General features: G+C 39.9%; 1 protein-coding gene and 1 pseudogene across 7 annotated transcripts; one reads left to right on the top strand and one right to left on the bottom strand.

Moving 5' to 3' along the window:
- Positions 1-20,864: 20,864 nt before the first annotated feature.
- On the bottom strand, positions 20,865-70,911 carry IWS1 (interacts with SUPT6H, CTD assembly factor 1). Of its 7 annotated transcripts, none has more exons than XR_005790179.1 (15): positions 70,614-70,910; positions 68,453-68,571; positions 52,607-53,756; positions 50,767-50,959; positions 50,170-50,227; positions 44,484-44,581; positions 43,739-43,889; positions 43,102-43,184; positions 41,655-41,784; positions 40,667-40,784; positions 38,689-38,800; positions 38,080-38,136; positions 34,712-34,823; positions 22,447-22,588; positions 20,865-21,587 (listed from the first exon to the last, which is right to left on the bottom strand). XR_005790179.1 is itself a non-coding variant. In XM_040474748.1 (15 exons), exons 1-15 carry the CDS (start codon positions 70,645-70,647, stop codon positions 30,083-30,085), a joined length of 2,511 nt encoding a protein of 836 aa, XP_040330682.1. In that variant the 5' UTR covers positions 70,648-70,910; the 3' UTR covers positions 29,161-30,082. The 7 variants fall into 7 exon arrangements, 6 of the variants coding, with proteins under 6 accessions (XP_040330682.1, XP_040330677.1, XP_040330681.1 ...); XM_040474748.1 differs by lacking the exons at positions 20,865-21,587; positions 22,447-22,588 and adding exons at positions 29,161-30,123; positions 30,476-30,530; XM_040474745.1 differs by lacking the exons at positions 20,865-21,587; positions 22,447-22,588 and adding exons at positions 30,012-30,123; positions 34,078-34,235 and having other exon boundaries at positions 70,614-70,911.
- Positions 25,606-26,289, top strand: LOC121030398 (40S ribosomal protein S12-like; annotated as a pseudogene).
- Positions 70,912-72,089: the final 1,178 nt, after the last annotated feature.

The following is a 72,089-nucleotide window of genomic DNA, read 5'->3' as shown; positions in this document are numbered from 1 at the left end:
AAATTAAATGATTTTAATCTTTTAATATAGATAAGAAATAACAAGTGTTGGCAAGGACTACTGTTGGGAATGTAAATTAGTACAGCCACTCTGGAAACCAGTATGGAGGTTCCTCAAAAAATTAAAAATAGAAATACCAGACGATCCAGTAATTCCACTGCTGGGTACTTACCAAGAGAACAAAAACAGTCATTTGCAAAGATACATGCACTCCTATTGCAGCAGTATTTACAACAGCCAACACGTGCAAGCAACCTAGCTGTCCACTGATAGATGAATGGATAAAGTAGATTTGGTGTATATATACAATGGAATGTTAGCCACAAAAAAGAATGAAATATTGTCATTCATAACAACATGGATGGACCTAGAGTGTATCATTCTAACGAAATAAGTCAGAGAAAGACAAATACCATATGGCTTCACTTATATGTGGAATCTAAAAAACAAAACAAACACACATACATAAAACAGAAATAGTCTCATAAATACAGGGAACAAACTGGTGGGGGTTGCTGGAGGGGAGGAGGTCAGGGATGGGCAAAATAGGTGAAGAGGATTAAGAGGCACAAACACCCAGTTATGAAATAAATAGGTCATGAGGATGAACAGTACAGCATGGGCAATATAGTCGGTGACACTGAAATGACACCGAAATGACTGTACAGTGACTGATGGTAACTACACGCATCAGGGCAAGCACTGTGCAATGAATGTATAGACTTGTCAAGTCACTATGCTGGACACCTGAAACTAATATAACACTGTATGTCAACCATACTCCAATTTTAAAAATAAAATGAAAGATTTCACTTTACCTTGATTTATCTCTTCCCTCCCTTTATGCAGATTTGAGTTTCTGACTTACATATTTTTCCTTCTTGCTGAAGAATTTCACTTAACATTTCTCGTGAGGCAAGTCTACTGGTGACAATTTCTGTCTGTTTCTTCTCTGAGGAAGTCTTTATTTCTCCTTCATCTTACAAGGACAATTTGCTGAGTACAGAGTTCTAGGTTGGCAGCTCTTCTCCTTCAACAGTTTAAATATTTCATACCACTCTCTTCCTGTTTGCATGGTTTCTGAAGAGAAGTTTGATATAATTCCTACCCTCGTTTCTGTGTAGGCAAGGTGTTTTCCCCCTCTGGTTTCTTTCAAGATTGTCTCCTTGTGTTTGACTTCTGCAGTTTGAAATGTTATGCCTAGATGTAGATTTTCTGGTATTTATCATCCTTGATGTTCTGTATCTGAGATTTGATGCCTGAGATTAATTTTAGAAAATTCTCAATCATTATTATTTCAACTATGTCTTGTTTCTTTCTTATTTTGGTATTCCCATGATGCATATTTTACCCCTTCTGGAATTTTCCCACAGCTCTTGGATATTCTGTTCCGTCTTTTTCATTCTTGTTTCTCTTTGCATTTCAGTTTTGCAAGTTTCTATTGACATATCTTTAAGCTGACTGAATCTTTTCTGGGTTAGTGTCCAGTGTATTGATGAGTTCATCGAAGGCATTCTTCATTTCTGTTATAGTGTTTTTTAAAAAAAATTTTTAATGTTTATATTTTTTTGAAAGAGAAAGAGAAAGAACGTGAGCAGGGGAGGGGCAGAGAGAGAGGGAGACACAGAATCAGAAGCAGGCTCTAGTTTCTGAGCTGTCAGCACAGAGCCTGATGTGGGGCTCGAACTCAGGAGCCTTTGGGCCATGAGATCATGACCTGAGCCCAAGTTGGCTGCTTAACCAACTGAACCACCCAGGCACCCCATCTGTTATAGTGTTTTTTGATTTCTAGTACATCCACTTGTTTCCATCTATCTGCTTGTTTTGCCCGTTTATTCTTGCATGTTGTCCACTTTTTCCTTTCAAGATCATAGTGTATGAGCCATAGTTGCCTTAAATTCCCAGTTTGGCAGTTTCAGTATCTCTGCTATAACGGAGTCTTGTTCTGATCCTTGCTCTGTCTCTTCAAAATGTGTTTCTTGTCTTTTAGTACAACTTGTAATTTTTTTGTGTGTTGGAAGCCAACATGATGTATTGGGTAAAAATGAACTGAGGTAAAAAAAAAAATGAACTGAGGTTAAGTAGGGTTTTATGTGAGGTTTTACATATATGTGGCTATAGGTTAGGCTGTATTTATTGTTTGTTATGGATATCAAAGGATAACATTTCCTCTGGTGTCTTTGCTTTTGTCCTCTGCTGTCTTTGAGCTTCTCTAGAGCCTTCCTCTTAAATTAGGTCTGAGGGGCACCTGGGTGACTCAGTCAGTTAAGTATCTGACTCTTTGATTTTGTCTCAGGTCATGATCTCACAGTCGTGAGATCAAGCCCCACGTTGGGCTCCAGGCTGAGTGCTAAGCATGGAGCCTGCTTGGGATTCTCTCTCCCTCTCTCTCTGTCCTTCCCCCCCACCACACACACACATAAGCTCTCTCAAATAAATAAATAAATAAATAAATAAATAATAGGTCTGAGACATGTAGCTTTTTTAGTTGTGTCCCCCTGTTATTATACAGGAGCCTTATTGACATGGGTGTGAGGTGTGAGGTGTGACAGGGAAGTGTTCTACAGTCCATGATTAAGTCTCAATCTTTTCATAAGCCTGAGCCCCTGGGCTATCACCTTCACAAGTGCTTTTCAGTTGTTTGTTTCCTTCTTAGATGAGACAGGAAGGCTAGAGGAGGCTGGAGTTGGATATTTCCCTTCCCTCAGGTCGGTTAAGCTCTGGTAAAACAGAAGGCAGGCCTTAAGATGAAAAGAATGCTCTGAGTGTATTTCAGAATGGCTGTTTTCCCTCTCCCCGTGCCAGAAGCATGAAGGGATTTTTCTCTGACTCTAATTGTGAGAACTTGGTAGCTCTTCTGGGGATAAAACTCATATAAGTATGGGGACCTTGAAAGACTGTTCTTCTTGGAGTTTTTAACTCTCAAACTTGTCCACACCAAGCTTCTAGCCTAGTTTAGGTTTCCCACCCTGGTACTCTTTTCCATGGAGTCTCTTCTCCTATAGGTGTGATTGTCTTTATCTGCCTCTTTGCCTCTCAAATTTTGGGGGCAGCACTTGTGATCTTGAAACTCTGATACATCTAAGAACAGTTGTTGATTTTCAGTTGCTCATCTTTTTTTCTTGTGGTGAGGTCGGTAGTGATGACTCTTTCAAGCTCCTTACATGCCAGACTGAAACATGACAGTGTTTTTGAAGAGCAAAAGTTTTTAATTCTGACAAAGTCAAATTTATTGATTTTTTTTTCTTTTATAATCTGATTTTTATGTCATGTCTAAAAATATTTGCTGGGGCACCTGAGTGGCTCAGTTTTTTAAGTATCCAACTCTTGATTTCAGCTGAGGTCATGATCTCACAGTTTGTGGGACTGGGCCCCACATCGGGCTCTGTGCTGACAGTGTGGAGCCTGCTTAGGACTCTCTCTCTCCCTCTTTCTTTCTCTGCCCTCCCCCCACTTGCTCTCTCTTTCTCTTTCTCAAAATAAACAAAATAAACATTAAAAAAAAACTTTGGCGGGGCACCTGGGTGGCTCAGTTTGTTAAGGGTCCAACTTCAGCTCAGGTCATGATCTCACAACTCGTGAGTTCAAGTCCTGCATCAGGCTCTGTGCTGACATGACAGCTCAGAGCCTGGAGCCTGCTTTGGATTCTCTGTCTCTCTGCCCCTCTCTCGCTCACACACACACACTCTCTCTCTCTCAAATATAAACATTAAAAAAAATTGTTTTAAATCTTTGCCAAACTCAAGTTCGCTAAGATTTTCTCCTAGAAGTTTTAATAGTTTTAATCTGTTTTGAGTTATTTTTTGCATATGGTGTGAGGTAAGGTTAGAGGCTTCATTTTTTTGCATATCCAGTTGTTGAAAAGATTTCTTGTAAAAATTTCTTTTTTGAAAAGATTATCCTTTCTCACTGAAGTGTCTCAAGCATCTTTGGCAAAAGTCATATGTGTGTGAGTCTACAGACTGTCCCCTTGATCTCTTTGTCTCTCTTTGTGTCTGTACCATGGCTTTGATTCTGGAGCTTTATAATAAGTCCTTAAACGGTGTAATCAATGTAAGTTATCAAAAATTCAACACTCCTTTGCAAAGTTGTTTTGGCTAGTCTAGGTCCTTTTCATTTCTATATAAATTTTAGAATCCACTTGTCAAATTTTGCAAAAAAGTCTGCTGATATTTTTATTGGTATTGCAATAAATTTACAGATCAATTTGAAGAGTTTATACCTTAGAAACAGTGAGTCTTCTAAAACGTGAACATAGATCTCTCAATTTATTTAGGTCTTAGTTTCTCCTATCAATTGTAGCTTTCAATGTATAAGATTTACACATCTTTTGTCAAAGTTATTCATAAACATTCAATAATTTCAATGCTATTTTAAAAATGCATTTAAAAACTCAATTTCCAGGGGCACCTGGGTGGTTGAGTCGGTTAAATGTGCAACTCTTGATTTTGGCTGGGGTCATGATCTCACGCTTCATGAGGGATTCTCTCTCTCTTCCCCTCTCTCTCTGCCTCCCCCCCACCCCCCAGCCAGCCCTCAATTCCCAAGTGTTTGTTCCTACTATGAAGATATATGATTGAATTTTGATTTTGATATTGGGTCCTGCAACTATGCTAAACTTACTCATTAGTTGTGGGTTTTTTTTTTTATTTTTTAGTTCTATCGTTTTATTAACTCAAATATGACATGCACATTAGCTATCTATTCATTTTCTTCACTGCATAGCCTGACATTGGGATTGGTGATTCTGATGGCCAGCTGCACTGCTCTTTCTACAGTAGCTTTGTGATTCTTAGAGGAGACATTGTGAGAAATCCCTGCACAGTAAGATTTGCTGCACATCAGCAGTACTTCAGACTCCTTGACGTTGTGGACTAGAAACTTCTGGAAGCCACTGGGCAGCATGCATTTTGTTTTCTTGTTTCTCCCATAACTCTTTTTAACTATCTTCTGCTTCATCAGAGGTCTGAGGGTGGCCATAATCCTGGCAGTAGTTGGCTGCCACTTGCACAGATGACACCAAGGAAGTGCCAAACTTACTCATTAGTTCTAAAAGCTTTTCTGTAGATTCCATGAAACGTTCTACATAAATAATCACATTGGTTTTGAATGAAGACCATTTATCCTTCTTTTCCATACCATATAAGTGACTAAAAATCTTAACTTACTACACTGACTAGGATCTCCAGCACAATGTTGAATAGAAATGGTAAGAGCAAACATCCTTGCCTTGTTGTTAATCTTAGTGAAAAGTATTCAGTCTTTCACCGTTAAGTAGGGTGTCAGCTATAGGTTTTTTAATAGATGTTCTTTATCAGGTTAAAATTTTTCCCTTCTTGGGGCGCCTGGGTGGCGCAGTCGGTTAAGCGTCCGACTTCAGCCAGGTCACGATCTCGCGGTCTGTGAGTTCGAGCCCCACGTCAGGCTGGGCTGATGGCTCAGAGCCTGGAGCCTGTTTTCGATTCTGTGTCTCCCTCTCTCTCTGCCCCTCCCCTGTTCATGCTCTGTCTCTCTCTGTCCCAAAAATAAATAAACGTTGGAAAAAAAATTAAAAAAAAATTTTTTTCCCTTCTTTTTCCTAATTTGATGAGAGGTTATTGGGAATGGATGGTGGATTTTGTCAAATGTTTTTTCTGCATACATGAGAATATCATGGTTGTTCTATTTTAGTCTATTTTAATATGGTGATTTACATCGATTTTGAAACGCCAACCATCCTTGCATTCCTGGGATAAATTACATAATGTACTATCTTCCTACACATTGTTAGATTCAATTTATTAAAACTTTGATAGTTCATGAGAGGTGATTTTCAATTTTGTCTTCTTTTCGTGTCTTTCTTTCTGGTTTTAGTAACAGCATAATGCTATGTCACATAATAAGTTTGCAAGTGTTCCTTCCCCTTCAATTTTCTGATAAAGTATGTGTAGAATTAACATTATTTCTTTCCTTAAATGTTTACTAGATTTTGAGCCTGGAGTTTTCTCTGTGGGAAGGTTTTTATCTATAAATTCAATTTAAAAAACAGCTATAGGGCTATTCAGGTTGTCTATTTCTTCTTGAGTTCGTTTTGGTGGTTTTTATTTTATAAGGAATTTGTCTAAGTTGTTGAATTTATTGGTATAAAGTTGTTCATAATATTCCCTTTCTATTCTTTTAATATATATAAAATAGTGCTGTTCCCTCTGTCATTTCTGACATTGTTGATCTGTGTCTTTTCTGTTTCCTGATCAGGCTGTTCTACATAAATGAGCCAAAGATAACTTCTATAGATTAACCCTATATTCTTTACTATAGCAGGCTGGGACCTGTTAGCTCAAAATTCTCCTGGTGACAAACTCAAATTTTATACATTCGGTTGTGTTTTTTGTTTGTTTTTATTTATTGTTGAGAGAGAAACAGAAGGCAAGTGGGGGAGAGGCAGAGAGAGAGAGGGAGACACAGAATCTGAAGCAGGTTCCAGGCTCTGAGCTGTCAGCACAGAGCCCTATGTGGGGCTCAAACTCATGGACCTTGAGATCATGACCTGAGTGGAACTCAGATGCTTAACCAACTGAGCCACGCAGGTGCCCCTACACATCCAGTTGTTTTAAATATAGACCAAATGAACAGATTTTTACCTCTTTAGAGCCTGTCTGCTTTGCATACCCCAGGATACAGCACCCAGCATCTGCTAGCCACAGATAAAATACTCCTGAAAGTCTCTGATCCAGATACCCTCCATTGTGCTGCTGAGCAACACCCTCTAGACACCTAAATCCTCTCTTCCATCCTCTTCCTTAGGAATTTTCTTGACCTCCCCCTTTCTGGGAGGTGCTCCATGTACAGAAGACTCTGGATGGCCTCATGTGGTGAGGGAATTCCCCATACACCACCCTGTCAGTTGTCCAAATAAAGCTCATTGTGTGCTATTGCTACTTCATGGTCATTTCTTTTTTCTTCTTTAACCTCCAAGTCTCTTGAACTCACTACAAGTGGTGATTTAAAAGGGGGAGGGGGGCCTGGGTGGCTCAATCAGTCGAGTGTCCAGCTCTTGGTTTTGGCTCAGGTCTGATCTCACGATTCGTGAGATCAAGTCCTGCATCAGGCTCTGCATTGCCGGTGAGAAGCCTGCTTGGAATTCTCTCCCTCTCTCTCTCTCTCTGCCCCTCCTTTGCTCATGTGCTCTGTTTCTTTCATTCTCAAAATAAACAAATAAACTTAAAAAAAATGAGGGGAGAGAATTTTGGAAATCAAAAAACTGATATGGGGTCTACCCAGTCAGTAGGACAATCAATTGGCAAAAAGATCATGGACAGCATTAGATGCTTGGGAGTCAAAATTTGGAACAGCTCCACATCAATTTGGTGTGGCATTGCTGTGTCATATTGTACTCTATATTTTTTGTACTCTCTCCCAGTGCCTCATCATCTTGGACAAATGGTACCACTGATATTTGAGTGATCTTGTGGCATTGGAACAGACTTTTGGGGCCAGAGGCCCTGAGCGGCCCCAAGAGGGAGGTCAGGCCACCCAGCTGGTCTTCCCCTAGGCAAGCACTGGACAATATAAGACTTTTGGGCCTGAATAATTAAAAAAAAGTTGGAACACAGCCTCTGGAGAAAGGGTGGGCTAATTCTGACTCCACAACAGGCTGTAGCAAGAGGGGCTCCCCATAGCAGGCTAGTGATTTAGGGAACTCCTGAGATGGGAGAGAGACAGGTAAAAGTGGATGAGATCAAGGTGTCAGGGTGAGGCTGGTCTCCTTCGTACATGGTGGGGATACACCTTTGTAAAGAGCTAGCGTGCATCTGCTGCTCCTGTCTGCAATGGCCAACCAGTAGGCTGAGCTGGCTAGAGCATTACTTAACATGACAAAATGCAAGGAAGTTTATATTCCTGCCCCTCCCAGGACTCCAAAGTAGGTGGTTGTCCTAGGTGCTCCAAACCATGAGGCAAGACACTTGTTGGGCTCTGTTTGCTGCTGCTTTTCATGGGTACACTGTTTCTTCAGAATGCCACTGGCCAGATAGGCAGGAGCTGGAACTCCAAGGGAGAGGACCTAAGGGAGGATTCTGGAGAAGATGACTGGTGCCCCCTAGAGGAAAAGGCAGCACAATACCACCATGATAGTCAAAAAGGAACCAAATAAACTATCTGGGGAGGATTAGGGCAGTTAGTGGAGATGTTGGCATCTCAGAGTTAAGTAATCCTCATCCTGGTATTCCCAATGTAAAGGCTGGCTTTTGCCTCATGACCAATCAATGGACTTTGCCAATGCATATAGCTTTCCCTGGTTTTAATTTTTTTATTTCTTTTTTTTAAGTTTATTTGTTTTGAGAGAGAGAAAGAGAGAGAGAAAATCCCAAGCAGGCTCCACACTGTCAGCCTTGAGCCTGACACAGGGCTTGAATCTACGAACCGTGAGATCATGACCTGAGCCAAAATCAAGAGTCCAAATGCTCAACCGACTGGGCCACTCAGGTTCTCACTGTATTTAAAAAAAAATTACCTCATTCTTAAACTTTAAAAAATGACTGAATACTGAACTACACTATTTATACATGCATATTTGTATGGTGTTAAAAGTATTTTTTTTTTATGGTGAGTTGGGATAGCGATAAGCTGGTGGAAAGGAAGAGAGCTAGAGTATTCTGATGGGCAAGAGGCATACAGAAGTCTTCTAGGGTCCTGACAATGCTCTATTTCTCGATCTGGACAAAAATTCATTTAGCTGAACATTTGTGCTTCATACTTTTTTTTTTTTTTGTACATGCGTTATTTATTTTCCACAATAAGAAAATTTAAAGGAAAAAATGTGAACTAAGACTCACTGAGTATTTGAAGAAAACCCTTGATATGAAAGTAAAAAAACCCAAATAAAGAGAAAATCAGACTCCAGAGGAAAGAGAAATTCAGGAAATGAAGAGAACTTAAAAAGAAAAAGTTAATTTGGTCAAAGAAATTCTTTGAAAAATTACATCCTCAAACAAGAACAAAATGTAATAAAAAATGACACAGAGACCCAAAAATAGACAAAAGATCTAAATAGACACCTCACCAAAGAAGACATACAGGTGGCAGATAAGCATATGAAGGGACTAACATCATATGCCATTGGGGAATTTCAAATTCAAACAACAGTGAAGGGGCGCCTGGGTGGCTCAGTCAGTTAAGTGCCTGGCTCTTGACTTCAGTTCAGGTCAGGTCATGATCTCATGGTGTGTGGGATCGAACCCCGTGTCAGGCTCTGTGCTGACAGTGCAGAGCCTGTTTGGGATTTTCTCTCTCCTTCTCTCCCTGCCCCTCCTTCACATGTGCTCTCTGTCTCTCTCAAAATAAGTAAATAAACTTTTTAAAAATTAAAAAAATAATAAAACGAGATGCCATTACAGTCCTATTAGAATAGCTAGAATCCAAAGCACTGACCATACCAAATGCTGTCAAGGATGTGGAGGAACAGGAAATTTCATTCACTGCTGGATGGAATGCAAAACAGTGCAGCAGCTGTGGAAGGTAGATTGGCAGTTTTTTACAAAGCTAACCATAGCCTTATCACACGATCTAGCAACTGTGCTCCTAGATATTTACCCAACTGATTTGTTATGTCCAAACAAAACCTAGACAAAAATGTTTATAGCACCTTTATTTATAACTGCCAAAAAGTAGAAACAACTAAGACATCCTTTAATGGGTAAACAAATTAACAAATTATGCTATGTCCATAAATGGAATATTATCTGGTGTTTTAAAAACGAGCTATCAAGCCCCCAGAAGATATGGATGAATCTTAAGTGCATAGTGCTAATTGAAATCAGTCTGAAATGCTACTTACTGAACGAGTCCAACTAAGGAGGTTAAATGGATGAAACACAAGGGATTTTTTAGGGCTATGGAACTAGTCTATATAATACTGAAATGATGGATACATGATATTATTCATTTGTCAAAACCCCATAGGGCTTTACAGTACAAAGAGTGGTGGGGAAAATCCTATGATGGAATGTAGAGTGTGACAAAAAAAAAATCTTATGTATTACTAATGTATGAAACAACCTCACTGAAGTGGGGGTGGGGTAAAGGTGCTGATCTACATCTTTGGAAATGAGTGGAGTCTGTAAGACTAAAGGCAAAAAGGACTGCATATAAGTACCATACTCTTGTTGATAAAGTTGTTTCATATAGGTAAATGAGTTAGCAATTCTGATATGGTTCTGTGTGTCTAAAATTGAATAGTAAATGGATGGCAGAGGGTAGAAGCCAGGTTTCTCACTGGTGCAGTGTGAGTTTACAGATAAGGAAGGGGAGAGGCTAGAATAATCCATATGGTAATAGAGTCAAAAACACCAGTATGAACTCATGTATGAACTTAACACAGATACAGATGGTTACATACAGAAATATTTAGAGATGTGTTTATATACACAGGCCAGTAGACACACACACACACACACACACACACACACACACACAAACACACACATAATCCTTGCTCTGACAGCAGAGAAGACCCAGACGCAACAACACCCCAGTAGCAACAAGCATACCTAGTGCCCAGGTCTTGGTTTCTAATACCATCCTCCAATAATAAGCACCAGGGATCCTTGGAGAAATGAATGAGTCTACGATTGGGGAAGAAAATACACAAGAAGAGCCTGGAACATCTTATAGTTCCAGAAAGGAAGGAATTGTTCAACAAATAACACGCACACACAGACCCACACCACACCACACCACACCACACCACACCACACCACACCATATACTGATGGGGCTATGTCAAAGGGACACAGGAGCCAACTAAAAGAGCTCCCAATGGCCCAAACTGGATCAATATGAACAACAAAATAAATAAAGAAGTACTGGATTACAACCCAAAATATAAAATAAATACTCTGGAGTCTACACCGACATTAATAAATGGTTAGATAAATTTAAAAATAGGGGATACAAATCTCCTGTGCAGAAAAATCACAAATAATTTCTGTACATACTCTGCCCTCAGAAAATGGAGTATAATTCCCTACTCCTTAAGGACAGGCTGGAGATGGTCTTTTCCTGCCCAAAAGTAAGTGTACTTTTAGAATGGGGGGGGGGGGGGAATAACTTCACAATGGAGAAATCTGACAAACACTATAGCAGCCAGGTGACCAAAATGATAATATATTGCCTTGATATGATGGGATGAAAATGTGCTTTTGTTCCATGGCCTTCCTCCCGCAAACCAGTAACAACAGTCTAACCACGAAGAAAACACCAAATTCCAATACAGGAGCAGTTTACAAAACACCTGACCAGCATTCCTCAAAACTGTCAAGGTCATCAAAAACCAGGAAAGCTTGAGAAACGGTATCAGTCAAGAGGAGCCTAAGGACACATGATGACTAAAAGCCATGTGGTATCCTGGATGGGATCCTGGAGCAGGAAAGGACATTGGATAAAAACTAAGGAAATCTGAATAAAGTATGGACTTTAGTAGTTAAGGATAATGTATCAAAATTGGTTCATTAAATGTAACAAATGTGCCACACTAATGTAAGACGTCAATAAACTGAGTGTGGAGTATGCAGGAACTGTGTGTACTATCTTCTCAGTTTTTCTGTAAATCTAAAATGGTTTTTGAAAATAGTTTACTTACAAAAAATAAAATAGAGAACAAGAAAAAGATATTAGAAATAAAAAATAATTGGGGCACCTGGGTGGCGCAGTCGGTTAAGCGTCCGACTTCAGCCAGGTCACGATCTCCCGGTCCGGGAGTTCGAGCCCCGCGTCGGGCTCTGTGCTGACAGCTCAGAGCCTGGAGCCTGTTTCAGATTCTGTGTCTCCCTCTCTCTCTGCCCCTCCCCTGTTCATGCTCTGTCTCTCTCTGTCCCAAAAAAATAAATAAACGTTAAAAAAAAAAAGAAATAAAAAATAATTACCAAGAGTAAAGAGTTGAAAAATAAAGTTGAGGAAATCTCAACATTCATAAGGAGATAAAATGCATAAACATAATGTCCAGCATCTGACTAACAGGCATACCAGAGAGAACAGAAAAAAAAAAAAAATTAAAGAGTGTAAGTCACTGAAGAAATAATAGAAGAAAATGTTCCAGAAATGAGGAGATAGTCTTCAAATTGAAAGAGTCTTTCAAGTGACAAGCAAATGAACAGAAAAGGACCCACATCTATACACACCCTTGTGAACTTTGAGATCAAAGACAAATAATCTAGAAAACTTTTAGAGAGTTTTTTTTTTAAAGGTCACCTTTAAAAAAAGAAATAAGCAAATTTCTTTTCAGCAGCACTGGATACTAGAAAAGATTGATATGGTCTTCAAAAATTTGAGAGAAAATAATTTTGTATCTTGAATTCTAAAACTTGCCAAATAATGAACCAAATTTGAAGGCAAACTGGGGCACCTTGGTGGCTCAGTTGGTTAAGTGCCTGCCTTCGGCTCACATCATGATTTCATGGTTCTTGTGTTTGAGCCCCGCATTGGGCTCTTTGCTGTCAGCGCAGGGCCTGCTTCAGATCCTCTCTGTCCCCCTCTCTCTCGGCAAATTAAAGATGTGCAGGTCTCAAAGTTTTCTTTCCATGACCTTTTCTTAAAGAAGTTTCTATACTCTGGCAAAATAACCCAAGAACAAGAAAAATGTAGGATCCAAAATATAATGGAACTTTCAAGGGAGACTAGGGTATTATATAAAGCTTTAATATAAGGGAAGCAAATAGAACAATAACACAACTTTTAGTAGTATCAAAAGAACTCCATTAATAACAGGAAATATCTGTCAAAACAATAAAGATAAGTGAATTTAATTAATTAAAAGAAAAATTTCAGATCACAAAGTAAAACTCAGTATTGTGCTGTACAGAAAGCAAAATGACACCAAAAGCACAAGAAACAAAAGAAAAAAATAAACTGGATTCCATCAAAATTAAAAACTTGTATGCTTTAAAAATAAAAGACAATACATAAGAACATTTTTGTAAATCACATATCTGATAAGCAACTGATATCTAGAGTGTATAAAGAACTATTATAACTCCATAGAAAGACAAACAACCCAATTAAAAATGTGCAAATGATCTGAATAGACATTTCTCCAAAGAAGATATACAAATGGTCAATGAGTCTCAAATATTGAAAAGATTTTCAATATTATTAGCTATCAGGAAAATGCAAATCAAAAGCATTAAAAAGACAGATAATAACAACTCTTGGCAAGGATATGGAAAATTTGAAGTCCTCATACATTGTTGGTGGGAATGTGAAATTGTACAGCCACTGTAGAAAACAATCTGGTAGTTCCTCAATAAATTATATGATCTAGCAATTCTACTCCTATGTTATCTATCCAAGAGACATAAAAGTACAAGTTCACACAAAAACCTGTATACAAATGTTCATAACAATATTATTCATAATAGCCAAACAGTGGAAACAACCAAAATATCCATACACTCTTGAATAAATAAAACGTGATATACCCATTTAACAGAGTATTTGTCAATTAAAGAAATGAAGTGTTGACACTTGTGAGTATAAAAGATTTTATTTCTTATTTTTAAGTTTCTTTAGAAGATAATGAGAGGTGCCTGGTGGCTCATTTGGTTAAGTGTCCAACTCTTGATTGCAGCTTAGATCATGATCTCATGGTTCCTGGGACTGAGCCCCATGTCGGGCTCTGTGCTGAGAGCACAGAGCTTGCTTGGGATCTTCTCCCTCTCTCTCTGCCGGCCCCCTCTCTAAAAATAAATATTTTTTTTTAATTTTTTTTTCAACGTTTATTTATTTTTGGAACAGAGAGAGACAGAGCATGAACGGGGGAGGGGCAGAGAGAGAGGGAGACACAGAATCAGAAACAGGCTCCAGTCTCCGAGCCATCAGCCCAGAGCCTGACGCGGGGTTCGAACTCACGGACCGCAAGATCGTGACCTGGCTGAAGTCGGAGGCTTAACCGACTGCGCCACCCAGGCGCCCCTAAAAATAAATATTTTTAAAAAGATAATGAGTTATTTAAGGCAGTATAATAATAATATATTGTGTGCTGTTATGGGTTGAGAATTACATTCCTCAAACTCATATCTTGAAGTGCTAACCCCTAATACCTCCAAATCTAACCTTATCTGGAAATAAGATCATTGCAGATGCAATTAGTTAAGTTAGGATGAGGTCTTACTGGATGGAGTGGGTCCCTAATCCCTAGGGTGGGTCTTTAATCCAATATAACTGGAATCCCTATAAAAAGGGGAAATTTAGACAAAGGCACACATACAGGGAGAAGACACGCCAGAGTGAAGGTACTACTGAAAGCTGGGAGAGAGGCCTGGACCAGATCCTTCCCTAGCGCCTTCAGAAGGAGTATGGCCCTGTCCACACTTTCATCTTGACTTCTAGCCTCCAGAACTGTGAAATGATACATTTCTGTGGTTTAAGCCACTCAGTTTGTAGTACTTTGTTATGGCAATCTTACTAAACTGATATATGGACTTAAGAACACGTAAAAATAAAATATATGACAACAATAGCACAAAGGCTGAGGGAAGAGAAATAGAAGTATATGGTTAGAGTGCCATGCATCAGCAGACTGTCACAAATTAAGGATATATACTTTAAAGCGTAAAGAAGTGCCTTAAAAAGGTTATGGCTGATAAATCAACAAAGGGGATAAAATGGAATTACAAGGGGCACATGGGTGGCTTGGTTGAGTGTCTCACTTGGTCTCAGGTCAGGATCTTACAGTTTGTGAGCTTGAACCCCACATCAGGCTCGCTGCTGTCAGCCCAGAGTCTGCTTCAGATCCTCTGTCCCCTGCTCTCTCTGCCCCTCCCCTGCTCATGCTCTCTCTCAAAAATGAATAAACATTTTAAAAAATGGAATTACAAAAATATATTTAATTAATCTACAACAAGCTCCCCTCAAAGAGGAAAAATAACAGATGAGATAAACAGTTACATAATAAATAAATAGCAATATAGATTTAAATCTAGTCATATCAAGCATCACATTAAACATGAAGGTCTAAATATTCAAATTAAAAAGACAGAGATTGTCAGATTGGATAAAAAACAAGGCTCAAATTGCCTACAAGAAGCCTACTTTATTTATTTATTTATTTGTTTGTTTATTTACTCATTCATTCATTCATTCTCAAGTTAGCCACCAGACACTCCAGGTGGCTATATTAATAACAGAACAAGTAGTTTGTTTTTTTTTTAATTTTTTATTTATTTTTGAGACAGAGAGAGACAGAGCATGAATGGGGGAGGGTCAGAGAGAGGGAGACACAGAATCTGAAACAGGCTCCAGGCTCCGAGCTGTCAGCACAGAGCCCGACGCGGGCTCGAACTCACAGACCGCGAGATCATGACATGAGCTGAAGTCGGCCGCTTAACCGACTGAGCCACCCTGGCGCCCCCAGAACAAGTAGTTTTCAAAGCAAAGAATATAACCAGGAATAAAAAGAACCACTTCATAATGATAAAGAGAAAAGCCAATTTCTCAAGAGGACATAATAATCCTGAACATAAATTCACCTAATAATAGAGCTTCAAAATACATGAAACAAACATTTATAGAACTGAAAGGAGTAATAAACACATCCATAATTACAGTCAGATTTCAATACCCTTTCTCAATATTTGACAGAATAAAAATCAGCAGATATACAAAACTAGAATACTACAATACTACGAATTGACCTAATTGATTTGTGGAATACTCTTCTAAATTCAGCAAAATACACATTGTATTCAAGTGCACACAAAATACGTACCATAATAGGGGTGCCTGGGTGGCCCAGTTGGTTAAGTGTCTGACTCTTGATTTTGGCGACCTCACAGTTGGTTAAGATCAAGCTCCACATTGTCAGCTGTCAGCATAGAGCCTGCTTGGATTCTCTCCCTCTCCTCTCTCTCTCTCTCTCTCTCTCTCTCTCTGCTTCTTCCCCTGCTTTCATGTACTCTCTCTTTCTCTCCATCAAAATAAATAAACATTAAAAAAAGAAAAAAACACCATAATAGACCCTATTCCATGGTCACAAAGCAGCTAAAAATTGTAAAGTTATTCATCTCATACAAAGTGTGTTCTCTGACTACAATGGCATTATAAGTCAATGACAGAAATGTATAAAATTCCCAAATATTGAAAACTAAATAACACAGTTCTAAATAATATGTGAGTTAAAAAAAATGAATTCAAAGGGAAAAGAGAAAGTATTTAGACTTGAATGAAAATGGAAACAAAATATACCAAATTTGTGGAATGCGTCGGAAGCAGTGTTTAGAGGGAAATTTATAACACTAAATACCACAGAGGTTTCCATCCAATAAATAGATGGAAAAGAAGAAAGATCTCAAATCTACGATTGCTGTTTCACCTGAGAAAACTAGATAAAGAAGGGCAAATGAAATAGAAATTAAGAAGAATAGAGGATATAATAAATATTAGAGCAGAAACTAAATAGAAAACAGAAAAACAATAGAGAAAAATAATAAAACTCAAAACTGGTTGATAAATGTATAAATGCCTAGGCATTTGGGGGTTGAGCACAGAAAACGATATGACCACTAGGTGGCAGTAGCACACAATGAGCTTTATTTGGATGACGTCTGGCCAGGTTGGCATGATGAAGGAAATCCCTCAGAGCATGAAACTGTCCATCCAGAAGGGAAGGGAGAGCAGGGAGCAAGCTTGTGTGTCTAGAGGATGTCACTCAGTCACAACACTGAGAGCCTCTGGGACATGAAGCTCTGAAGGGCAGCACCAGTGTGGAGTCTTTTATAGCTACTGGGTTTATTTTATCTATGGCTAGCAGATGTTAGGTGTACTTTCCTGGGGTATGCAAAGCAGACAGACTGCAAATGGCTAAAAAATCTGCTTGTCTGAGCTATTTTTAAAACTACTGTATGTGTAAAATTTGAGTTTTCCATCAGCAGGCTTTTGAGCTAACAGGTCCTAGGCCACTATGAATAAGCTAAAAACGTTAAGGCCAATATACAAGAGGTTATCTTTGGCTCATAATATAACAATCCATCCCTCAGACCCATGTTGCTTTATAATTTTAGTTGTATGTTAATTCATAATGCCTGAGTTTGGAGCCCATAATAAAGATTTTAAAGCCCCAGAATCCTGTGAGAGTAAAAACTAGAATTTCAAAGCCTGTTTGCAGCTAGTCTGTAAGGAGAATAAGGTCAGAAAAGGAGATTTTGACTTGTTCCATTTGTTTAGTCCATAGAGTGTTATTACGGCCTCTTTGATGCATGCCTCTGGCTATCTTTAAAACACGTAGCAAGATGTGCTAAATATGCAGACCTCACTCCCCTCAGCAGCCAATAAGTCATCTAGGACTATGTGTTGATATATACCTGTCCTTGCCAGGAACTTAGGTAAGGAAAGTACACAGCAATACAGTAGGGGTTAAAGTCAGGGGTCATCTGCACCCAGCAGTAGAGGAATCTGACGGTCTTCTGGGTATTGTCCAAATGGTGTTGCCCACTCTGGCAGTAAGAGTTCCATCTGATGGGTGTCAGTTACAGATCCAGACTTGTCCTCAGTGTCTTTCGTGGAGCAAAGTACTTGAGTGGCAGATGACAGTGCCTTTCTCTCCAGATGGTGGTAGCTAAATGCTAGATGATAAGTGGGCACAGGCTCAGGACAGTCACAGAGCTGGTTCATGTCAGGTTCTCATCCCACATTTTGCTGAAGTCCTGATCAAATAGTTAGCCTTTTAGTTCCCAACCAGGAGTTGGTAAAAATAGAAATCTTAGGAAAATGTTTGTCAAGGGCATATGCTATGGCTAGAAGTATTGCACTCGGCTCGGCCCATTGGATGCTTTGGTCTCTCCCCCATACAGAATTTGGAGTGTCTGAATATGGGCCATAGGCTGAGATTGCCCACTGTTTGGCCTTTTTATGCCCTGTGCTCACTCCATTGGTAAAGAGATCGTTGACTTTCTCATTTTGTGAGTGGGGCTGCCCTACCTCTTATCCCCATTGAGCAAGGGATGAGACATCACTGGGGACTTTGGCATGTTAATCTAGTGGCAGGGTATGTGGCCATGTCCTCATGGAGTCACGACACCCCATAGGGCCAGGTTGAGTTTGATCCCGTAGTAGCATTTCCATCTTAATAAAGTTGCAGCTTTAACTTTACAGGAAGCTTTTTTCCACTGTCCAGAACATAACAAGAATCTCCCTCCATAAGTATCTGGCTCTGCTCCAGCGTGGGCTTCCGTTCTGGTGAGTACCCAGTATGCTACCCATGTTGCCTCTCTAGGGGCAAACACCTGTAGGTTGAGTCTGGGAGCTGCTGGCACTAAAAGCCCATGGGTAAGCATGGACCTGTTCATTTGGTCTAGAGACTTCAGGAGGCAAATTTTGGGGTGGCCAAAGCTTCTAGTTTTAAGTCTTGCCTTCAGTTTATAGTGCTTGTTATTATGGCTCAGGTCTCCAGTGGAAAATGGAAAGCTATGGACGACTGCATAGATGGGGGCCAGCAAATACTGAAGGCGAGGAACATGTTGGTTCTCCTTTTCTGACATGGGAGGTTTCAGGGCTGGCAGCCTGTCTCTCCCCAGGGTATTTGTTAGTCAGCGAAGGCTGCCCTAACAAAGTACATGAACTGGGCGGCTTAAACAACAGACATTCATCGTCTCACCGTTCTGGAGGCTGGAAATCCAAGATCAAGGGGTCAGCAGGGCTGGTTCTGTTTGTGCTTCACTCCTACTTCCTGAAGCTTTGCTGGCAAGCGTTGGTGTCACCCTCATTTTTGTCTTCATCTTCACAGGGTGTTCTCCCTGTGTGTGCATCTGTTTCCCAATTTCCCCTTTTTGTGAGGACACCAGTCCCACTAAAATAAGGACCCACCCTACTTTAGTATGACCTAATCTTAACTAATTACACCAGCAATAACCCTTATTTCCAAAAAAGGTCACATTGTGGAGTCCTGGGGGTTAGAACTTCAATGTATGAATTTGGAGGGAACACAGTTCATTTTTTTTTTAATTTTATATTTTATGTTTTTAAAGTTTACATCCAAATTAGTTAGCATATAGTGCAACAATGATTTCAGGAGTAGATTCCTTAGTGCCCCTTACCCATTTAGCCCATCCCCCCCTCCTACAACCCCTCCCGTAACCCTCAGTTTGTTCTCCATATTTATGAGTGTCTTCTGTTTTGTCCTCCTCCCTGTTTTTATATTATTTGTTTCCCTTCCCTTATGTTCATCTGTTTTGTCTCTTAAAGTCCTCATATGAGTGAAGTCATATGATTTTTGTCTTTCTCTGACTAATTTCACTCAGCATAATGCCCTCCAGTTCCATCCACGTAGTTGCAAATGGCAAGATTTCATTCTTTTTGATTGCCAAGTAATACTCCATTGTATGTATATACCACATCTTCTTTATCCATTCATCCATCGATGGACATTTGGGCTCTTTCCATACTTTGACTATTGTTGATAGTGCTGTTTTAAACATGGGGGTGCATATGTCCCTTTGAAACAGCACACCTGTATCCCATGGATAAATGCCTAGTAGTGCAATTGCTGGGTCGTAGGGTAGTTCTATTTTTAGTTTTTTGAGGAATATCATACTGTTTTCCAGAGTGGCTGTACCAGCTTGCATTCCCGGAACACAGTTCAATTCATAACAACCAGATGGCCATGGGTGAAAGACCCTCCCTGCCCCACCTTTCCTCTCCCTCTCCTCTCTTCCCTTTCTTTCTCCCTCAATTTATCTTCTCCCTCTCTCCTTCCCTTCCTCCCTCTCTCTCCCTCCAGAAGTCCAACTATTAGCGCTGGCTAAGGAAGTGAATGGAAAATGATTTAAAGTGAGAGCTGACAAATAGGCACATCAGAGCGAGGAGCAGGGCCAGTTACCGGCCACCACAGTGTTTAAGAATCTGGGGAGTCCCAAAGGCCTTCCCTGGGCATTTCTTCAATAGTCTGTGCCTCTCTGTAGAGGGAAGTCCTTGAAAGCCATACCCTCAGGAGAGCTTCATGAGAGGGAAGAAAAAGGTGCAGAACAGTGTGCCTGCTGGGCCCCCATTTGCTGTTTTGAAAGGGACCATATATAGCCACATTCCACTCTCCTTGAGAGAGTTGGAAACTGTAGACTGCCTCTGTGTGGTAGGGAGATTTTTTCACTTTTATTCTTTGAGATGTTTCTTTTTTAAGCATGGGCAGGTTTCACTTTCCAATTAAAAAATAACAGTAACGAGTGAGTGGTAATGAACCAAGTCGCGCCTCTGGAGGCCTCTGCCCACACTGCTGGAAGGCCTCTTGTGCATGCATTTGCATGGGTTACAAGAAACACAATGTTTTTGACTGGAAAGATAATTATCTTAATTCACCAGCCATGTCAATCAGCAGATTTGCCTCTGAATACCTTCTCAGTCTTCCCCCAAACCTGCTCTTTCTTGAAAGTTTCTTACCATTATGGGCATTCAAAAGACTCAGAAGCTAATGTCAAGATTTGTTGAATAGTTTGAACAATGGCAAGTGCCCAATTTTGGAATAAGAATGTGCCTTCTCAGGGTGGCAATATTCACAAGATGAACACCGATACTTGAGCATTTCCCATGTACCAAGCAATGCCCATGCACGATCCTATTTCCTTCTAACAACCTCTCTACAAGGGGGTGGGGTGCGCCACCATCATCCCCACAGGGACCAATCGGTAGAGTTACTCAGGTGAAGTCAAACAGTGAGTGTGCTGGCGGAGCCAGGATTTGAGACTAGGTCTGGGCAAACTCCAGAGCCTGAGCACGTAATCCTCAGCTGCTAGCTGAGGTAAAGGAAATGTGAAGCCACATATCACCAAATCCAATGTTAAATTAAGCAGTGAGACCGAAACACAGAGGAAACTGAAAAATCACAATGAGGTAGCCCTACCTATTAAGCTACCTACTGTGTGCTGGGCATCCTTCTGAGCACTTGCGCCCCTATGACCTCTCTGTGCAGTGGGCATCGATGCCCTCAGGAGGAGGAAACCAAAGCTTAGTGAGCTAAAGTGACTTTTGCCCTAGACCACATAGCCCACAGGTGGCAGAAGGGGAATAGGACTTGGGGTCATGACCCCAAAGCACCCTTTCTTGGCACATCCATCCTTGTTCCCGTTCCTCCACTGAAAGTGATCTCAACAAATTCCTGAATGAGCAGATGAATGACAATTCCTGAATGACAAGAAAACCACCATGAAGAGTCCCACCTCAATAACGCACGGCCCTACACTGCCTGAGCTGGGAGGTGGTCTGAGGCAAAGTCATTCTTCCCCTCTGCCTTCCCAACCAGAACCTGGGACACTGCTGACCAAGGAGGGGAGAACAAAGATAGTGAGTGGCTGGGGCTCTCCGTCTGACCTTGGCCCTCTCCCCTGGGTCCTCCTGTGTGCACATGGGCACTTGGCCAAGGTGTTTTGTGCTAGCTACCACTCTGAAGAGAAGGAAGACCTCCCGCAGGGGTGATGGTCAGGAGACCTGGCCAGATTCACCTGGACACTTAGCGAGTGCTGTGAGCTGCAGGCACGGCTGGGCTGAAATGGGTCCATATCAAGCTTCCAGTCACATTTGATGGATAAGAGAGCTCACTGTGGCTGTGAATCCAGGTGGGGTTGTGGAAGCCACTAGGAAAAAAAAAAAAAAAAAACAGCTAGGTTGACTGAAGGGGCTTCTAACCTGCCATCTTGCTCAGACATCTTTAGAAAAAAATGCTTTAAGGAGACTCCATGCTCTCAGACACTTTTTTTTTTAAGCCAAGAAAATTTCAAAAGCTTTCCTGAATGGTTTAGACATGTGTCTGATGATTTCACAAGAGAGGATCTGAAAACAATGTAGATACCCACCCAAAGATGTCAAGTACTGAGACAATGCCTAGCATTCATGGCTGGTGTTCCCAAAGGTCCCACTCCAAGTCTCCTGCCTCTCTTTCTTGGCACTTAAAGAAATACCCAGTAGCTGATGTCTGCCAGCTTTGTGACTCCACTCCACTCAGAGCACCAGCCACGTACATCCAGACTGGCATTGTGCATCTCCTTGCTCAGGGAGCCCCAGGAACTTCAGATCACCCTCACTCGCCATTTTCGCCACTCCCGTTGGGCTTGCCCGTCTACGCTCTGTCCTCATTAATGGTTCCCTACCCTCCTATCCATCCAGGCTTAGCCTCTTCCTTCTCCAACTCTAATGGCCAAACAGAACAAGTTCTAACAGTTCTCTCTCCAAAGATGTTTCAATCTGTTGTGTCCCCTTTGTTCTCAGTTACTATCCAACTCAGAGACTCCGTCTCCCATCAGCACTACTATGACCACATGGTCGATCCCCTGCTTCAACCATGCAATTCATCCTTCAGATCACAGCATATTCAGAAGACTAATACAGTAGCAAGAGCAAGTTACTCCGGAAGGAGAAAAGAGAAAGGAATCGGGAGGCCCAGGTAAGAAAACCTGTGGTCTATAAGTCCACCTTCAAACTGTGGCACACTCCTACCTCATCTTGTCTCACATTTCCTGGAATCATTGTAATTTCCTGGATACACCTGGGGGGGGTTCCAATCCTTGTGATACATTGCTTCTTCTGCTCACGATGTCTTCCTTGCTTGTCTGCCCAGCACGTAGTTAAAGCCTGAGATCTGGAACCAGAAAAAGCCAGATTTGAACCTCAGCTCCAACTACTAGCTCTATGACCTTCGTCCTGAGCCTCTTTCTGCATCCCTAATATAAAGGTCATATCAGCATTTATGTCATAAAACTGTTAACAGCCTTAAATGATATTACTCAAATTGTTTAGTGGAGAGGCATGGCACACAGTAAGCACTCGATAAATGTTATCCATCATAATCATCCTTGCCCCTCAGAAGTCAACTCCACACCATCTCCTGCATGAAGTTTTTCTTGATCTCTTCTAGTTGTGCCCCCAGTAAACCCACCATAATGCATTTATAATTAAGTTTGCTTTCCTGGGTCCCTCCTCACATTGTGACCTAATTAAGGGCAGAAGCTAGCTGGTTCATCTTTGGTCCTCTGCTATTGAGAGAATCTGGCACTTATAGGGCTCAGTGTTTGTTGAATGAATTGGTTAACGAATGAAGAAAAGAGGAAGTAGGGACTACTCATTAGCCAAATTTACTGTGTACTTCATGACAGACTTTGTTCTGGTTGCTGGGGATACATCAGTAAATAGAACGGATGGAGTTCCTGCCCTCATGGAGCTCCCACTCTAAGGAGGAGGATATACTCAACAACAAACAAGTCAATATATAGTAAGTTGGATGGTGCAAAGCGCTCCCGGGAAAATAAAGCGAGGGGCAGGTGTTTTCTCCTATAAGAAAAGTTAGGCAAGGTGTCACCAATAAGATGACATTTTAACAGAGATCAAAGGAAGTGAGGGAGCAAGGTTGGTGGATATTTGAGGAGACAGGGCAAGAAAGTGTGATGCAGAGAACAGCTGGGTGCATATGAATAAAGGGAAGCTGGCCAGAACACCATTTTATTCATCTGTAAAATAGGGACAATATCATCTCAAAGAATTAAGTACGATTGATGTCAAAATGTGAAGTGCCATATATTAGTTCAGCTCAACACACCGAATGGTGACAACAATATGGACATGGTTCTTGTCCCCTGGGACCCCATGGCCTCTTTGACTTGGTCCTCCTTCCCCCTGACATGGGTTTCAAAAGAGGTCAGCTTGGAATGGCTGTCCGTAACTACACTGGTCATCCACAGGTAAGTTCTTCGAGAGACCAGTGCTTCCCTCACCTGTGCTGGTCTCACACAGAACTGGTCTGAAGAACTCTATTTCTCTGCTATCTCTAGCCAAAAAAAGTAACTTCTTGTTCAAAACATACAAGAAACGAGAGAATTACAAAGTAATCACTTCTTCTCAAAACTCAAAGGGCAGGCAATCAAATAAACCTCTCTCCTTTTCTCTCCTGACTCTCAAACCGTGAGCACTGATTTCCCTCACCCACAGAGATCCTCACATATTGGAGACCAAACTCCATGTTCCTTTACTTTCAATCCACTTTTTAACATGTCATCATAAAACATTTATGAAGTTTTATTTAAAGCCTCACTCATTGCTCTCTAGTCAAATAAACCTAAGGAATGACTCGCTGCCCTAAGGCCTGATAAGCTTTGAGCCTCCCTCCGTGCATCCGTCATGGAAAGAACCTTCAGGCACAGGTCTTTGTAAGAACTGAGCTGGTCCTGGGAGCACAGATCCAAACCCTCCTCCCCCAGAGTGAGTGGTGTTTTCCCTAGTTGTTCCTTCATATCCTTCTTTTAATTCAAATCCTGCTTTGAGGCAGCAAGAATGTTTTTTTAAAAATCTTATAGTAAATCCTTTTACAAACGGTCATCTCCAAGTTTTGGTCAAATCTTTACATTTATGTACTGAGCTTGCTTAAAATGAGGCATACTAGTAATACTGTGATACAGCCCACCACTTTCTTTAAAAAAAACAATGAACATATGAAATGCCTATCTGTAGCTCAACATACCAAAATCAGCCAACTTGAGACACATGCATTTTTGTAACATTTCTAGCCCATGTCTACACTGGGCAATTCCACCTCTCAGGACTTCTCGAACATCTCAGCAATCCTTTTATATACAGGTAACCGACCTCACTTAACTCCACACTACACGTACGTGTTCCACAGTGCATGAGATGGGAAAGCGGCTACCTCTACGGCAGGAGGGGAAGATCATAACAGAGACCATATGGAGCCTGGCCTGACAATCTCTAAGAGGAAGAGTAGTATGCAGGTGGGTGAGAAGTCAATTTGGAAACAATGGTTAATCTAATCCCCTCCAAAACAAAACAAAACAAAACAAAATTGCAGAGCATTTTACTAGTAAAGGGGTCCCTCTCTGGCTCCCAGGGCACAATCTTGGCAGGCCAGAAGGCAGTCGGATGATATAATTAAAATGCTGCAAGAAAAAACCCTCATCAACCGAGAATTCTGTATCTGGCAAAAACTATCCTTCCAAAATGAGGGAGAAATTAACACATTCCCAGACAAACAAGCGCTGTGGAAATTCACTACCAATAGACAAGCTCCACAAGAATTGCTTAAGGTGGTCCCCCAAATTGAAAGGATACTAGTAAGTAATTCGAAGCCATACAAAAATGTAAATCTTTCCAGTAGAGCTAATTACACGGATAAATATAAAACTTAGTTTTATAATTATCATAACTTCTTTTACAGGATTTAAAATATAAAAGCATAAAAAATAACTAGAAGTCTGTTAGTGGGTAGACAATATATATGTGATTTATGATTTCAGTAACATAAAAAGGGCTAGACTATAAAGTAGCTTTTGCATGTGATTGAAATTACAGTTTAAAAATATTTGTAGCTTAGTATGTTATATGTAATTACCATAACTACAAAGAAAATGTCTATAAACACATCCCTACACACTGAAAACTACAAAATGTTGCTCAAAGAAATGAAAGAGAATATACAGATCCTGTGTTCATAGACTGGAAGACTTAATATTGTTAAAACGTCCAGCACTACCCAAAGTGATCTATGGAATCAGTGCAGTCTCTATGAACACCCCAATGACGTTTATCAAAGAAATAGAATAATCCATCCTAAGTTTCATATGAAATCTCAAGGGACCCCAAATAGTCAAAACAATCTTGAAGAACAAATTTAGAAGACTCACACTTTAGGATTTGCTACAAACCTATAGTAATCACAACAGTGCCATGCTCTCTTTCCCTCAGTCACGTGGAGGCAGAGGATTGGGTGCACTCAAAATTGGGCTCCACCCATAACCCACCTCCATGACTGAGGAAGTCATTGCTGCTGGAAGTGTAATGGAGGTTAACACTGTTTTACAAGAGGTGCTGAAGACCACCCTCATCCATGACGGCCTAGCATGTGGAATTCGTGAAGCTGCCAAAGCCTTAGACAAGGGCCAAACCCACCTTTGTGTGCTTATATCCAACTGTGATGAGCCCATGTGTGTCAAGTTGGTGGAGGCCCTTTGTGCTGAACACCAAAATCAACCTAATTAAGGTTATAAGAAATTAGGGGAATGGGTAGGCCTCTGTAAAACTGACAGAGGGAAAACCCCATTAAGCGTTGGTTGCTGTTCTGTGGTGCTTAAGGACTATGGCAAACAGTTGCAGGCCAAGGATGTCACCAAGGGATACTTCAAATGTGAGAAAAAAACCAAAACTTGGTTCTTGTTGCAAAAAACACTACAAAAAAGTGTCACTCTGGCACAAAGGCAGACATAGCCTGATGGAATTGAGCCCAGAAATGACTTTTGACAAGGGAACCAAGGCCATTCAATGAGAATAAAGAATGATTGATGGGGGGTGGGAGGGGGTGGGTGGGTGATGGGTATTGAGGAGGGCACCTTTTGGGATGAGCATTGGGTGTTGTATGGAAACCAATTTGACAAACTTCATATATTGAAAAAAAATAAAATTAAAAAGAGAATAAAGAATGAAATGGGGAAAATATTTGCAAATTATTTATCTGATAAGGAGTTATTATCCACAATATATAAGGAATTCCAACAACTCAACAGCTTATTTAAAAAATGGGCAAAATATTTGAATAAGTAGTTCTCCAAAAAAGGTATCAAAAGCACTAAAATAAGATGTTCAATATCACTAATCATCAGAATACAAATCAAAAACACAATGACGTACCACCTCACACCCATTAGGATGGCTACTATTAAAACACACACACACACACACACACACACACACACACACACACACACACACACACACCAAAAATAAGTGTTGGTGTGGTGGTGGACAAATTGGAATCCTTTGCACTATTGGTAGGAATGTAAAATGGTGCAGCCATTATGGAAAACATAATGGCAGCTCCTTAAGATTAGAATTACCGTAAGATCCAACAATTCTACCTCTGGGTAGAATTCCTTCAAAGAATTGAAAGCAGAGTCTCAAAGAAATATTTGCACACCCATGTTCATGGCAGCATTATTAACAACAAAAGGTAAAAGCAACCCAAATGTCCATGAACAGATGATGAATGGATAAGCTAACCATGGTATCTACATACAAGAGTATTTATTATTCAGCCTTAAAATGGAAGAAAATGCTGATACATTTCAACATGAATGAACCTTGAGAACATTGTGCTAAGTGAATACACCAGTCAAAAAGGATAAATAATGTATGATTCCATTTATATAAGAGTCATAGTCAAAATCATAGACAAAGTAGAACAGTGATTGCCAGTGCTGGGCGGGGGGGGGGGGGTGGTTAAGGGAGAGAATGTGGAGCTACTATTCAATGGGTAGTTTCACTTTATTAACATGAAAAGATTTCTGGAGATGAAAGGAAGTGGTTATTGCAAACAAGAGTGAACAATGTCACTAACTGTACACTTAAGATGATCCTTTAAGATGTCAGATTTTATGTGTATTTTACATATTTACAATTAACTTAGAATAATTATAATTAGTCAACAATTCTTTTAACTGGAAACAAAATGATTGTTTCACTCCATTCAAATGGTCAAAGTTACCACCACCAAACACTGGGACAAACTCAAGGTCCTGTGGAGAGAAATATGCTTAACTATTTGGGAAGCAAGAAGCAAGCTGTCAGCAAGTTACTCATATGTATAAATTAATGTTACAAATGTTCACAATTGGTTAAATATAGGTGAAGGGCATACTGGGAGTTTATTTTGCCAATCTTGCCACATAATGGTTAGCTGGAAATATTTCCAACATTAAAAAAAAAAAGGCCACTGTTAGGCCAGGTTTGGCAATTTCTAAAATAACCCATTGACCAAGGCTCATTTATACAGAAACAATCTTCTTCCATATAAGACAAATTCCGCATCATTTTGAATTCCTCAGGCATGATTGTCACTTTACACCTGGCACCAACAGTTTTACCCTACATGGGAGAAGCCATCAGGTAACTGGAGCTTACCCCATCAAATGGCAAAATGCTATATTGGTAAACTTTAAATCTTTTTTTTTTAGAAAGTATGACTCTTACCTTTCTTGTTTAGAATTTTTAATGACCAGGGTCATCAACATGGGCTTCAGTAGGTGGCTGTGCTTTTTTTTTTTTTGCTCTCACAAGTTTTTTTGAGGCCATTTATATGAAGCAAATGGGTAGTGTAGAAAGCAATTGTTTCCATCTAGTGGTTAGCAAGCACCTAGTAATATCTTTACGTACCTGCCTTTTATAGCTCACTATTCCATCTGTGCTTCTAAGCTTGTTGAAAGCAAATGCAGAGATTCTGAGAGATTCTTCTGAGTAAAATGCATACACTGCATGTTATTTTGTCTGTTCAAAAGCTTTTATGGTGAGGTTTTCATGTTTTTTTGAAAATCCAGGTTGTCAGAAACCCTATTCCAATTTGTATGAGTAGAATTTCTACAATTAAAATGAATTACTGGTGGGGCGCCTGGGTGGCTCAGTCGGTTAAGCGTCCAACTTCAGCTCAGGTCACGATCTCAGGGTTTGGGAGTTCGAGCCCACGTCAGGCCCTGTGCTGATAGCTCAGAGCCTGGAGCCTGCTTCGGATTCCGTGTCTCCCTCTCTCTCTGCCTCTCCCCCACTTGTGCTCTGTCTCTCTCTCAAAAATAAATAAAATGTAAAAAATAAAAAAGAATTACTGGTTCTTGGGTTTAGTCATTTTGACTAATTAAAGATTCTTCATAATTAAATCTAGAGACTACTAAAGTAAGTTCAAAGTATCACAAAAACAAAATACAGCCACAAACTATAATTATCTATCCCAACTGCCCAACTGCCATCAGTAACTGGCACAGTAATTTTCAGTTATATCCACATTTCCTCTAACGGCGGTATTTCTCACCCTGTTTTTCATTATAGCACCCTTCCCAGGAGAAAACATCTATGTAAATTAATTAAAATCAAGTAATTAAAGTTTCCCTAACAAGAGAAACAGTAAGAAATAAGATTTTGTTGGTATTTCCTTTCAACCCCAACTAGGGTACTGCGATTCAATTCTGACGCTAACCACTTGGGAGTTAGCACTGCACTCCCCAAGGTTTAAGGGCTCAGTCTTCCACAATACTGCCCCCATTTTGGATGCCAGCAGCAAGTGGGTCCATGCCCACTTTTAACTAACTGGTTACAAATCTGGGGGTTTCCATGAACCCCTCAGGTTCAAAAATTTGCTAAAATGACCACCAGAACTCAAGAAAGCACTATGTTTATGATCATTTTTATTACAAAGGAAGACCAACGAAATGAAGACACACAGGGCAAGTTCTGGGAGGAGACAGCTTCCACACAATCTCCTTGTGGAATGAAGGCACATCACCATCTCAGCTCAGTGTGCTCACCCATCAGGAAGCCCCAGTGAGCTTCCGGGTCAAGAGTTCTTAACTGGGGTTTCACTACGCAGGCATGATCGATGACATCATTGGGCACGTGACTGGACTCAATCCCCTCACGCCAATCATGCATCAGGCCTGCCCAAAGTCTCAACCCTCAAATTACATGGTGGATCTTTCTGGTAACAGCCCCCACCCTAAAGCTATCTAGGGGCCTACCATGAGCCACCTCATTAGCATCACAAAGACATTCCTACCACCCACACGGTTTAGAAGCTCCTTGTTAGGAACCCAAGATAGAGACCAGACAAATCCCTTAAATTCCTTATTATGCCACAGTCAGGTAGGCTGAACACGGACAGTTTACAAACCACTGTAATATTTAAGACTTTTTTCCCTCACCAAAAACCAATTTTCACCCCCCCCCACGAATGGATCCTCTAAGACAATGAAGAGACAGCCCCCCAAAACCAGAATGGAACTTTATTGTGTAAAGTTTATAGAAGTATGAGTAGTAGTCTTCTGTACAAAGTACACAACAAACAGTTTTAAATACAAGTGAGAGAAATGCAAGTCCTATGACATTTGATACAAGCAGAAGCATTTACAGAAACACTAAAAAAAAAAAATTTAAAATATCCTCTTCTTTCTCCAAAGAGTCCATTGCGCATTTCTTAGAGATGGGGACACATCCCAGGCAAGGTCACAATGGCATTTTATTGCCCTCGATGCTGATTTTCACTGCGTGTGCAGATCTGCTTTTTTTCCTGATATCTGTGAACTTTCTCATCTGTTTATCCAGTCGACTGATACCCTTCTTGGAGGTCCCCTGAAACTAAGAGTGGGGTAAAAATTAAAGAGCAAATTACTGAAACACACAAATCCAGTTTTGCCTTTCACCTCCGTTTGTCTGAAAGTTAAAAAGGGCTCTTATCTCTGGAATAATCATAATCTGCTTTGGTGACCTCAGGAATAGAGCAAGCGTTAGCAATGTACACGTTAAACTCTCTCAATGAAGAGTAACGAACTGTGCCTTATTTTAAAATTTTGCCTCAGTCCATAGATATCTAGATGGAAGAGGGACGATTTAAACTATGATCCCCCCTGCAATTCCATCAAATTAGATTCTGACTGTATGCTTTTCCCTTTCAAAGGTCAGCATGGAGCTGACAGCTTGTCATATTCACCTTCAAACAGTGCCGGCATGAAGAATGACTGATCTTCTGAGGCAAGGAAAGTCACCTGAGAAAAAGCATGAAGCCTGATGAACGAGGTTAGAGGATGAATAAAGCGAACCCGTCAGGCGGTGGAGCTCTTGTTTCAGACTTGAAGTGAATCTCTGCTTGGCCTCAGCAGGTTCTGTAGCCCTGGGCAAATCTGGCCCCTGGTCTGTACTTTCGGGACCGCCAGGAGAGGTAAATGAGGTAATACTGTCAAATACTAGCACAGAGTCAGTGCTCAAAATAAGTATCAGCTGTTACCATCATTACCACTACTTTGGGACGGATCAGATTTATGATAAGTATACTGGATACAAGAAGAAAAGTAAATTAAGCCTTGGATCCAAGGGGCTTACCACTTCTTGCATCTGTTCCTGCTAGCCTCTTAGTTTTAAGATTTGGTTTTGGTTATTTTTTTCATAATTTGAAACAACTACGCGTCTTGAAGAGATGCAGTCTCCAGAAATCGATACTGTTAGAAATGCTGAGAAGGTCTGCCACTTCTATCAAAGATCAGAGCCAATTCTTCTTGTTGACTAGTGTTACTGACAATTCTGATCTTTAAGAATGTTGAGTGGTTTATAAAGAGAGGAGTTTTTCTAATTCTTCTCCCCAGATGTTTACTACTGAATCATCTGTGCAGCTCAATTCTGAGACTGCTAAAAGAAGGGAGGGCCCAGAAGACACTCTGGGGGTGGGGCCAGTGTGGGGATGTTCCTTTGAGCTGGGGAGCCCCCCAAGTCTCACTCCACCTCTAGACTCAGCGTGTACCTCACACAGGAGCTCCTGTCAGTCTTGAACAGGAGCCATGTAGACCATCCACCCTAGATTTTCTGAAACAATCCCACATCCAAATATTATTTTATATCAATTTAACACTTGGCACTAGGACTCTGAGTTAGCATAAATATACATTACCAGATGAGAAACAACTACGCTTCTCTCACGCTATCAAATCCCCAGATTTCCTAGACGGTCCTAGATATGTGACCTCCTTTCAGACAATGTGCCCTGATTCTTAGTAGTTAGTCCACATCAGAAGCCTTACCTGCTCAGATCTGCACCAATTACTCAACTCCCAGCAGCTGTACACACCAGCCAATACTGTCTCCCAGGACCCTGACAATCTGAGCCCTCTAGCCTCCTCAAATGGGACATACCCAGGTGACACGAATCCACTCCTACCTAGTCCTGTAACTTTTAAGACTTGTGGCTGGCACATGCCTAGTTTCCCCAAGCCTGGAAACACACAGGATAAAGTACCTAACATGCCAAATTCAGTGATCTCTCTCCTGATTCAACTCTGTACCACTTCCTTAGGACAGTAAAAGTGTATGCTGCACTGTTTTATCAGAGAAAAACCAAAAGCAGCTTAAAAGATCAGCAAGATAGGTTTGCTTTAAAAAATTATGGTACGACTGTATTTGGACACAATATTAAGTCACTGAAGAATGTTTACTCAAATGAATGTTTACCGTGTTAAGTAAAACACAAATCCAACAAAGTATAAAATAACAATTTTGCATAAAATTTGAAAACAAAAATACCAAAGCACAAAACCAGCAATGTTTATGTACAATATAAAGAGGACAAAAAGGAAATAACCCAAAATGTTAATATTAAGGTGTGGTGGAATTACAACTGACAGTAATTTTATTTGTGCTTTCTGCATTTAAAAGGTTATAAAAAAACATACATTGCTTTTTGTCATTTTAGTGTTATCTTAAAAGCACTCCATGGAATAAATTAACATATAAACATACAATGTAGTATAGGTTGCTGCATTATTTAGGAGTGAAAAATCAGAAACCACAGAGGAATAAATAAACAAATTATATATTCACATGATAGGCTATTAGGCATCCATTATAAGTGATAAAACTATAAGGTGGTTTAACGAGAAGAAGTGACCAAAATTATATACAGAATAATTGTAATTATATGAAAGTATCAATAGAAAAAAAGGGCAAAAATGGTATCAAACTGCTTTTGAATTGTGGGCAATTTCCCTTTCTAATCTCAAATTTTTCTATAATTACAACCAGAAAAAAACCAACTTTGAAACATTACTGGAAATACATTTAACACATCAAACTGTTAATAGTGGGGACTCTGAGGAAGAGCAGGGTTTTGGGGATGGGTTATTCTATAGTCTTTTATATTCACTTATGTAATTTCAAAGATAAAAATGACATTTAAAACAACGAGCATTTCATTTGAAAGCCATTTACTCACTCCAATTTTCTTCTTGGAAAATACGTTTTCTAATAGTACTCTTCGTGTCTCTGTGGTTTGTGAAAGCCCTGAGTGAATCTGTAAGGATTCATCCTGAACTGGGGAAACGGTATCAGGTGGTTTAAGGACAACATCCTAAAACGTAACATGAAACCACCAGCTTTCTGGATCATGCCGTATTTGTTTTCTGACAGAACTCTATCAGCCAGACTCAGGCCTAGGTAAATACTGGCACATTATGACCTGGGGGGTGTGGGATGAAGGAAAGGAATTCAGCTTAAGTTTCCCTCTCCTCCTGCTGGTCACTTCTCTCTTCCTGCCTCTCCGTCACATACTGGGAGAGGAGGGCACACGCCCTTCAAAACACCGACAGGCTTCCAAAGAAGAGTGGCCACTGAGACTCTGTATTATAATTTCTTTGCCAGATTGTGGTTCTCAATTCTCAAAAGTAAGTATATTGGGGAGGAAAAACTACCAGGGAGAGGGATAGAAAGAGGGAAAGACAGTGAAAACCAGGTAAAAGAAAGAGGGGTGGCTGAGGGAGAGAAGGGAGGTCAGGGGACGTTTTTATGGGTAAAAGTACAAAAAAGGGGAGGGAAGTTACGAAAAAGTTCTTGGCTCTGAAGCAGTAGCGCTCTTCTATCTTCCAGCTATTCTCAGTAAGAAAGAAAGGGTGTGCTTTGTTTTGACTGCAGCTGAACGGCAAAAACGAACGCGCACAGAGGGGAGTGTAGTCCGTGAAAAGAGCTGCCAAAGCAGGGGTCCCAGAGAAGTCACAAGAAGGCAACACACTCAGACTCTTCAGAGCACCCTGCCACAAGGCACTGCTGTTAACCTCAGAGCACAGCAGGGAGTGAGTCTGGCTGCAGGAACGGTCCCAACTCTTTCATTTCTGACCATCAATCAAATTTATCTCCTAAGTGTTCAGTGCAAGGCTTTATGCACTGGGCCCTCAAATGCACACAGACAATGTGGGAAAAAGCCACCTCCCTTCCACTAAGAAGCTACATTCACATTCACATGCCTGTAATGCAGACCGCTATGATCCTGGACCCTAAAAAAGCATTTTCAATAAAAATGGGTAAGAGGAAGACCAAATGCTCATCAGGGACTTAATCATATATGAATTCCTGGGGTACCAATAAAGGAAGGGACTTCCATATCCATTTCTAAACATTCAGTAGGACTTGAAAGTCACAAAGTGTTAAGTTCATTACTTCAGTAACTAAAAGTGGGCCAGGCCTTTTCTGGTTAAGAAAGCACACGCACACTTGTTTTCACTCTAGCTGCTGACAATTCAAGCCCATGCACAGAGCATGCTTCCTTGGGGATACCTCCCGGATACACTCTGGTAGGGCCAGGACTACAGGGGCATCCTGTTGCCTTCAATGCTGAACTTGACAGCACGGTGCACTTTGCTGAGTCGTTTCTGTTCTGCAAATCGCCTCTTATGCTTTTCCAATCGGCTTAGGCCCTTTTTAAGAATACCAGGCTAGAAAGAGTGGTTTGAATGGAGAATAAAAAGAGATTACTGAAGAGCAATGTAGATCACGGAGTAGTATTTACAATGATGACAGAGGAAGTATCTGCCCTAAATATTTCACAACAGAATTACTTAAAACAGCTGAAGAGAAAGGGCGGGGGGGTTGGGGGTGGGGGAAGACTGCAGAAGCAGGGGAGTTGTTTCTCATGGCTCTAAAAAAATGACTGCATGAAAACACTCTAGGCTTCAAGATTCAGTTGAAACAAAGGGATTAATGAGAAGAAACTTCCTGGCTGGATAATGTTGCTTTAAGTCTGAAGTAAAGCTCACAAGCAATGAATGATCTGGCTAGCTAAGAGGCCAGAAAACAGCTCTCGTTAAATGAGATAAACCTAAGAGCTGTTAAGAGTTATTACACACGGAGTAAAAAGACAAAACAGTAACGTGCACTTGAGATCCAGGTTGCCATTTCCCTGCTTGCTTACCCTGGATGACTCCATTTCCACATTCCACTTAGGTCTGACAACGTAGTCCTTGTTTGAGGGCATGGGGACCCTCGCACGGGCACAGAATCCAGGATCTCCAGGTCTGAGAGCTCTGAGGACAGGAAGAAGAGCATGCTGTCATGCAGCACCCCCCACAGCTGGGCCCAGCTGATTTAACTGCACAGGTGCCTCAAACCTCTCTGCCTCCCCAGGTCACCCAAAGTGCCCTCTTTGCTGTCTTAAGCTGGCCTCGCTATCACTCACATTTACTCTAAGAATTCTTCCACTTTCCTCCCAAAGCTGAATTCCTCTGCATTTTCAGGATTCCTTCTAGCCTCTCCTCAGCTTCACAGTCAAGCCTCACTCCTTTCCAAGGTTGCTTCCCACACCAGAACCCTAAATTCCAATTCTCTAGTCCAGTGGAGCTCCTCAAGGTTCACTTGTCACGTGAAAACTCAAACAGCCAAAATGATCCCTCAAGATGGAGTATGCCTATAAAGCAGTTTACGTGGTTTTGTATATGCAATATAGTAATTTTTGTTTCTTGTCTTAAAAAAATTTTTTTTTCAACGTTTATTTATTTTTTTGGGACAGAGAGAGACAGAGCATGAACAGGGGAAGGGCAGAGAGAGAGGGAGACACAGAATCGGAAACAGGCTCCAGGCTCTGAGCCATCAGCCCAGAGCCTGACGCGGGGCTCGAACTCACAGACCGCGAGATCATGACCTGGCTGAAGTCGGACGCTTAACCGACTGCGCCACCCAGGCGCCCCAGTTTCTTGTCTTTAAAAGTTGAAATAATTATAGGTTTACATGTGGTTTAAGAAATAATACAGAAGGATCTAGTGTCTCTCCCAATGATAACAACATGCAAAACTATGCTACAAGAACACAACTGGGGCACCTGGGTGGCTTAGTTGGTTGGGCATCTGACTCTTGATCTTGGCCCAGGTCAAATCTCACAGGCATGAGATTGAGCCCTGCACTGACAGCACAGAGCCTGTTTGGGATTCTCTCCCCCTCTCCCTGCCCCTCTCTCACTTGCGTGCTCTCTCAAAATAAATACTTAAAAAAAAAAACCAACAACGACAAAAAAGAACACAACTAGGGTATTGATGTTGATACAGTCCACCAGTTTTTATTTACATTTTGCCATTTTTACTTACGCTTATTTGTATGTTAGTGTATTTACAATTTTATCACATGTGCAGGTTCATGTATTCACCACAAGGGACTGTCCTGGTGCCCTTTTATAAAAACACATCCACCTCTCTACCCCATCTGCCCAGCCTCTAACCCCTGGTGACCACGAATCTACTCTTCATTTCTGTGATTTTTGCATTTCAACAATGTTATATAAATGGAATACACTATGTAATCTTTAGAAACTAGCTTCATCCACTAACATAACCCCCTTGAGGACCCATCCAAGTTGTTACATCTGTCAATATTTTGTTCCTTTAAATGCTGGGTGGTATTCTATAGTATGGATGTACCACAGCTTAACCACTCACTTCCTGAAGGACATCTGGGTTGTTTCCAGTTTTGACTATTATGAATAAAGCTGTTTGCTCATCTACGGGTTTCTGTGCAAACACAAGTGTTCATTTCTCTGGGAAAATGCCCAGGAGTTTGTAAGTGCTGGGTCATATCGTGGCTGCATGTTCAACTTTATAAGAAACTGCCAAACTGTTTCCCAGAGTAGCTGTATCATTTTACCCATAGCAATGTATGAGTTGAGCTACTTTCTCAGCAGCCATGCCAGCATCTGATGGTGTGACGTACAGTTACTTTTTATGTACACATTTGAGACTAAATTAAGACTAGCATCCTTCAAAACTAAGGCCTATTTGTAAATGTCTGGGCATTCAAATCACTCAACTTTTAGGTAACCGTCCATCCCTAGGGGTAAATGGAGAATGGGTGTGGATAGGTTGGTGTGGGAGAGAAGGACAAAAAAATTCTAAATTGTTTCTATTCTCTTGTACGGAGTTTAATCTGTTCTTTTTTTTTTTTTTTTTTTTTTAGTTTAATCTATTCTTAACATCAAGCTTCTACAATCTTCAAAAATGTGAATAAATTAAGTGGCTAGCCAAAGAAAATTCTCATAACCTATTACCCCCTGAAGCTGGCGTCTGTCCCATCATCAAACCTATCCCTAAACCAACAACACCAGCACCCTCCAGCCCCTCTCGCTCTCCTCTTGCAATCTGGGTGCTGCCTCACTGCCAACACTCACTGTACAAGCCCCTCTGCAGCATCTGCCAACTTCCCATGCCCCTTGCCACTGCCTCTTTCTAGCATGGCCTCCTCCCTTCCCTAGGGTCCTCTCCAACATGCATGACAAGTGTACTCACTTGCCTTCACTGGCTACACCCCTTTCCAAAGTGGCACAGTTTATGGTTTATTTTCTACCCTATACTTTCTTGATTCAACGACCTTGTCTGTGGAGATGACGATCAAATCTATTATGTCTCCAGCTCCAAATCCAAGTTTCAGACCCATGATATTTATAGGAATATCCATCCCATTAGGTATCTCATGTTAACTACACTCAATCCAGAACGCACCTATGTCCTCAAAATCTGTTCTTCCTCTCCGTTTGAGCAAATGGTTATATCACTGTCTCAGTTACTTGCAGTAAAATTGTGGTTGGTGTCTTCAACTCTAGCCAAACTCCCCACCCACAGAGTCACAAACTCTTGGCAATTCTGCCCCTGCTAATAATAAGTCTTCTAACCTTCTGCTTCCCCAATACCACCTTAGTTGAACTCTTTCACTGCCTTCAGTTCCTCTGCCTTCCAACCCACCCTACACCACGATGCCGGCAGCATCAGCACTCCAAATCCAATCTGACAATTTCCCGTCTCTGCTCACTTTCTACAGAATCACAGAAGTAAAAATTCCTCACCTTCAAAATTTGGCCCACATCTACACTTCCAACCTTATCTTCCACCATTTCAGGCACCAGACTACTACCCAACCACTTCAGTCTACTTGCCATCCCTTAAATGGGCCTTGCACAATAACCCCATATCTTCATGTAAGCTCTGCCCTTTGCCTATAATCCCTCTACAGACATTTTTATGAGCATGGACTATCTTTAATTCAATTTTGTATTCCCACAGCTTAACAGAGTCTAGCATGGAGCAAGCAGCAACAAAATCTTTACTGAATGAACTATTTCTCAATCTTCTATCCTCCAGAGTACCAGTGTATTTGGGGATATTCAATAAATGCTAAACTGAAAATCATCCCCCACCAATGTGAACATAACATGGTCCCCTTTGTAATCTTTCTTAAAACAAAGCAGCAAGCAGAAGATTTTCTACATGACGTCTAAGAAGAAAATACAATAAGAAAACTTACTTTTCTTCTCCTGTCAGCACCTTTTCCAGGTCTCTTCGGGGTGTCTGGCCACCAGTGCTGTGAAAAAAGTAATCCATGAGATACCAGGAAGGTCAGAATCATTTAACAAAAGAACAGCAAAGCCAACTTTTAGACCACAGGTAGTTCCCTTACACCGGATCTGGGATTACTTCTACTCTTGTGGAAGTACTACTCTTTTTAATGATCATTTGTATACCAGGTTTCATCATGGGTAAGTAGTAATTGCTATTTTTTTAACTTATAACCCTGCCATCCTGGATGCAACTATATCCGGTTTGTTGATACAAAATGAACCAGTAACAACTTTTTTCTAAGAATTTGAAAATGGGCCTGAGAAAGGGAAAGGTTTTTTTGTACAAGCAACCTTTGAAACTGTGGCAGATGCCACATTCCACCAGATGGAACCATAAAAGGAGGGAGCGTGGGCCTTCATGGTAGAGTACCACATTTAAACTAAAAGGGTGTGATCTACACAGGCATATCAAGGTGACAGAAAAGACAAAATGCTATCATCTTGCAGGATTCTTATTGATCTTATTTACAAAACAACGGCATTACTGCAATAATATTTACTCTGCTTACTCATACCTGTTCATTCTCCGTCGTTGAGGCATTTGTTCTAGATCTCTCTGCTCTCTTTCTTCTCTTGTCATACCTTTGTAGTTTGAGGTAAGACCAAATATAGGCCGAGACCATTCATCTGTCACAAGGAAAAATCGATTGTTTAGACCACAAAACAGCATTTCTGCTACCATTCCCTGAAACAATCACACCCCAGCGTGATGTGACATTCCAGGCATTTAGAATATTCTTTCCCTAAAGATACCATTGTTTCAAGATCATTTCAGGATATACGCAGCACATAATACCAGTATAATCACCAGCTTCAGCTGATTCAGAAAATTCAGGGTAAAAAAGTCATTCTAGGGGCGCCTGGGTGGCGCAGTCGGTTAAGCGTCCGACTTCAGCCAGGTCACGATCTCGCGGTCCGGGAGTTCGAGCCCCGCGTCAGGCTCTGGGCTGATGGCTCAGAGCCTGGAGCCTGTTTCCGATTCTGTGTCTCCCTCTCTCTCTGCCCCTCCCCCGTTCATGCTCTGTCTCTCTCTGTCCCAAAAATAAATAAATTCTGAAAAAAAGTCATTCTATAACCACTACAGAGGTTTACAAAAAGTAACACCTGACTCGCTCTGATAGTCATCACTAGCAGTGCTGACATTTCATTGCCTAATTTCTAACAATTTACTGAAAATAGAAAATCTTCAAATTCTTCCATGTTCCTATTTTAACCAAAAACAAGTCAAATTGTCAAATGGTCTACATCTTCAAAAATTGCATTTTAATAGTGCAGTACAGAATCTAGATTTCATGAAATCTAAGAAAGCTGCTACAGGGACGTGACCATGAAGAAAACTACTACATGCCCACTGTTTAGTCATTGAAAGTCCAGAAGTGCCAACTGACGTTTTTGTCCTCAACATAATGTTCCACTTAATACACTATCAAAACAAGCAGGAAACTTCACACACAGAAGATAGGTGTTATCAAGTAAGAAGGAAGCAGGGGGTCTCAGGGGGCCTATGTATCTTTATATACACAGATCCACCACCACTACTGGATTCAGAATCACTGTTACAGTAAGTCATGGGTATCACTGGAAATACTCTGTTTCTCTAAGCAGAGGGCAAAATCAGAGTTGAGAACTAATGCATAAAAGTTCTCATACAACAGCGCACTACAAATTATTAACAAGATAAAAAATGTAACATTTCTCTGATTTATAACAAAAAGTAAATTTCTCTCAAAAAGTTTTGATAATCTCAGAAGTTGAGGAGAAAAATAATTACTGTATTCACATAGAGGAGTAGTTATTTTTTGATATACCCTTGAAGTTTAAAACATTCCTTTCCAACACAGAGCACAGGAAGAGTTAAGGAGAACGATGAAAACACACATGGTTTCATTCTTAAAACTGAAAGATTTCATAAATGATATGGTAACAGATTAGATGAATTTCATCCAGACTCCTGGATTTCTCTGGTATCATTAAATAGAACATGCAAAAGGCTTTGGAGATCATTATAAAAGTTAACAACAATAGCATTAGTGGCTAACATTTCTTAAGGACTTACTATGTGCTAAGCACCATGCTTTATATATATCCTCTCATGTAACTTTTACTTAAGTGAATACATAATTATTTTACAGAGGAGGAAACCAAGGCTTAGAGCTTAAATCACTTGCCTAAGGATATGCAGTAAGGATTTGAACCCAGGTAGGACTGACTCTAGGGCCTGTACACTAACCCCTCTCTATACATGCTCTTGATCCAGGCTTAGACAACTTTTCACTTGCTATCTTTAATATTGACAGCATACTTAAATCTGCTGAGAAACATTTTAAGTCTAAGGATTAAAAAAAAAAACCTGGTACCTATAAGAAATTACCAAAAAATTTTCTATTCTACTTTATGAACTCATTTTAAATGAATCTTGACAAAAATATAGTTATATATACATGTCTTTCTGATATACACAAACACAACAAACAAAAAGCAAAATGTACATACTGATTAATTTCCCTGCCATATCCTTGTTGGACCTTGATTCCTTGGGGTGTTTATAGAGATACATCACTGCTCGTCCAATCCCACTATGCTTCAGGGTCTCCTGGCTCACACTAGGTAGCTGGGGAACATAAACACATACATACACATTAATCACTCAGAAGCTGGGAGTCCTGCCAATCTACTCTAGAGGACCTCCAAGGTCTGGTTCATTCACAACAGAGTAACAAAAAATCCATTTTCACGATCTGCAGACATTGAACACAAAGATACTCCGTGTTCACATCAAAAGTTGAGAGTTCCGTATTATACTGAGTCAAAGTAAAACTTAATGTGAGAAAATGTATACTAACCACACTCAGAGGTTAGTAGTTTAAAACAAGAGTCAATACAGGCCTCTGAATCAGTCTGAACCCAAGCATAGCCATCTGCTAGTTATGTGACCTTGGACAAGTCATTTAACTTCTCCGAGTCTTAATTTCCTCATCTGTAGAATGAAGACAATACACCTACCTTGCAGGTTTGTCGTGAGGAATAAATGAACCAAAACATGTATGAACACCTGGCACAAAGGAAGTTCCTTGGGAATTCCTTCAGAAGTTAAGTAGCCTGCCCAAGGTGTCACAGCCACATAAAGGCAGCCCAGCTCAAGACTCACATGCAAGTTTATCTGACTGAAGTTGGTGCCTGTTCTACTTCAAGTGCCTCCCCAGAACATGTCCACTACTGTATGATTACTCTCAGATAAACAACCGCAACTCCAAGATCTTTTTCTTTCAATTCTATAGTTACATGAAATTTTAAAAGGCCTTCCTTTTTATGCTCATTTTATTTGATATGTTCCTACTAAACACATATACATGAAACCCCTGTTCCGACAGACTATGTCAGAGAGATTGTATAAGAACATACGGTAAAACACAGAGGCTGTAATTATACAAACCACAACAGACAATTAGAGGAGCATACAGTCAAATTATCCGCCTCTAACCTCTTGTAGAATCTTCAACAGCTCCTCTCGTATCTTTAGTGCTGGCAAACTCCTATCCGGTAGAGGGGAGAGCCATTCTTTGATGGCAGACATCACACCACTGTCAATAAATGTTTCTTTAAGGTCTTGCCTGCAGTAATTAAAAAAAAAAGTCAAGTCTATGAACCTTGGTTGCACTGTAGCTTTCTCTGGATTTTCTTATATGTTTAGTGAAATTTCCAAAACCTACTTTATTTATTTATTTATTTATCTATCTATCTATCTATTTTATTTTTTTAATGTTTGTTTATTTTTGAGACAGAGAGAGACAGAGCATGAACAGGGGAGGGGCAGAGAGAGAGGGAGACACAGAATCCGAAGCAGGCTCCAGGCTCTGAGCTGGCAGCACAGAGCCCAACGCAGGGCTCGAACTCACGGACCATGAGATCATGACCTGAGCCGAAGTCAGACGCTTAACCAACTGAGCCACCCAGGCGCCCCCAAAAACTACTTTTAAAGTTACTCATATACATTATTTCATCCTATTTCAAAAGCAGTATGAAATGTAGTTCCTACTTTAAAAACAGATTTGAGAGGCAAAGATCATTTGTTAAAAACATGAATTATACAAGATAGGTTAATGTTGATATGAATGGTACAGACAGTAAGCTCCAATTATTACAACTGAAAAAAATAATAATAATGTTTAGAGATTCTCAAACTAGTTAGGTGATAGAGAACCCAGAACTGTGCTATTCTTTGCAGGACACCAAGGAGAATATTATTCTCTTAGCAGAAAAAAAAAATCCCAAAGAAATACAAATATTTAAATTCCATTTTATGTACAGATTCAATTACTCTATTGACATATTATGACAATATTACATATAAGAAATCTGCAACAGAAAACTGCTTCTTGGGATTAAGGCAGCAATTTTCTAGTGGAAAGTTCTAGCCTATGCTGTTGGCTATGGTTAGGTTCAAGGAGAAAACAAAGTGAGTCAGGAATATGAGTACACCAATGGAAGAGCCTCATGACAAGGATCTACCATAAAAAGGTCCTTATTCCAGAAGGACCAGTGACATACTTCATGATAATAACTGGTCATGTAAGACTCTACAATATATGTTTCAAGTAGTCCCTCAGAATCTGCTCTGCTCTCCACCACACCGGTAAAGGAGATGCAACTTTACCAGACTCAAGATAAGACAGTCTATAAAGAATGAAGGCAGTAGTTTATGTGCTTTTCTTTCCTTAGTATCAGTTTGCCATTTTTCTGTTTGTAACAGGGAGCAAAGGTTAAAGATCTGTGAGGAAGTAACATGATTCAGGAGATTCTATTCATTACTATTTTTCTGTGAATTGATAGAAGACAGTCATTCTTTAACATCTCTAGAACACTGGTACATAGTTTGAATATTATTCCATTAAAAGGAAAAAAATTTTTCAAGAAAACACAATACTTACTTCTTAAGGTGCATGACCACAGTCGGCAATAATGTTAATTTTTTCAGTGCTGGCTTTTTTTGATTGTTCAACTGTCTGTCTTCCTATCCAGGAAGAAAAAGATTTTTCAAACAGCAGTATTTATTGGCTTCACCCCTAGCATAGAGCCCAAGGCAGGGCTTGAATTCATGACCCTGAGATCAAGACCTGAGCTGAGATCAAGAGCTGGATGCTTTACCTGACTGAGCCACCCAGGTGCCCCCTAAACTTTAAAATAAGGCAGCAATTTCGCGAGGTAACAATTTTTTCTACAAGAAAGGATAATATGCTTTTTTGTAGAACCCCAAATTCTGTCAAACCTACAAAACTATCAGAGTAATTAGCCTGACCAATTACAAATTTAGGGGAACAATGTTACTGTTCTTGTTTACTTGGATGCTTTCTCCTATTTGAATTACAGAAAATTTCAAATTCTACCAACACGGAAAACAAGATAGTATACTCCTATCAATACATTTATTTCAACAATTGAACACCTATGTTCAGTCTTATTTCAGCTACACAATCACCAGCTACTTTTTCTTTCCCTTCCCTGAAAAGGCCACACAACAAATCAAGTGAGGAAAGGCAAGAGGGGGCTGGCAGGGGTCCATCTCACCTCGGCAGCTTCATTCATCTTGACGATCATGGCACTCACTACGTCATCGGCGTCACTGATGAAAGTACCGCCATCACGATTCCGTCTGCGCTTGCCGCTCATGCTCTTCTTCCGCTGCAACATCATCTCGAAATCCGACAGAAAGTCCATACTAAGCAGCAACACAAAATCAAGTGAAATACAAACCCCCTTTATACATATTTCCTTTTGTCACAGTTAATAACCACCAACTTTCTTAATTCTAACTCCATGAAATGCTGCTTTCTTCTAAAGCGCAAGTACTTATTAGAATTTGGCACCTTTCAAGATACCAGACTTCTCTGAACACAGATTCCAACCGTCTCACAAAAGTATGTGAAATTCAATCGACTAATATTTTGTAGCTAAAACTTTACCTTATTGCCCCTGGGATCCCAAAGTCAGCTTTTCTCTCAAAAAAAAAAAAAAAAAAAAATGTATTCTAATTATTAGGTTATTTTTCAGTAAGTCAAGAGCTTACTTGGTGAAGGTGACACTATATAACCCCACAAATCAAGACAGCTGAGCACAGGGCAAATGAAAAAAATAACAAAAGTAAACATTTTCAGACAGCACTGTATATAGAGAAGTAAAAGAAAAATGGAACAGGTTCTTTCCTACACTTAATAAGGAACCAAAATAAGAAAAAACAACGTTTGATAGGTTCTAACCTTCATTTTTTAAGTTCTCTTTAACAAATTAAAAAAATAAAATAAAACAAACTTACTGTTTTCCTCTCTTTATGTTATCATCAGAATCTGAATCTTCTGCTTCTTTTACCTGGGTTTCACTTTTTTCCTCTTCCAAATCTTCTTGGTTAAAACCCTAAAGGCCAGGTAAATTTGCCAGGGTTATCACAACTTTCTTATAGATTTTCTTCTGTATAACTGCTCTTAAATGTTTTGCTTTTTTTTTTTTTTTAATGTTTTGCCTTTTTAAAGTAATACATTCACAAAGAACAAAAATTAAACAGGTATCAAAAAGCATATAGCAAAAAAACTGACTCCCACGCTAGACGGTAGTGTTACTAGTTTTCTTAGGTCTCCTTCCAGAAATAGGCTAAGCCTATACTGATATACCTATTTGTACACATATGTATTTACTATCTCCTTTTATTATATAAATGGCAGCATACTCTACACACTGGGTACAGTACAATGTTCTGCACTTTCCACATTTAACAACACAATCTGGAGACCAATTCATATTGGCATAAAGTATTCTCATTTTTAAGGCTTTACACTATTTCACCCTATGACTGCAACTATTTGTTTATACGTTTTGCCACTGACATTTAGGTATATGTATTTGAAATTTTGTGAAATACCAAACTTTCCACAGAAGTTATGCTAATTAACTCTCCTTCCAGCAAAGCATAAATACACCTGTTTCCCCAGCTTCTCACTACTACAGGTATCAAATATTAATAGGTGCCAATATCTGGACTGAAAACTAAAAGGCATCTTTCTTTGCATGAATAAGGGTGAGCCTTTTTTTTTCATGTTTAAAAGCCATTTGTAATTCTTTCTCTATGGAACTCCCAATATCCTATGTCCATTCCTGTTGGAGCTTTGTCTTATTGGTATGGAAAGGCTCTTTAAAAATTAGGGAAATTAGCACCTGGGTGGCTCAGTCCGTTAACCATCTGACTTAGCTCAGATTATGATCTCACGGTTTGTGAGTTTGAGCCCCAGGTTGGGCTTGGTGCTGATAGCGCAGAGCCTGGAGCCTGCTTCAAAATCTCTGTGTCCTTCTCTCTCTCTCTCTCTCTCTACACCTTCCCCACTTGTGCTCTGTCTTTGTCTCTCTCTCAAAAATAAATAAACATTAAAAAAAATAAAATAAAATAAAAATTATGGAAATTAGCCCTCTGTAAATGACAGGGACAGCACAATCCTCACATTTGCAGTTTTGTTTTGTTTATGGTAATGTTTTCCAGGCATAATATTTTATTTTTATGGTCAGTCTTTTCTTTATAGCTTCTAACTTTCACATCATACTTAGAAAGACCTTTCCAATGGTTCACCTAGTATGCTGTTTTTCTCACTGAACTCAACCTATAACCAAGCTGATCGTTAACTCTCCAAACTAGAGAAACACATCTTATTCTTGTAAAATGCTGCTTAACTTAGTATGAGCTCCACAAGAGCAATGTCCACGCAATCTGGCATACAGGTTCCCAAATATTTGTTGAATGAATTCTTCCTAGTTTCCTTAGCTTCACTCTGCTATCCTGCTACCATCTTAGACTCTAAATTCATCTAGTTTCACTCTCTTACTTTAGTAATTAATGATGTTTCAATGCAAGACCTGTTTAACAAACATGTCTTTTTTCTTTAATCTTTTTTTTTTTGAGCAAGAGACTGCGAGTAGAGGAGAGGGGTAGTGGGAGAGACAGAGAATCTTTTAAAAAGGTTCCATGCTCAGCACGGGGCCCAATGTAGGGCTCGATCCCATGACCCTAGGATCATGATCCAAGCTGAAATCCAGAGTCATATGCTCAACCAACTGAGCCACCCAGGCAGCCTGACAAGGACATCTTAAATTTCTGGGTGGAAAGGATATTTTGTTTCATTTTGTAATGAAGTTCCAATTTCACTGCTTTGTACTCAGAAAACATTGGCTATACTTTGTAATTTTTGCAAAAGCTTGGTTTAAAATTTATATGGGAATGGGAAAAAGTAAAAGCCAAGGCAATCTTGAGGAATAACAAGCTTAGAGGACATATACAACCAAATATAAGCAGTTCTATATTAACAGTACAAGGATAAAGAGACCAAGAAAACAGAGAAGATACTGCTGAGACAGACTGGAAATCATAGACACTACATGTAATGACAAAGATAGCACTACAGAGGAGCAGGAAAGGATGATCTGGGTCAACTGGATATTCCAAATGGGGTGGGGGCGGGGATATACCTTGACTTTTTTTTTTTTTAACATTTTATTTATATATTTATTTATTTAATTAAAAAAATTTTTTTAACGTTTATTTATTATTGAGAGATAGACACAGAGCATGAGTAGGAGAGGGGTAGAGAGAGGGGGAAACACAGAATCTGAAGTAGGCTCCAGGCTCTGAGCTGTCAGCACAGAGCCCAACACGGGGCTCAAACTCACAAACTGCGAGATCATGACCCAAGCCGAAGTCAATCGCTTAACCAACTGAGCCACCCAGGCGCCCGTAAAACATTTTATTTTTAAGTAATCTCTATATCCAACATGGGGCTCAAATTTACAACCCCGAGATTAAGAGTCACATACTCCACAGACTGAGCCAGCCAGGGACCCCTTGACTTCTATCTCATACACACCCATTATCCATTACAGGTGAATTGTACAACTAAATGTGAAAGGTTAAAACAAGCTTCTAGAGAATAATTCAAAGAGAATATCTTTACGACCTTAGGGATAAGCAAAACTTTCTTGGAATTCAAAAAGTTTCACCATAAAGGAAAAGACATGCAAAGTTGATTTACATTAAAATTAAAAACTTGTTCATCAAAAGACTCCATTAAGGATGTGAAAAGGCAAGACAAAGAATAGGAAATAATTTTAACTTTTACAATCATCAATCTTTTATATTTGTATTCATATCCAGATTACATACAAAGACACTCTTCTGTGGCTTTTTGGTCTGCTTGTTCTATTGGCTACATTCCACTCAGAAAACAGATTTGTGTATTTCTCTTTGCAGCTGTCAACTTTTGTTGTGTATATACATTTCAGATGTCATAGTATATATACACAATTTTAAAAACTTTTTATTATGAAGTGACCCTCTTTATCTCAAATGTTTTTCTGCCTTGATCAAGGTCTGTCTCTCTGATATCCATATCCTGTGCCAGTTTTCTTCTGATTAGTGTTCATAGAGTATCTTTTTCCATTCTTTTATTTTCAACTTTTATCTTCTGTTTCATATGAATCTTGAAATGAGTATATAGCTATTTTGTAAAATCCAGTCTGACCATCTCTGTGCTTTAATTGGAGCACTTGATACATTTCAACTGAATATAATCAGAGATGTTAGTTATCAAAGCTTAAATCTGCTACCTTTACCATATACTACTTTCCAATCGTCCCCTGTTCTATACCTCTTTTTTTTTTTCTCTTGCCTTCTTTTGGATTAGCTTTTACTATTCCATCTTTTCCTCCTTAGGTTGGAGGCTACACATTCTATTAGTCGTCTTAGTGGTTGCTTCAGAGATTACAATGCAAAGTCTACGGACATCCTTTTACATATCTGTAAAGACCATGTCCATTCCCAATTTGTTACTGCTGTCACACGTTTGAAATTTTATACATATTTTAATCTACACTAGACAGAACTTTTTTTTTGTAGCATCAATACTCATTTAGATTTACCCACATACTTTTGTTGCTTTTTTCCTCCCTGAGTCCTTGACCTTCCACCTGAGATTTTCTGCCTTTCATATCTCCTTCCATTGGTATCCTGGTAAGATGAACTAGGAGGGAATCTTCATTCCTGACAAATATTTTTGCTGACTATAACAGAACATTGAGTTTGAAATTATTGGATTCTACTGTTTCTACTAAGAAGTCAGCTGTTACAGTCTAATCTTTGCCTCTCTGAATGTAATATTTTCCCCCTCTGGCTACTTTTAATATTTCCCAGTCTTTCTTGGTTTCTTGCAATTCTACTATGATGTATTTAGGTGTAGGTTTCATCATATCATTGCATTTATCCTGCTCATAATTTGTACTTCTAGAATCTCTAGCTTTATGTATCATTTCCTTTACTGCTTCTGCCACATTTTTTTCCTCTCCTAGGATTCAACCTATGTTAAACCTTCTCATGTATAATTTACATTTTATTCTTTTACATATCTTAATTCTTCATTCTAAATAGCTCCTTCTAACCTATCATCCATCATTTCACTCCTTTTCGAATAAATCTAATCTGTCGTTAAACTCATCCATGGAATTAATTTCAGTTACTGTAATTTTACAGTTTCAGAATTTTTACTCAGTTCTCATTGTTTGCTCTGACAAAATTTCTTACCTTTTACCTCCCTGAAGAGCTTTTTTTTAAGGTAACATCTTAAAAACTTGTTCTAGAGCCTCAAGGTGTATTTCTATTGTCTGAGGTCACCATTGTTTCTTTTTAACGTTATTGACAATTAGGTACCACATTGCATATCTGATAAACTACAGAAAAAATGAGGCCTGTGATGATGCTACCTTTGTCCTGAAGGGATTTGTTTACATATGTCAGGTGCCTGAGAGCAGTAGGCAAGAGTTAAGAGCAAGAGGTTTTCAAGGGTCTCCTAATCTCAGCAGGCTCTGACCTCCAAATACTGTCTCTTGAGCCCAGAAACTGTCAAAAATATGACCAACCTCAGGGCACCTGGGTGGCTCAGTTGGTTAAACATCCAACTTCGGCTCAGATCATGATTTCGCGATTCGTGAGTTTGAGCGCCACAATGGGCTCTTTGCTGACAGTTCAGAGCCTGGAGCCTGCTTCGGATTCTGTGTCTCCTCCTCTCTCTGCCCTTTCCCACTCTCTCTCTCTCAAATATAAACAAACATTAAAAAAAAATTCTTTTTAAAATATGACTAGCCTCTCAGCATGAACAGGCAAACATCCCAGAAAAAGCATTTTAAATGCTGAGCTTATCTCTTTTCTTTTTTAACTGTTCATTTTTAAAATTATTTTTTGTTATTTTTTTATTCTCAAGTTAGTTAACATACAGTGTAGTCTTGGTTTCAGGAGCAGAACCCAGTGATTCATCTCTTACATAAGACACCCAGTCCAAGCTTACCTGTTTAGGTATCTGTCTTTTGCTAGCTTTGGGCTTAGTAATTCTTTGTTACCTTATTCCTCTGCTGATGAGATTTTTAAGTATTTTATCTAGCTTTTCTAGTTGTCCTTAGCAGAAAGGTTGGTCCAAATTACCTAGCCTACCATAGCTAGAATCACAAGTTCCATAAGTACTGTGAATCCTTCTCTTCAGCATTATAACGTACCTTCTGTCGTCTCTTAACATGTTCCTTCCAATTAATTCAATTTTGCCTGTTACTTTCCTTCTATGCCTCTGTATACACTTTTATTCCACTTTCTGAATCCTTTCTTCTCGATTTTTCTACTGAATACACACTTGTTTTTTGTTTTTTTTTTTTAAAAAAACATTATTGAGAGAGCGCAAGCAGGGGAGGGGCAGAGAGGGGCACGGGGGATCTGAAGCGGGCTCTGCATTGACAGGCTGACAGCAATGATCCTGAACTCACAAACCTCAAGATCATGAGCTGTGCTGAAGTCCGATGCTCGACTGAGCTACTCAGGTGCCTTTACATACCTGTTTATTTCTACTTATTGGAATTACCTATTTGGGAACCACTGTCACAGAAATAGAAAGAGCATATTTAAAGAAATATCTCCATCTTATACTTACTGTAAATTCTTCTTCCTCTTCATCACCAGATTCTCCAAATATGTCTGCAATAAGATTTCTAGAAGAGAAGGAAATCATTTGCTTTCTTCTCATTTACACAGGAACCACAAAATCTTTTTCTAACAAGATACAATTTACGTATCATAAAATGTGCAGATCTTAAGTGTCCGTTTCAGTGGGTTTTGAGAAAAGACAACATTCACATAGCCATTACCATAATCAAAATATAGAACAACTTGATCTCTCCAGAAAGTTCATCCCTTTCCAGTCAATACCCTACATGAACATCTTAAAGCCAACCACCATTCTGATTGCCGTCATCACAGATTAATTTTGTCTGCTCTTGAACTTCACATGAGTGGAATCAGACATGTCCTCTTTTTCTTTCACTTAATATTCTGAGATTCATCTATGTTATAGTACATAACAATAGTTCAGGAACTGAAATCCTGAATCCCCCAAAATCATGCAATCGGGCAGGATATACTGTATCACCTCCCAATAAAATTTTAATACAAGTTTAAAAAACTTAAAAGACAAAGCCCTCTCTACCACCTCACATGAACCCTTGAAAACTCACGTTATGCTGTCACTTACTCTTCTTCGTTCCCCGACTCACTATCACTCCCAAACAGATCCTTCTCTTCGTTCTTCTTATCAGACAATTCTTCTTTTCCTGCTTCTTCTTCACTGTCAGAAGCTAGAGTCTTCTCTCTCTTGCCTGGTTTATCTGATACAACATCACTGTCAGAGTCATCTGCATCAGAGACAACCCGACTCTTCTTTGCTGCTGTGAAAAAAAAGTTCAAAATATCCTTAATCTTATTTGTCACGATCATGGTATTACTAAGAATAACAGGTGCTTTTAAAATGGCAGTACTCAGCAAAAATCAAAGGGCTCCTAACACACAGCTTAGAATAATAATTAAAAAGAAAAATAACTAGGGGCATCTGGCTGGCTCAGTCAGAGGAGCAAGAGACTCTTGACCCGAGTCATGAGCTGGAGCCCCATGCTGGGTGCAGAAATTAAATAAATACTTCATTTAAAAAGAACGGTACTAAAAGGTTCAGAGTCATATTACAATTATCTGTTATTGTTTAGGAAAAAGGGGCCAGAAGATGAAGAACGAAACTGTCAACATAAAAGTGGGTATCAATAGGCACCTTTCCTTTGGGGGAACAGAAAAACTGAAGACTGCAATGACATGCAGAATTAGAGTCCCTTCTATTTTGCTGAGTATTAGCAGCACTGAAAAGGTTTAGATATTCTTTTATGGAATCCCCTTACTTCCTGATCATCACTGGTCGGTTTGGAATTTCTCATCTCCCCCAGTAAACTAGCTGGCACGTGTGTGAGGCTCTTTTTCTTTCTCCTATAACTGCCAGGTCATAAGGAAATATGTCTTCTCCCCACTCAAAAGTAAGTTTCATAAAAAAGTAATCAAGGGGCGCCTGGGTGGCTCAGTCGTTAAGTGTCCGACTCTTGATTTCGGCTCAGGTCATGATTTCAAAGGTCATGATTTCTCACTCGTGAGGTTGAGTCCTACATCAGGCTCTGCGCTGACAGTGCAGAGCCTGCTTTGGATTCTCTCCCTCCCTTTCTCTCTGCCCCTCCCCTGCTCATGCTCTCTTAAAATAAATAAACATTAAAAAAAAGTAATGAAGTGAAAACTATTATCCATGAAAATAGGGGCCCAGCTAGCAAAGACTGGAAAGAGACACGGAGTCTCTAAATACAGTCCCTCACAAACTTCCTTGTACTTGGCAACTATTTGACGATGTTTAAAAAAAAAATTTTTTTTTTCCAACGTTTATTTATTTTTGGGACAGAGAGAGACAGAGCATGAACAGGGGAGGGGCAGAGAGAGAGGGAGACACAGAATCGGAAACAGGCTCCAGGCTCCGAGCCATCAGCCCAGAGCCTGACGCGGGGCTCGAACTCCCGGACCGCGAGATCGTGACCTGGCTAAAGTCGGACGCTTAACCGACTGCGCCACCCAGGCGCCCCTTGACGATGTTTAACAAGACAGGTACCCATGGAAGCTCAGTCACTATCTACATGGGATCTAGCGGATTAACTGTCAGATCCACAGCCAAGTCTGCACCCAGCTGGGTTTGCACATAAACAGATTTCTTTGAAATATTACTCTTCCCCAAAGAAAACTATCTTTCATGTTCCCATGGAAACTCCATTAGTTTACTGTTTTGAACCAGTAAGACCTTAACCAATGCTCCTAAAACAACTCAAAGCCAATTTAACACTAAGATCGGCCCCTGAAAACCAAGCAAAACTAGTGTCCTAGTGATATTTTAGAATATCAAGTTGAATGAGATAGTAGAGATCTAACATTTCAGAAACACACAGAGCTTCACAGTCACAAGCTCAGACAAGAATGAAAACTATGCACAAACAGTTCAAAAAAGGAAGCATCCTTACATGCTTTCTCTTCATCTTCACTGTCAGAAAGCACAGCAGCTTTTCGCTTTGCTACTTTCTCCTCTTCCCCGACTTTTTCTTCATCTTCGTCACTGTCAATTTTTGGCCTTTTGGGTTCCTCCTCCTCACTGTCTGAACTCTGGATCCTTTTTCTGTCTATATGGCTATCTGAACGAAAGGAGTCCTTCTGCATTTCTGCATCCTCTCCCTTGTTCTCCCCATCGCTGTCCTCGTCCGACTCTGGCTTCTCTTTGTGCCTGGAGGTATCCTCAGTTTCGGAATCACTGGCGGGTCCCTTCTGAGGCTCCTCGCTCTCAGAGTCACTGACTCGGGGCTTGGGAAGATCCTCATTTTCTGAATCACTGGCCTGGTTCCTTGGGGGGTCCTCACTTTCCGAATCACTGACACGGGGTTTGGGAAGCTCCTCATTTTCTGAGTCGCTGGCTTGGTGCCGTGGGGGTCCCTCACTTTCCGAGTCACTGACACGGGGCTTGGGAAGCTCCTCATTTTCTGAGTCGCTGGCTTGGTGCCGTGGTGGGTCCTCACTTTCTGAGTCACTGACACGGGGTTTGGGAAGCTCCTCATTTTCCGAGTCGCTGGCCTGAGTCCTCTGAGGCTCCTCACTCTCCGAGTCACTGACCCGAGGCTTAGGAAGCTCCTCACTTTCCGAATCACTAATTCTAGGCTTGGGAAGCTCCTCGTTTTCGGAATCACTGGCCTGGTGCTGTGGGGGCTCCTCACTCTCGGAGTCACTGATTTGAGGTTTTAGAACATCCTCTGTTTCAGAGTCACTAGCAGGACTTTTGGGGAGCTCTTCCATCTCTGAATCACTGGCAGGATGCTTTCTAACATCTTCATTTTCTGAATCAGTTGCGTGCCCATTAAGAAGGTCCTCATTTTCCGAATCACTGACAGGTAGCTTCCTGGTCTCCTCGCTCTCAGAGTCACTCGCACGCTGATGAGTGTCCTCATTTTCAGAATCACTTGCAACAGGCTCTGCATGCTCCTCAGATTCAGAGTCACTGTCCTTTTGCCTTTGAAGCTCCTCACTTTCAGAGTCACTGGCATTAAGGTTTGAGGGGTCATCATTCTCAGAATCCGTCACATGATGTCTTTTGTTGAGGCCATCCTCTCGATCACTAGGTTCATTCTAAAATATCAAGGGCGAAAAAATTAGTAAAGTGCAAGAAAAACATTTAGTAGAGAAATGTTAAAATTTCTCAACATTTTTTCAAATACAGGAATATGCACACGTCAAAAAAAATTCTTGTTCCACACCTATATAGAAACACCCCACTTTAAAGAAGACCATCTACCTGTGAAATGGCTAACATGGTTTAGATCCCATAATGGGAAAAGATAAACAGTTTTCAGCAAAACAAATGTGTAAAGCATGCCACCAGATTACTATACAGGAGGCTTATATCCTGAAAAGCTAGCCAAAAAAAAAAAAAAAAAAAAAAAAAAGCCTGACTTTTCCACATAATTCTAGCTCCTAAAAAATGTATTTTTCACAGAAATACAAGCAAACATGTACCCAACTTCTTTTTTTTTTTTTTTTTTTTAATATTTAATACTAAGAGAGAGAGAAAGGGGGGGGGGGAGGGAGAGAGGGAAGGGGTGAGCAGCAGAGAGAGGGAGACACAGAACCTTGAAGCAGGCTCCAGGCTCCGAGCTGTCAGCACAGAGACCAATGCAGGGCTTGGACCCACAAGCCATGAGATCAGACCTGAACTGAAGTCAGACGCTCAACCAACTGAGCCACCCAGGCGCCCCTACATGTACCCAAGTTCTTCTTAAAAGAAACATTCTTGGGTTCTATAAAGTTAAAATTATTTTAAGAAAAAAAACTATGAAACTTTAAGGGTGAAATGATATGCAGGGCATATTCTCCCAGGAGAATCTGAACAAACAAGGAGAGGGGTAGTTAGTTCACACCGACTAAGCACCTAGTAACAGCCCAACTCCCAGGCGGCTCTCTCCTGCTAGTTCATTTACTCCTCACAACAGTACTTTTCACAATAACAAAACTGAGGCTTGGAGCAGCCTGGGTCATACACCTAGTAATCCTGGTACAAAAGTTTAAGGTTTAGGAAAAACGTGATATAACTATAGCAACATAATGTTAAGAGAAATAATCTGAGAACAGAGAGTATGAACTTGATATATGTATATTAGAACTACATTTTTCCAAATGTAAAGAACAAGATATAAAATTATATATACACCAAAATACTAGTAACTGGGATCTGGGAGATTTTTTCTCATCTAGTATTTGAACTTTCAATAACATGGTGATTAATATTCTGTTTTAAAAAGTGAAAGTGTTTCTGTGACTTTTCCCCATTAAAAATGTTCTGAGCCAAATATTTCTCTTTAGAATATATGACTGACATTACCTGAAATTACCAGAGATGAGTTTTCAAGGAGCAAAGAATTTTTAATAATGTTTATGCCCACCAGCATGCTATGAAATAATTCAGTGACAAGATAAATGGCAAGAAAAAGTCTTCAGAAAACTTGTCCTTTAACTTGCCTCCAGCTCATTTAAAGTATGCTGTGATAGACTACAAAACATTATACAACAAGCTTTGAAGCCTAAGTTTGAGGGGGGTTTTTCTGTCCATATTTTAGGACCATCTCGACAGCACAGCATTCCAAATAAACAATAATTGCTGAACATATTTATTCAAATAAAACATGTGCAGGGAACTTTCTAAAATCATAAACTTTTCAAGTTTCCTACAGGCACTTTTCTTTAGCACTGGGCATTCAGCACAGCACTGGATTCCTTCCCAGCCATACATCCTATTATCCCATTAAAATAGGTGTTTATAAAATGTGATATAAGGACAGGAAAAGTAACACAGACTCTTGCACTACAGTACAATACTCCATATATTGCTAAAAGTCTACTTGAAAAACTATCTTAATGGTCTTTAACTATGAAAATATAATTTAGAATGTTAAGTCCTAAGAAGGCAGGCATTTTTGGCCTGTTTTCTTCATTGAGGTATCTTCAGAGCACAGAATGGATTCTGGCATATATACACCAAGTGGGAATACATCTGACCCTTGAACAACATGGGAGAGGAATGTAGGAGGTGCTGACCGCCCCCCCCCCACAGTTGAAATTTGTAACTACTGACTTCCCAAAACTTAACTAATTAGCCTACTGCTGCCTAGAAGCCTTACTAATAACTTAAACTGTCAATTACCACATATTTTTAGTATGTTATATATTTTATATACTATTTCTTATAATAAAGTAAGCTAGAAAAAGTGCTATTAAAGAAAATCGTTAAGGGGGAGCTTGGGTGGCTCAGTCAGTTAAGCATCTGACTCTTGATCTCAGTCAGCTTGGGCCTTGATCTCAGGATCGTAGTTCAAACCCTACAGTGGGCTCCGCAATAGGTGTAAAGCTTACTTAAAAAAAATAATACTAAAAACTAAAAAACTAAAAAAAAAAGAAAATAATAAGGAAGAGAAAATACATTTAAGCACTGTATTTATTAAAAACAAAAACATAGGGGCGCCTGGGTAGCTCAGTCAGTTAAGTGTCCGACTTCAGCTGGGGTCATGATCTCGCAGTTTGAGAGTCCGAGTCCAACATCAGGCTCTGTGCTGACAGCTGGAACCTGGAGCATGCTTCAGACTCTGTCTCCCTCTCTCTCCGCCCCTCCCATGTTCATGCTCTATCTTTGTCTCTCAATAATAAATAAATGTTAAAAAAAAATTAAAAAAAAAATAACAAAACACATATAGGGGTCCCTGGGTGACTTAGTCCGTTGAGCATCTGACTTCAGCTCAGGTCATGATCTCATGGTCCATAAGTTCAAGCCCCACACTGGGCTCTATGTTGACAGCTCAGAGCCTGGGGTCTGCTTCAGATTCTGTGTCTCCCTCTCTCTGCTCCCCGCCCCCCCTCAACTAGTGCCTCTGTCTGTGTCTCTCTAAGGTAAATAAACATTAAAAAAAAATTTTTAAACACACACACCCAAGTGGTGCTACGCACTTTAAACCCATGTTGTCCAAGGGCCAACTATAATTTAAAGTGAGGAATAATTAACTATGTGCAAGGTGCTAGGAGTCAAGGATGAACATGTCTCAGTGCCTGAAGCTGCTTTCTATGAACCAGCCAAATGTATCATAACAACATAAAGTAGTATGTGCTGTCATGAAGGTATGCACAATATTGTGAAAGCCTACAGGAAGTGATCTATAGGAGACTGGGCTTTAGTAAGTATGCAGACAAAAGTATTTACAACTAGTTTGTAATGACAGAGTTAAAAAAAAAATTAACGAGATTATTGAGGGAAAGCAAGACATACAGGCACCAGAAGAGGCCACTAAAAGCAGGAGGCAAAGGGAAAACTATAACCAGCTTTCGAAATGCTGTCCATGACATACCTATGACAGAATTCTAACAGTTTGTTTGTGTGTGACTCAATTTATTTTCGCTGTAAGCAACAGAAACCATCTCTGGCTTATCTTCAGAAAAAAAGAACAAAAGAACAATATTCCCAGAATGTAAGTGCAACTGACTAAAGACTCAGAAAGGGTAGGAACCAAGGCAGCTCAGAGAGCTTAGAAAAGGGAACTTGAGGACTTTTCTGCTAGAGCACAATCAATACCATGATTCACTCTAACCATGCCAAACTTCTGTGTCTGGGCTCTAAATTTTAACCTCCCAGGACAGATGATCCAATTGGCCATGGCAACATCAGATGTTGTGACTCAGTGTTCACTGGGTTACAGCCACAGCAGGGACACAGTATTGGGAGCCGATGCCAGAGAGGGAAGAGATACCATGAACTGGACAGTCATCCTCAAACTTACCTGCTGCACTCTACCCTGGATTTCTAGACACACGGTGTATACATTCTAAAACAAGCAACCATGACAAGGACATTACATACATAAAGGTTTGTGAAACATGAATTCTCATCAATTTTTGAGGAGTTTCATAAAAACTGGGTGTCTATTCATTATATGTAACATGGTGAAGACAAAAAAGTGAGAAATTACTGCAGTAAGAAAGTGCTAGTCGACAGACTCAAGTTAGAGAATTCACTTAGGCAATGACATCACAGGATTTAGGAAAAGAATCCATTAGAAATGATACAATTATGCTTAAAAGTCATCAAGACAATATTCAATATTTTTAGACTGGTTTCAACAATTAGTGTAAGTTGCAAATTTCAAAAATCCAAAATACAGTTCTTTAAAAGTCAGGTATGAATATAACAAATCAATAGTAGAAACTGCCATTTAAATGCCATGTTCTTAATAATTTAAAAAATTCCCTAATTGCTAATTGCCAAGGAAACTGACCACTCTGAGGTTTCTCAGAAGCTTTAGAAATGTCTATAATACCTCATACCTCCTGCTTACAATCATTCACACTGTAGATCCAAATAATTACCCATAATGAATGATGTGGTCGTTTGTACAAATAGTAACCACACTCCTTATGGACCGAGGCCACAATACTCCAATACGCGTGCACAGAGATGATTAACGTTTTAAAATTACAAAGTAAATGATAAAACTGCCATAAAGCAAATATCAATTTGTAAATTTCAAAGTATATAAACATTAAATAGAAATCCTTGTGAAGAACTAAACTGAGGATACTTGTTTCTTTCTTATCCATTGGAAGAGTCAAATAAAACTGTTGAACATGCATACTAAACTACCAATATAAATTGGTAAAACATTCCAACACCAAGTCACACAGTAAAATATCATGAGGAAATTTCTACAGATTTTCAAAACCATGTTTCACTGGCTCTTAGTTCCAGAAGATACATCTGAAGTCCCCATCTTGGGAATTTGTCAATACATATCACCTTTATTAGTGTGTGAAAGAAACTAAGAAATCCGGCAACAAAATTACACAATGCTGTTAATCCAGTGTAGCTCCTGGAGTGCTGCAAGGCTTTGACTTTGAGAAAACTCCAATTTTACAGCTAGCATTATAATAAAATGTAACTATATACCAGTGTCCTTTGTCTGTCAAAAGATGGTTGACCTTAGAATCAGATAATCAACAAAAGCACTCCTCATGACAAGTGGAAAAAGCAAATTGTACACAAAGCTTAAAAGTTCATAATGATGAAGCAAACTCCTACTCGAGTACTGCCTTCCTCCCCAGGCTCACTTCTGCCCTCTCTCCAACATCAACCAACTGCACCAGCAGTTCCCAAACTTTAGTGTATGTAAGAATCATTTAGGGAGCTTTGGTGAAAAACATACAGATCTTTGTGCTTCTCACCTCCAGATATTAATCCAGTAAGTCTGAAGAAGAGGTCAAAGAATCTGCATTTTGACATCTAATCCCAGTGATTGTAAATGCATGTTAAAATTCTACTGCAGGCACATGGAACTACTAATTTCACTACTGCTACCTTCATGTCTTTACAAATACTGTTCCCCTTGCCTCGAATATTCCCCTCCCACCTTGTCCTTATGATACCTCAAAACCAGGCAAAAACAGCCTCTTCCTGAAGCCTCTCTAGACAGAATGGGCTGTGTGCCACGTAACGAAACAGTTAAGAACACAGACTCCAGAGTCAGAAAGATCTGGGGTCCAAACCCTAGCTCGGCCATTTTCTACTCCGTCCTCTAGGGAATTTTCTTACCTTCTCAAAGCCTCAGTGTTCTCAATCTGATGGAGTTAAGGATGGTATCTATACTAAGAGAGCTGTTTTGAGGATCAAAAGAATGAAAAGTGGTTAGCACAGTGCCTCTAAACTCTCGATAAATGCTACTAGCCATTCATATCAAAATACCTGATTATTTAATTACAAAATATTCACCCTTCAAGACTCAGCCCAAACAGATCATCTGAAATGGCTGAGCTACTTAGCTATTCTTTCCTTCATACCCCCATAGCATCTTCTACCTTTACATCAATGAAAGATGATGTTTACACAATTATCTTTATAACACACTGACCTTAAGATCGGAGACCCGTTTTTAAAAAAAAATCTCTTACTTTCAGTATACACAAGACACTCACACTCACCAAAATGAAACAGAAACCCCATAAAATAATGCTTAACAGGAAAGAACCAACACAAAATTTGTTTCTCCTTAGCTTGGTAGACTAAATGACAAAGCCTGAAACTAACACAAAGAAAGGAAAGGAAAGTATAGATGGAATCTAAAGAACTGGTAAGAAACAGGGTAAACAAGTACAGCAATGGCCAAAAAGAATCTTCTAGCTGCTCTGATGTACTCCCTATAGGAATGCTTTTCTCATACTAGCACAACTTCTCTGTGGAAGGATCCAAACAGTAGCATACTGCCATCTTTATTCAATTCAACATGAGACTTGGCTAATGTGGCTGTCCCCCAACTTCAACAGTAGATGGATATGGGCCCACTATGGTTTGCCTACAGTTAGAAAGCAATGAGAAGCTAGGCTCCATTTCCAAAATTCTTCAATAGTCCCACATTCTATTTCTGTGTGTGAGACCCTCTTCTACCTTTCTACACAGATGAAATCTGTAGGTTTCTGGATATTAAAATACACATTTCCTTCAATGTACTTTTCATGGAACAGAAACCAGCTGACTACAAGCCACAAAGCTAATTTCATGTTGTCCAAGAGAATATTCAAGTAAAACAACAAAAATCAGAACTAGCAACTAGTTATAACTAGGTCACATTTGTACTCATATTTCTTTATTAAAAAATTGTGATTTTGGTGTTAACTATTCAAAGAGATTTTTTTTTTTTAACTTTCCCCTTTCTGCTATATGCTAGAGCACAAAAGGTGGGTGAAGATTCTGAGTTTTCAAAGTGCTCTACAAAGAACAAATATTCTTGATGAAAATTCCACTGATGCTTACATTCCTCTTAGGAACCTAGTCAAAAAAGATGTTAGTAAGTCATAACTGAATTCTATCAAACACTTAAATAGGAATACATACGAATCCTTCTCAAACTCCTCTAAAAAGGAAAAGAGGAGGGTGAGGGAACACTTCCAAACTCATTTTAAGAGGCTAGCATTACCCTGATACCAAAACCAGACAAAGATACTACAAGAAAAGAAAATTACTGGCCAATATTCCTGATGAACACAGGTGCAAAGATCCTTAACAAAACACGAGTAAACCAAATTCAACAGTACCCCATGACCAAATGGTTATTTATTCCAGACATGCAAGGATAGTTCAACAAATCAATCAACACACTACACCATGTTAACAAAATGAAGGCTAAAAATCATATGGCCATCTCAGTAGTTGCAGAAAAACTATTTGACAAAATCCAACATCCACTTATGATAAAAACTCTCAACAAACTGGTAAAGAGGGAACATATCTCAACATAATAAAGGTCATATATAACAGGCTCACAGATGACATCCTACTCAACGAGAAAAGCTGAAAGCATTTTTTCTAAGATCAGGAACAGGACAAGAATGCTCATTCTCGACACTTCTATTCCAAAGTGGTGCAAGTCCTAGCCCCAGTAATTAGGTAAGAAAAAGAAATAAAAGCATCCAAATCAGAAACGAAGAAGCAAAACTGCCATCATTTGCAGATAACATATACAGAAGACCACCAAAAAACTGTTAAAACTAGTCAACGATTTTCGTGAAGCTGCAGGATACAAAATCAATATACAAAATCTGGTGCATGTCTGTACGCTAACAACAAAACCTCAAAAGGAGAAATAAAAACTAATCTCATCAATAATACATCAAAATGAATAAAATACCCAGGAATAAATTTAACCCAAGACATGAAAGACCCAAACACTGAGTACCATTAGACACTGATGAAAGAAACTAAAGACAAAAATGGAAAGATTTGTGCTCATGAATTTGAAAAGTTAATAGTGTTAAAATGCTCATAGTACCCAAAGCAATCTACAGACTCAATGCAATCTCTGTCAAAATTGCAATGGCATTTTTCACAGAAACACAACAAACAATCCTAAAATTTATATGGAACAAAAGAATAGCCAAACAGGCAAAACAATCTTGAGAAAAAACAAGGCAGGAGGTGTCACCCTCCCTGACTTCAATCTGTATTACAAAGCTACAATAATCCAAACAGTATGGTTTTGGCATAAAAAGATACACAGATCAGCAGAACAGAAAAGAGAGCCCAGCAATAAATCCACAAATACATGGTCAATTAATTTATGACAAAGACACCAAGAATACCCAATAAATGACAGTCTCTTTAATAAACGGTACTGGAATGGGCCCCTGGGTGGCTCAGTTGGTTAAGTGTCCATCTCTTGATTTCGGCTCAGGTCATGATCTCATGGTTCGGTTCATGAGATCGAGCCCTACATTGGGCTCTGTGCTGACAGTTTGGAGCCTGTTTGGTATTCTTTCTCTCCCCCTCTCTGTGCCCCTCCCCGGCGCACCCACCCCCCCCCCCCCCCCCCGACTCCCAAATAAAGAAATAAACATTTTTAAAAAAATTAAAATAAATGGTCCTGGGAAAACTGGACCCCTATCTTTCACCATACATAAATTTCCATTTAAAATGGATTGAAGACTTAAATTTAAGATTGTACACCATAAAACTCCTAGAAAAAAAATAGAGGATAGGCTCTTTGACATCAGCCTTTGTGATGATTTTTTGGATTTGACACCAAGAGCAACAATGAACAAGTGGGACTACATCAAACTAAGAAGCTTCTGCATAAGAAAAAAAACTATCAACAAAATGAAAAGACAACCTAAGGAACTGAATAAAATACATGCAAAACATATATCTGAGAGGTGCCTGGTGTCGACTCTTTATCTTGGGGTCGTTGAGTTCAAGCTACCTGTTGGGTATAGAGCCTACATAAAAAACCACATATCTGATATATACAAAGAACTGACACAACTCAACAGCAAAAAATACCCAATCCAATTAAAAAATAGGCAGAAGAGCTGAATATTTTTCTAAAGAAGACATACAAATGGTCAGCAAGTTCATGAAGAGGAGTTCAATATCACTAATCATTAAGGAAATGTACATCAAAACCACAATGATATATCACCTCACACCTATTACAATGAATGTCATAAAAAGACAAGATATAACAAGTGCTGGCAAGGATGTACATTCTTGGTGGGAACATAAGTTGGTGCAGCCACTATGGGAAACAGTATGGTGGTTCCTCAAAAAACAGACCACATGATCTAGCAACCCCACCTCTGGACATATATCCAAAAGAAATGAAAGAAAAGAAGATACTGAAGAGATACCTGCACTCCTACATTTACTGCTACATTATTCACTAGAGCCAAAATATGGAAACCATCTAAGTGTCCATTAACAGATAAATGGATACCAGAGCACCTGGTGGCTCAGTGGATTAAACATCCATCCAAACTCTTGATTTTGGCTCAGGTCTTGATATCACAGAGGTGAGACTGAGCCCTGCATTGGGGTCTGCACTGAGTGTGGAAGATTCTCTTTGCCTCACCTTCTGCCCTCCCCAACTAACTAGTGGCTCTCAAAAAAACAAACAGAAGAACGGATAAAGAAAATATATATAAATATATATTATATACGTATGTATATACACACCATGGGATATTCAGCCACAGGAAAGAAGGAAAAACTGCCACTCGTGACAACATAGGTGGCCCTTGAAGGTGTTATGCTAAGTAAAATAAGTTAGAGAAAGATAATCATTGCATGGTATCACTTGTATGTGGAATCTTTAAAAAAAAAAAAAAAGTCATACTCAGAGAAACAAGGTAGGAAAGTAGTTGTCAAAGGTTCAGTGAGCAAGTGGAATGGGGAGATAAAAGAATACAAACTTTCAGCTATAAGATGAATAAGATCTGGGGATCTAACACATAACATGGTGACTGTAACTGAGGACTCCATCCTGTAACTGAAATCTGCTATTGTAGAACTTAAACGTACTCACCAAAATAAAGATAAATATGTGAATGACAAATATGTTAAAAAAGACATGACTACAGAAAAAACACAGTAAAATGGCAGACTCCAACTCCCTTAAAAACATTAGATTGTAAACGGATTAAACAAGCCAATCAAAAGATAGAAACTGGATTTAAAAAAAGATCCAACTACATGTTGTCTACAGGAGACACACTGTAGAATCAAAGACAGATTGTACATTCTTCTCAAGTGCACATGAAACATTCTCCAGGACAAACCATACACCAGGCCACGAAACAAACCTCAATGAATTTAAAAAGATAGATATTATTATACAGAGTAGCTCTCACACCACAATGCAATCAGAATAGGAAAAATGGTAGCAATCTGAATATGAAAATAAAACAATTCCACTTACCAAGAATTAAAGAGAATAACACACTTAGGAATAAATTTTAAAAAGAAACACAACATTTGTACACTGAAAATTACAATGCAGTGTCAAAAGAAACTGAAATTTAAAACACCCTATATTCATGGATCTACATTGTCAAGATGACAACACTACCCAAACCCATCAACTCAATGCAATCCCTAATAGGACCCCAGCTCCCTTCCCTGCAGAAATTGACAAGCTGATTCTAAAATACATATGTAATGGGAAGCCTGGGTGGCTCAGTCGGTTAAGTGTCCAACTTTGGCCCAGGTCATGATCTAACAGTTCCGTTGGTTCAAGCCCGTTGGGCTCTGTGCTGACAGCTTAGAGCCTGGAGCTTGCTTCAGATTTGGTGTTTCCCTCTCTCTCTCTCTCTCTCTCAAAAATAAACATTAATAAAAAAAATTTTTTTAAATAAAATACATATGTAATTGCAAGGGACCCAGAAGAGATAAAATGTTAGAAAAGAACAAAGTAGCATTCACACTCCTTGATTTCAAAACTTACTCAAGGTACTATGGTATTGGTGTAAGTACAGACACAGACATGAATGAATTAGAACTGGAGATCCAGAAATAAACCCTTACATCCATGGCCAACTAATTTTTTTTTTTAAATGTTGATTTTAGAGAGAGAGAGAGCGCGCGCGCCTGAGTGGAGGTGGGGCAGAAAGAGAGGGAGACACAGAATTGCAAGCAGGCTACAGGCTCCAAGCTGCAAGCACAAGCCCCACATGGGGCTCAAACTCACAAACCACGAGATCATGACCTGAGCCGAAGTCGGACGCTTAACCAACGGAGCCACCCAGGAGCCCCTGTAGCCAACTGATTTTTGACAAGGGCACCAAGACCATTCAATGAGGAAAGAAAATTCTCTTCAACAAAAAGTGCTGAGACAACTAGACATCCACAAGCAAAAGAATGGAACCTGACCCTTACCTCATAGAATATACAAAAATTAACTCAAAATCAACCAAAGATCTGTAAGAGCTAAAGTTATAAAACTCTTAAAACATAGGGGTAAATCTTCATGACCTTGGATTTGGCAAAGAATGTTTAGACATGCCACTAAAAACACAAGCAACACAAGGAAAAAAAACCCATAAATTGAACTTCATTAAAATAAGAAACTTTTGTGTGTGAAAGCACACTAAAGTGAAAAGGTAACTCACGTAACAGGAAAAAATATCTGCATATCAGTCACCTAATAAGGGACTGTATCCATACTATTTAAAGAACTCTTACAGCTCAGTAAGAAGAAAAATTGCTCAACTAAAAAATGAATGAGGGATCTGAATGGACATTTCTCCAAGAAGATCCACCTACATAGACACTGAACATCATTACTCTTCAGAGAAATGCAAATTAAAACCACAATGAGATAATACTGCATATCCACTAAGATGTCTATTACCAAGGAGTCAGGTAATAACAAGAGTTGGTAAGGATACAGAGAAATCAGAACCTTCATACACTACTGGTGGGAATGTAAAATGGTGCAGCCAACCTGGAAAACAGCTTGAGGGGTTCTTCAACTGAGAATAAAATTACCATATGGCCCAGTAATTCCACTCCTAGGAACATACCCAAGAGAAATAACATATGTCCACACAAAAACTTCTACATAAATGTTTACAGAAGCACTTCACCTAATAGCCAAAAGGTAAAAACTTAAATGTCCACCAACTGACAAATGGATAAACAAATGTGGTTTATCCATATAAGGGAATGTTATCACAAAAAGTACCAATACAGGGGCGCCTGGGTGGCGCAGTCGGTTAAGCGTCCGACTTCAGCCAGGTCACGATCTCGCGGTCCGTGAGTTCGAGCCCCACGTCGGGCTCTGGGCTGATGGCTCAGAGCCTGGAGCCTGTTTCCAATTCTGTGTCTCCCTCTCTCTCTCTGCCCCTCCCCTGTTCATGCTCTGTCTCTCTCTGTCCCAAAAATAAATAAACGTTGAAAAAAAAAATTAAAAAAAAAAAAGTACCAATACATGCTACAATATATATATATGGATATGCTATATACATATACCCAACATATATGGTTTACAACAAACCTTGAAAATACCATGTTTAGTAAAAGAGCCAATCACAAAAGACTGCATATTATATATTTTCATTCATATGAAATGTCCAGAACAGGGAAGAATGGGGGCAGGGAGTGATAAGCTGGTAACAGCTATAGGGTTTCATTTTCAAGTGATAAAAATACTCTAAAATGGACTACGGTGATGGCTGCACTACTGTGAATATACTAAAGACCCTTGAATTGCATATTTTGAATGTGTGAACTGTATGGTATGTAAATTTATCTCAATAAGTGGTTTTTAAAAAAAGACAAGTAGTAGTTTTCAAGATCAGAGGATGCAGAAAAAACCAAAATGAACAAAATACCAAAATTTTAAAAATAGGGTAAGTATTACTGATTTTTCCTTTATTTTTTTTTTTTAATGTTTGTTTATTTTTCAGAGAGAGAGCAAGAGAGGACAAGTGGGAGAGGGGCATAGAGAAAAGAGAGGGACACAGAATCCAAAGCAGGCTCCAGGCTGAGCTGTCAGTGCAGAGCCTGATGCAGGGCTCAAACCCATGAACCATGAGATCATGACCTGAGCCAAAGTCGGGTGCTTAACTAGCTGAGCCACCCAGGAGCCCCCGATTTTTCCTTTGGTCTCAGGATCTTCTTTAAGCTTTAATATAGTTCCCAAATTTTTAACATGCACATTTATTTAGAATCCAGTTGATTACAAAATGTAGTTGAAGATGCTTAAAGGTAAGCCTACATTACATTTATAACTAAAGCACGAAGCCATGAGCCAATCTTCTCATGCTAGTTTCCAAAGTGGAAACCTTAATGAGAAGCTACACACTAAATAAACTGTAACAACGTTTACATTATCAAGTAGTTTCTACGTATCAATCAATACATTATTAGAATTTAGTCTAAATGCGTAGGAGCATACAAAAAACTGAGGGGCATCATAACCACTAAAAAACTAAACATAACTAAAAGATAAGCCTTTCTCCCAGTCCATTTAGCCTCTCATCTTGAGTGCCCCCTACTTACCCCGCCCCTCTGGCTCCTTGGTGTTCCTTGAAGACATCAAGCACATTCACACCTTAGGGTCTTTGCCTGGAATGCTGTGTGTGTGTGTGTGTGTGTGTGTGTGTGTGTGTGTGTGTGTTCTCTACACAGCCATGTGGATATTCCTTTACCACCCTTCACGCCTTGATCTGAAAGTCACTTTCTTAATAAGGCTTACATGTACCTCCCTATTGAACAACAAAACCTGCCTTCTATTCTGGCACCCTTCACCTTGCTCTAATATTCTTCTTTCTCCACAGCACTTATCATCTCTTAACAAACTGCACATTTTAAAAAAATGAATACTGTTTAAAGTTTTTATTTTGAAAGAGAGAGAGCACACATGCACACACAAGGCGAGGGGCAGAGAGAGAATCCCAAGCAGGCTCTGCACTGTCAGCACGGAGCTTTGACATAGGGCACGATCCCATGAACCATGAGATCATGACCTGAGCCAAAATCAAGAGTCAGATGCTTAACCAACTGAGCCACCCAGGTGCCCCCAAAATGAATACTGTTTAATGTCTTTCTCCCCCTACTGAAAAATAAATCTAAGAAGAGAAGCATTTTGGTGATGATGAGACCTCATTTAGTCCCAGGTAGGTCAAAAGAGCCTGACACATAATGGGTGCTCAATAAATATTTGTTATATATATAAATACACTAATGACATTATTAAAGGACAGAATCAATAATACAATCTCAAAACTGGACAATTTTCCATTCTTCTGTAATCAAGCAAAATATATGCCAAATGAACTCCTTAAAAAAAAAAAATTTGGTCATCTTATCATTCCCATGAGTTTCAGTTTGTGTTTAACAAAAACTTATAACAAACTTATTGTAAACTGTCTCAACTTTATTAACACTGTATAGTACAGACTGTATAACCAGGGAAGCAAATTAAATAGTTTTAAAAATATTTATTAGGCCAAATATATTGAAATGCTACATGTAAGATCCAATACAACTCTGTATTATGCAAAAACAGCTTTTTAAATTATATTTGCTTGTCAAATGCATTCTATGCTGGAAAAGTTCAGATTGAGAAAGTCAAATCCCAATGGATGATGAGAACCCCATTAACTTTCTATTTCAACTGGCATCTCTTCAGCTTGTAAATGCTCACTGCCCCCCTAAGACATCATTTTGGGAATGGGGAGGCCTAGTCAAATATCAAAGGCCCTGGCTCATTTTCTGAATCAATATGCACATTTGAAAACTGCCTAATATCTGAAAGGGGATCCAATCAGAAATTATTTCCCTGTGATTTCCTACCAAACCAGACTATCCCTGTTTATTTTTAAAGCAGTTCTCTATTAATTTAAAACCCTTTACTCCCAGGGTTTGAAGCCTATACCACGTGACAGGAGCTCTACAACTCCTAAATAAAACATGTCTCACAGAATGCAAGGGAAAAGCCTCCCCAAAGATGTTGTTTAGCCAATACCTCTGAATGACGTTCTACACTTCCAGTGTCTGATCCAGAGTGTTGCTCATTTACATCATCCTCAACGTCTGACCCTGAATCCCGTTCATCCTGTACTGGGGTAGCGCCACCATCATCTGCTTAAAAATAAAACAAAAACCCACTTAAGGTGTAAGATGGAGAACATCTACAACCGAAATGAACACAATGCATCAAGAGTAATGTAAGAGCAAAGGTTACCACTGACGAAGCATAACTAATGAGACTAATGTTGAGAACAAAGCAAAAGTATAATGCTTACATAAACGCCATCAGAACGTGTATTGTGACGCATGTGGCAGCAGAAAATACGTCATAAAAGAAACGTGAGGCTGAAGAAACATCACTAAGGGCCAAATCAACAACCTCTAAATAACAGTGTGCTCTTTGACTATCTCAACTTTATGTTAAAAACTGACTCTATTCTCTCCACAGCCCTTACTTACCACCTTCTAATGTACTACACGACTTACCAAGTTATTTTGTTTAATGTGGGTCTTTCCTCACTTGAATGAAAGGGCCAAAAGGGCAAGGATTTTGGTTCACTGCTGAATCCCTGGAGCCCAGAACACTGCTTGGTACAGTACAGTAAATATTTATTTATGAATGAAGAGCACAAGGAACTCCAGTACAGAAACAGTATAAACTCCTTAAAGTAACGCATACACTGTGCTATTGCAAAATGGTAAAAATGAGTTGCTACCTACCTTTACCCAATACTTTAAAAACAAAGTAAAATTGTATTGTGAGAGGGATTTAGGGCTGTTGGAGAATATGGGAAGACTCGGTTAGAAGTTTAATAAAAATAAACAAAACCTCAAAAATGAAACAGTCAACTACAGGAAAACCAAAAAAGTTGTATAAGAATGAAATCACTATCATACTAATGAGCTACTCTACTTGGCTAAGGAGTAAAGAATATTTACAGTCAAATTACAAACAATTAATCTGAAATGTAACGAACAATTATGCTACACTAGTGAGAGTGTGGGGAAGAGGGCACATAAGAGGCTAAAATCCTGTCCTAGCACAATAAGAAATCATTATGGAATACCTAAAAATGATGCAACAAGAAAGAGCACAAGTTAAGAATATGGAGATAAATATTTTTTAAAGTATGAAAAATCAGGGAACTGTTAATTTTTTTCAAGTCTTCTATAGCACTTAGTTCATATACATGTATTACATGTACTTCCTTACTTGAAAAATAATTTAAAAGTAATTTAGAACGAACTGAAAACACCAGGCAAACATTTTAGGCAAAACAGCAGTGCATGCCTGGAAACGCGTTTGTAGTCCTACTACTATTCGCTATCATACGTATGGAATCGAAGCGAACTCGAAACAGAAATGAGATTATTAACATTTAGATATTCAGGCACTCCTGACAGAGAATACCTAATGGAACCTGGATGCAAAGTGAAAGGAAACATAACGTTCTTCCCCACTAGATAACTGCCTTATTTGTCTTTCGATCTCCGGTGCCTAGCACAGTGTTAGCAAAGGGGGTGCCCAGTGTTTACCGAATAAACAGGACGAGGAAGGAGATCAAACTTAAGTGAGGACAAAGAGGAAAGATCTCAAATGAAGTAAAGGCACAAAATCACCAGTGAGTGCCAGTCGTACACGCCTGACCCTAAAATACTTATACAACTCAAACAAAGGTCTTACGTTTTCCTTACTTGGAAACCAATGTTGCAAGCGAGATTAAGCTAGCCCTAACTCCAAGTGAGAAGTCTAGGAAAGATCCCGCACCCCCCCAACGAACCGCTCCCTTCAATTCTCGCAAGACGCAACTCCCGAAAAAAGAAAAAAAAAAAAAAAATCCCCTAACAGGAGAGACCTTCCCTAGGATAGGCACACAGAAGCGGTTTTTGTATGAAAGTAGCTTCCCAGTTTCAGCAAAAACCTTCGCCGATTCAGAAGACGGCTCTCCGTCTAGAATCCCCTCTCCAAGGTTCTAACTTCGGGGTCGCAGCAGACCGACGGGCTCTTTGAGCTTCACCTCACTGTCCTCGGAGGGCTCCGTCGGGGAGGGAACCTCTCCAGGGCCTCCCTCCCCTACCCCACGGGGGTGAGAGATCAAGCCCCGCGGAATAACCACTTCGACCCCCCAGCCCTGTCCCCCAAGTCCCTGCCCCACCTGACTGGTCGCCGCTGTAATATTCCGAATCCATGGCAGGCGGGCTCTCGGCGGGGAGTGTCCGCGCCCCGCGCCGCCCCCGTCACCTCCTTCCTGGCGGTGTGAACCCCAATGGCGCGGCCCAGTGCTCAGAGGCTCCCGCTCGACTAGAGGGTTTCGAGGATGAGGAGAATAAAACCGCAGCAGCAGCAGTCGCAAACACTAAATGCCGCGACACAAGAAGCCGCACCCGGCAGGCCAGCAGGCGTGCGGCTCGGCGATCTACTTCCCAGAAACACCTCTGGGGCCAAAATGGCGTCTGCCCACGACCCTCAAAGGGATGCAGCGCGCAGGCGTCGTCCCCTGCCATCTGGCCAATGAAAAGACGCAACGGTAATGACGCACAGCGTGGCCGGAAAGGAGACTCCTGGGTAAATTGAGCGGGCGCTCTGGCTTCAGTTAAATACCTTCCTTTAGAGGGATCGGGTCTGTCCCCCGCGGAGATGTTAATGTTACTTTATTGGTTCTCTTTTCGCGCGCCTTGGTTCAGGATCTTCTGAGTTACGCTTTTGGAAAATGAAGACACGCTACAATTACATCTGCATCCTACGGCCAAATAATCAGGGTTCCCGTCATGCAGCGAGGCGCTTGATTCCCGCCCTTAGTACGGGAAGGAAGTGGCACGTTGCTTTCTGGGACTTGTAGTTCAAAGCCTAGGGAGCTCTGGTGCGTTACTAACTGGCGTGATGGAAAGGGCCGACTTGCAAGTCATCTTTTTTTTCCTTTCTTGTATCTTTAACGACTCAGTTTCCGTCTTAAGAAGCCATTTGGTCAACAATAGGAAGTACAAGTTTTTGCTTCCAGATAGGTCCCCTGATAAAAGACATTGTTAAACTTTACTTGAGTCCCATGCCCTTGGTGAATAGCAATGGTTAAGAAACTTCCTGACTTATCAGTTATCTCGCAACCGCTTACTGTGAAGAACCACTCTTCTGCCTATGACCTAGATAAAACTCACGCTCCACTCTTTCCTGACCCTTTGTTCACCTTTGACAAGGCCAGGTAAAGACCTCCCCTTTTGTCTGAGCCTGCTCATAAGGTCAGACTCAGACCCCGCAACTTCCTGTTCTCTGTTTCATGAATATTTTGCTGAGATTAGAATTCTGCCCTCCCCCCTGAAACTACCTAGACACAGAGATAAGCACTTTTCTGTTCACCTGACTGGAACTTCTGCTTGTAAATCAATCTCAAGTATACATCATCCCACTTTTCTTCCTATGAAAATCTAAGGCAGAAACAACCTGTGTAGACATTGTGATTTTCATATCTGGAGTGCTCTCCCTATCACAATCTGAATAAAATCCATTTCCTTGTTTGTTTTTGCCTTAGACAAAGCAGAGAATGTTCCTGCCTTTTGATTAGAAGAGGGCCAGTAGAGGTAAGCAAAGATTCCCCAGAAGGTGTAGACCTGCATACATTGGATCTTTTGTTAGCAAA

Source organism: Herpailurus yagouaroundi, unplaced genomic scaffold (assembly GCF_014898765.1).
Source record: "Herpailurus yagouaroundi ecotype Mexico unplaced genomic scaffold, PumYag 140, whole genome shotgun sequence".
Classification (NCBI taxonomy): domain Eukaryota; kingdom Metazoa; phylum Chordata; class Mammalia; order Carnivora; family Felidae; genus Herpailurus; species Herpailurus yagouaroundi.
This window is presented reverse-complemented; position numbering and strand designations above follow the sequence as displayed.

Bases quoted from the DNA above. Each gene is read 5' to 3' on its own strand.
- IWS1 (XM_040474743.1), bottom strand. From the start codon at position 70,647: ATGGATTCGGAATATTACAGCGGCGACCAGTCAG. The intron at 50,228-50,766 runs GTAAGTGACAGC...CTTCTCTTCTAG, and splicing joins GAGTCGGGGAACGAAGAAGA to AAATCTTATTGCAGACATAT. The intron at 30,124-34,711 runs GTAAGCAAGCAG...CCCCACTCTTAG, and splicing joins TGGAAATGGAGTCATCCAGG to TTTCAGGGGACCTCCAAGAA.